The sequence below is a fragment of the Hippocampus bargibanti genome, linkage group LG04 (genome assembly GCF_051943395.1).
Source record: "Hippocampus bargibanti isolate YZ-2025 linkage group LG04, ASM5194339v1, whole genome shotgun sequence".
Lineage (NCBI taxonomy): Eukaryota > Metazoa > Chordata > Actinopteri > Syngnathiformes > Syngnathidae > Hippocampus > Hippocampus bargibanti.
Window position 1 is genome coordinate 32301261 of NC_142737.1, and position 60948 is coordinate 32362208.

The 60948-nt window shown below is 44.6% G+C and overlaps 3 protein-coding genes and 1 pseudogene across 4 annotated transcripts; 3 read left to right on the top strand and 1 right to left on the bottom strand.

Moving 5' to 3' along the window:
* Positions 1-13716: 13716 nt before the first annotated feature.
* On the bottom strand, positions 13717-24375 carry LOC148899757 (uncharacterized). Its single transcript, XM_088995240.1, has 2 exons — positions 23959-24375; positions 13717-16383 (listed from the first exon to the last, which is right to left on the bottom strand). The coding sequence occupies exons 1-2, from the start codon at positions 24083-24085 to the stop codon at positions 14690-14692; spliced, it is 1821 nt and encodes a 606-aa protein (XP_088851366.1). The 5' UTR covers positions 24086-24375; the 3' UTR covers positions 13717-14689.
* Positions 24376-25539: 1164 nt separating this feature from the next.
* On the top strand, positions 25540-38032 carry LOC148899758 (uncharacterized). The gene is made up of 2 exons (XM_088995238.1): positions 25540-25944; positions 31479-38032. The coding sequence occupies exons 1-2, from the start codon at positions 25818-25820 to the stop codon at positions 33182-33184; spliced, it is 1833 nt and encodes a 610-aa protein (XP_088851364.1). The 5' UTR covers positions 25540-25817; the 3' UTR covers positions 33185-38032.
* Positions 38033-39810: 1778 nt separating this feature from the next.
* LOC148899759 (uncharacterized) lies at positions 39811-42390 on the top strand (annotated as a pseudogene). Its single transcript, XR_016114815.1, has 2 exons — positions 39811-39914; positions 40053-42390. The product of XR_016114815.1 is annotated as an uncharacterized LOC148899759 (transcript).
* A 447-nt stretch (positions 42391-42837) lies between these two features.
* On the top strand, positions 42838-50957 carry LOC148899760 (uncharacterized). Its single transcript, XM_088995251.1, has 4 exons — positions 42838-43037; positions 43486-43774; positions 48713-48967; positions 49106-50957. The coding sequence occupies exons 1-4, from the start codon at positions 42948-42950 to the stop codon at positions 50095-50097; spliced, it is 1626 nt and encodes a 541-aa protein (XP_088851377.1). The 5' UTR covers positions 42838-42947; the 3' UTR covers positions 50098-50957.
* The last annotated feature ends 9991 nt before the right edge of the window (positions 50958-60948 follow it).

Here is a 60948-nt window from a genome sequence, read left to right on the forward strand (position 1 = left end):
ACGAATGCAACAGAAAAATGCAGATGCGTACGCCGAATCGATAAATATGCTTGATGACAAGAGCCTCTCACTAATAATGAGAGATGCACCTGATAATGGAAGAAAATATTTGAAGATATTGAGAGAATATTATGCCGGGAAAGGAAAACCACTGATAATATATCTGTACACCACACTCACGTCGCTTCAAAAGACGAACGATGAAAGTGTTACAGACTATATCATTAAGGCCGAAACCGCCATCACAGCACTCCGAAATGCGGGTGAAACTTTGGGAGATTGACTACTTGTTACTATGGTATTAAAAGGACAACCAGCAAGTTTCAAGCCATTCGCAATACATGTGACGCATTCAAATGATGAAATCAAGTTTGCAGATTTCAAGACGCTACGCAGTTTTGAAGCAACTGAGAAATTGAACACTGAGTCACGGGACAGTGTGATGAAGACACAGGGTCGGAGTGGATGACAAACCTCCAAAACCAACACCCGTGACCAGCACAGTGATGACACAAGCATAGTGTGTTTCAAGTGTGGGATCAAAGGCCACAAAGCAAGAGAATGTCGACAGAAGACATGGTGCAGTCATTGCAAAAGCAAGACACACAAAGACGGAAGACGAGATGATGCCACTAAAGCATCAGAAGATGGCGACACTGACAACGTGCTTAAGATGAGGGACGGCGAGACGAGATCCAGGGAGCAGTTGAGTCGCGCCATCCGAGAGAGAGGATTGATGGTGGACACAGGAGCCACTTCGCATATCATCACCGACGTGACCATGTTCAAGGATTTTGATGGCACGTTCAGACCGGAAAGACACCGCGTGGAGCTGTCGGACGGCACACAATGCAGCGGAGTCGCACATAAATGGGGAGATGCTGAGGTCTCTTTGATAGACATCAAAGGACAAAGACATAAAGCAACACTGAAAGACGCTTTATATATTCCTTCATACCCCCAGGACATTTTGTCTGTAAAGAAGGCAACCACCAACGGGGCAACAGTGATATTTAAAGAAGGTAAACATTCACTGATTACAAAAGGTGGGACAAAATATAAAATACATGTGTACAGAAAGTTGTACTATTTACATATTGAGAAAGAGACACAGACAAATGAAACAGATGAAAACACATATAATGGCATGAGATTAAGGCCTAAGACTAGTGAGGTCTTTCAGAAGCCTAATAAGAGAGCCCAAGAGTCATGTATACAAGACAGGGATGCACGCGAAAGTGCAGTCACAGAGATTAGGCCAAATGAACATAACCTCACACAACAAAGTGACACAAATGATGAACCTGAAATTGAAGGTATCCTACTAGAGAAAGAAAGAAACCTAGTCACTTTGATGATTTTGTGATTGAGTATAGCGATAACAATGGGGCACACATCACAGTGGACTACTGTTACAGAACTGTGTGTGGTGCTCCGCAAACATATACAGAGGCTATGAGATCAATTTATTCACAAGAATGGGCAAAAGCCATGGATGAGGAAATTCCGTCATTAAATGAGAACAACACATTTACTGTAATAACCCTACCAGCGGGCAAGAAAACAGTGGGGGGTAAATGGGTATATGCTATCAAATGTGATCTAGATGGTAGAGATAAATACAAAGCACGATTTGTAGTAAAGGGCAAGAGCCAGGTGGAAAACATAGACTATGGAGAGACGTTTTCACCAACAGCCAATCAAACAGGTACAAGAATGGTGCTTCAAAAAGCAGCTCTGGAAAATGGAGAAAAGGATGATGGTCTAGTCTTCACGGTTTAAAACAATCTGGCCAAAACGGGAACAAGGTCTTACATGATTATTTAACCGATAATGAGTATAAGCAAAACCCATGTGATTATTGTATGTATGCCAAAGAGTCAAGAAGTGACTAGGTGATCAAAATCATATGGGACGGTGATTTCATTATTGATGACTACCAATACGCAAAAACAATTGTATTTGCGAGTTTACACCCACTGTTTTTGGAAGTGGAAATGTGTCAGACAGAGATCACATCGTTCTATGTATCTTGGTTTACATTATAGCAAACTGAGTATAAGTGGGGGTGTTAAGAAACTTAGATTGTATCCTCATTTTGTGTAATGCCGTCATACTGAGTGATAGAGTGCTTATGCACATTAGTAAACATATTACATTATTTCATGCTTAGAGTAGTAAACATGTTATTCCATGTTTAGCTTAGTACATATTATGTTATTGCATGTTTAGTTTAGTCTACATGGATTTATGAAGCTTATTAGTTGAATCGTTGTGAAAGCAGGATGTAACAAGTATCAACTTTCAGTCTAAATGTTCTCCCAACAAACGTGTCCGTAGCTGATTGGACAACAGATCGCTGCTGTGTGACTTCCAATACTTGTCCGTAGCTGATTGGACAACAGATCACTGCTGTGTCTTTTCAAAACTAGGTTGAGCGGGCGGGCTTTGTTCGCTCTTGGCTTCCCGTCCCAATGAGAGATGTTCTTTTGTTTCACTAGAATAAAGTAGCTTTTTGTTAACCATCTATCGTCCTCACTGATATTTCATCACAGAACTTCGTTGAACACCAAACCAGATGAGAAACAAGAATTAGAACCGAACAGAGAGAGCGGAGGCATCGTAGTGTCGGCTTAAGGAGGAAGCATGGCGAGAGAGAGAGAGAGAGAGAGAGAGAGAGACGAACACGAAGGGAGAACATTTTATACGCCGTGCGGTGTGTGACGCGAAAGGATGTGACGTAATGTAAATGCGACATCATGTAAGATACATGATGTATCAGGAAGTTCAAAATGTAAACAAAGATTAGCGCGCGATATTTAGAGATGTTTGTATGGCGAATTACCCCAACATCTCCCCCCTGACGAATATATTTAACATTGGTGTAGGTGAACAGAAAGAATCAAGAAAAAAAAGAATATCACAAAATAGAACAATCACAATGGAAACAATCTCAAATTAAAGTCATGTCATCACTACAACAGTCAAATCTTCATGGCATCCTGGATGGTGATCACCAGGATGATGAGGATGAACGAAATTGTTTGTAGCATTTGTCGCAAGCAGGCCCCAGGGTGTGGTACGGATAAGCAGTGGTCTGGGGAAGAGGGTGCGATCTGTCGGCTCCAGTGATGTGCATCAGGAATCTTCTTGACGAACCGTGTCCTCACAAATCCAGATGAAGCTTGTGGCTGCTAAGACGGCTAGCAGCTCCGCAAACGGTCCATCCTACGTTGGCGTGGCCCACGTCATCTTCAGACCGCAGCTCCGTCCTGTGGAGAACAAAAGAAGACTTGTGCCAGGTCACATGTCGAAAGGATGGTTTCATTCTACACATCACACTTTCTTGGTGTTTCTTTCCCTATCAAAGTCTGTCTCATCATTTAGGCTCTGCAATGCATTCTCTCACAGAAATAGCAGACATTGTTGTTGTCAGATGTTAGTTGGTTAGTATATGTTAGTGGTTAGTGAGTCTGCATTTCTGGAGGGCACCACTTTCTTGGGGAATGACGTTGCAGCCAACATCACTCACTACCAAAAGTGAAAATTTTGGCAATGATGATCTGAGGTATCATCACTCCCCCCTGTTGAGACATGAAAAGTCTCAATTTGCCAACTGGGAACGTGTTTGCGTGGAACACGATCCGTCTATGACATTGCACAGATTATCAATTTGCATAAAACCATTTGTCAATCATTGGTCCAAAATTTTGGAGGCCAAATTTTGCTTTTAGCAAATTTAGCAACATTGCTTGGGTGGAGGACAGCCTTCCACAATTCTTTGACATGGTTGACAGAAGTTGACATGGTCGGCAACATTATGGAAATCTGTGTGTGGCAATCATACTCGCCTTTTGTCATTCAGTTGGAGGGCACGAGTTGACAGTCAGTTTCGCTTCTGCATAGGACATCCATTCGCGCAACCCAGCGTCATCTGCGGTCACCCTGGCACGGATTCCGCAGGAGTCCTATCCTTCCGAAGGATCTCCTTCTCCCAATTCTGAAAGAAGCTGGTTAGCATGGAAGCCCTATATAATATATCTGATTCCGCCTGAATCTCTGACTGACATCGGTGCCCACTCAACTCATTTGCCAATTTCATTCTTACCGGCGAGAAATTCCTTTAATGTGCACTGCATCCAATTCATAATAATAATGTTAATTCGTAATCAAATTAATCTTGACAGGTTATCCTGCACTTTTAGTCGTAACTATAAACTACTTTTGAACTGACAAATGTCATCACTGTACGCAAAGGTAGCCAGAAGACAAATCAGCATCTGCGGCTGTCTTAATAAACGATGGATTTCCTCCATCGCATCTCCAACGTAGAATATTTTTCATTCGATCAAGCCTAATTGTAACAATTCGTCGCTCGCTAGATGGTTGGATGAGAAATATGTGCAAAAAATGAAAATTGTCTAAAAGATCCGACTCGTTTGGCTCCCAATTGGCTCCTCAGTTTTTTTGTTGCTTAAATTAATTAACTACCAAATATCATGTAAGATTATGTGAAAAACGAATTACTCATGTAAAAAAATACACTATATCAAATATTTTTATTTATATGGCTCGATTTATATGTGTACAGAGTAATGATGGGAACTCTGGCTCCTTTCAGAGAGCCGTTTCTTTTGGCTATTATCACTAAAAAGATATGGCTGTTTTGGCTCCCAAATGGCTCCTCAGTTATTTTTTTGTTGCTTAAATTATTTACATACCAAAAATCATGTAAAATTATGTGGAAAACGAATTACCCATGAAAAAATACACTATATCAAATATTTTCATTTAGATGACTTGATTTATATGGGCACAAAGTAGGGATGGGAATTGCGGCTATTTTCAGAGAGCCGGTTATTTTGGCTTGGCTCACTAAAAAGATCCGGCTCTTTTGGCTCCCAAATGTCTCCTCAGTGTTTTTTTTTGCTGAAATTACTTAGTTAATTAATTTAATCATGTAAAAAAACATGTAAAAGTATGTGAAAAACGAGTTACTCATGCAAAAAATACGCTATATCAAATATTTTTATATGACTTAATTTACAGTGATCCCTCGATACTTCGCGGATTCACTTATCGCGGCTTCAGTGCATCGCAGATTTTTTTTCAGGGTTTTTATTTTTATTAATAGGATGCAAATGTGCAAACCAACAAAGTAAAAGAAACAAGACTGCAACCAACCCTACATACAAAGCAGAATAAAATCTCACACACTGGCTCATGGAGCATTCTGCTCCATGACCTGCTCTCTATTCTCAAAAAAAAAAAAAAAGAAAGACAAATAAAGAGTGCCAACAACTACCGATAACAATGTTACTCTCTCGGACAAAGACTCCTTCAGTCGAAAAAGACGCTACAGCGCAGCGGAGTCTCAGCGAAAAGGCGTAGCAGCAAAATATTGTTTTACAACATCAAGGACAATCGACGCCTCCAGGCAGGTTGTGTCCATAATTTGTAAAGCGTATGAGCGTATTTGACCAAGATTCCAGCGCATATAGCTATACTTTACGTTTTAAGACTTGTGCTGAATATTCAGGAAGTCTTGTTTTCGAGTTGATGACGATCCCCTACGTGACATCACGTCTGGAACGCCCCTGACCGAGAAAGCGACACACAATGCATTTTGGGTACTTTGTTTGGTCTGAAAACTTCGTGTTGATCCGTGTTGATGGAGAAATTAGAAGGAAAACACATACATAACTAGATGGTGAATCGTTGTGTGTTGCACCAAGACTACTATTTGATACTAGTTGACACAAATTCCCAGTAGACAAATCAGCCCATTTCCAATGGAGCTTGGGCGCCATCTTCTGCATGTTCTGGGTGCTACACATCAGTCCTGATGCCTCAAAATGACCCCGAATGACTTCTTTAATCGATTGCAAACATTTATGCTTTACTCTTCAGAACTATTTGAATCTTCTAACTGGATGAGTAACAAGAAAGCATCTTCTCCTAATCTAGAGCCATTGTTTTGATTCTCGAGCAAGGCGAATACGTCATGATGTGACGTCACGAACAAGGGGACGGGACTTTCTGAAACTCGCCATTTCCGAGGTCATTTTGAAGTAGTTTTGGGACACTTTAACAAATTTTTATTGGTGTTCTGCATTTGACTAAAAATATCATCCTGCGTGTTTTGGGTATTTTCGATGCGATGAAATGTTTTTCTGATGTCAGGAAACAAAAAAAATGGTGTCTGTTGTCCTTGCAACTATTAAAACATGTTTTTTTTTTTGTTTCATTCTGCAGTATGTACAGTTTTGCATTGCTAAAAAGAGCTGACTACATTGTACTTTGCGGATTTCACCTATCGCAGACTATTTTTGGAACACATGTGGCTTTCACCGAAGACCGGGGGCGGGGAATAGAGGACAAAAAAAAGTCGGCTCCCATTTCCAGCTCCTTGTTAGGAACCGGCTCTCTTTTGTTCACTTCAGAGATCCGGCTCGTTCGCGAACGACACATCACGAGGCGCTTCCGGCCCAAACCCAGAAAGAACCTCAAGTCGTCGACATGTTGAAAGAGTTGGTGAGGGAACGGCTGCTTGCGGCCGCCGACGAAATCTTCGGACTGTTCAGAACGACCATGGCTTCGTACGAGGAGCAACTTTGTCGAGCGAGGGAGGAGAGCGAGCGACACCGACGACAGCTGGTAACAAACAAACCAACGCGAATCTTTGTCAAATACGCTCAGTAGAAGTCAGTTGAAGTGATTTGACAAATTATGGATGTCCTGTTGTGAAGATTTTAGCATCACCAAACCCTGTTACGACTGCGCATGCGCACCCAACCTCCCTCCAGCAACCAGACGGGCACAAGAAGGAACCCACTTTCACTCTCGTCTGGTCCTTGGCAACATCACATTCAATCTTTGTAAGCTGAGAACAGGTCTGCTGGTGTCTCTCCAGTTGTACTGTTCGGTGTTGTGCGATAACGCAGCAGGAACTGTGAGATCTTATCCTCAACACTGAGGGTCTCTCCTACAAGCTTCTTCATGCCTGCCTTGAAGGTTGCGATGCATATCTCAGCAAGTCCATTTGTAGCAGGATGCTTCAGTGCTCCAGTCATGTGAAGCATTCCCGTTCTTTTCATGAAAAGCGGGAACTCATTTAACATGAAGGTTGTGGCATTGTCAGTGACAATCTGCTCCGGTATGCATCGGGCTGCAAACAACCCTTTGGACTTTTGTGATGGTGGCTGCTGAGGTCATCTGTGACATTTTGAAGACCTCGAGCCACTTGGAGAAAGCATCGACCACTATCATAAACATGTGATTCATGAATGGACCTGCAAAATCAATGTGGATCCTTCTCCACACTCCTCCAGGTAACTCCCATCGGTGTAAGGCAGGGGTGGGCAAACTTTTTGACTCACAGGCCACAATGGGTTCTAAAATTTGACAGAGGGGGGCATTTGGAGGGAGTGTTTGGGCCGGACATACTAAAGAATTAAATGTAGTGTGCCAACCCCATGGCACAGTAAGAACACTCCAATCCAATTTGTTAACTCTTTCAAATGTGAAAAATAGCCCTTATCAGTTAATAAATTTTACTCAAGGAATATGCAATATGTGGCATTTACATACTTTTTTCGCAGATACTGGGAGGAGGAAATGTAAATAGATTAAAATAACATACACACTGTGAGTTATCAAGATTGTGTCTGTTTTTAATAAGTTTCAATCGAAGGTGCAAAGTTAAAGAAATCTACATTTATTGAAAAATGGAATCACTTTCAACATTCAAAACATATTATTACACAACGAAATACTCAAGCTCAATAATATCTACTTGTGTTAATCTCCGCAAAATCATGGATGGATTGTCCTGACCGCGAGCTCTTAAAACTCGCCACGGGCGCCCTCGCATTCACGCACAAACAGTACACGTGTCTCATTGCGAAACACGCAGACATAGGCTACCTGCAGTTGAAATTTGCATACTCGGCACAGCAGCCAATCAGAAGCCTGCTTCTTTCTACCGACTTTCCCAAGCGTTATAAGGTCATGCATTTGCATCATTTTCCAAAGTAGATGCACAGAACCTCAGCCCCAGAAGAAAGATTCAAAAGAAGCTAACACAATTTGTGACACTATAAAACGTAAATTTTACAGTGATTTAAAGTGTACTTGAGAGTTATGAAAGGCGCTTTGTGGCTTGTAGCAGGCAACGCAAACATTGCACGGTAGGTACAACCTTAATTTAAAAAAATAAACTTTATACTTTGCGACATATATTTAAGGGCAGGCAGCTTTTGCCTGTTCTGTTGTCCGCTAACTTTTTGTCATGACTTTCAGACACTGGTTTTACTATAATTTGGACAAATTCGGCGGGATTAAAAAGCCTAAATATGTGGCCCACGGGCTGTAGTTTGCCCATGTCTGGTGTAGGGGAACACGGCGTGGCATGCGTTGTTCTTGCTGGCACGTCTCACATTCCCCGCAGACATTTCTGCGTTCTTGTCAATATTTGGCCACCAGACATATTGCCGTGCAATTGTCTTCATTTTGACTATGCCTGGGTGTCCGTTGTGGATCTCTTTTAACACTGCTCGCTTCATTTTCTCTGGCACTACTACTCTTGTACCCCACAGAATACATCCTTGTTAAATGGAAATATTTTCTTTTTGAGATATATTATGTGATTTTCGGAAATCTCTGTTGGCCATCGTAACTGGATGTATCTATAGCAGTGAGATGTCAGTATCTTTACATGTAGCTTTTGAGATTTGTTTTGCACACAGTGGTGCCTCGTCCAGGTGTTCACAAATCATTGCATTGAGACAGGCTGTCATTGTCCCTGTTCCGTTGTCTCAGGCAGGGGGACACAGGACAGTCCATCTGCATTACCGTGCGCCTTCAATTGCCTGTAGGTTATGCGATAATCATAAGCAGACAATATATTGTCTCTTTGTATGCGTGGGGCTGCCATTGTTGGTAGTCCTTTATGTTTGCCAAAGAGCGTCGGTAGAGGCTTGTGGTCAGTTATCATTTCAAATTTTCGCCCCCAAAGATATTGGTGGAATTTCTTTACTCCATAGACCAGGCTCAATGCCTCCTGTATCTGTGAGTAGTTCTTTTCAGTTGGGGAGAGTATTCGTGAAGCATAAGCGATGGGATGTTCATTCCCGTCATGTGTTGTTGTCATGATCTGGTTGGCGACCAACGGGGGGCGCTGTCGGCCCCGCCTACACCTGCACAGGTGCTGGTCGTCCCGATCAGATTGGCGACCAGCGGGTAGCGACGTCAGCCCTGCCTGCAGCCTCGCAGGTGCTGGTCATTTAATCATTGACAATTAAAAGGACACCCGGCACGATCATCCGGTGCCGGTTCATTGTTTGTTTGCTGCTTGGTTGCTGCATGCATTGTGTATGTGTTTGTTTAACCTTGGCGGACTTTTACTTTTGGTCTTCTTTTGCTACTTTGTATTTTTTCCATTCAGATGATTTTGATGTTTTACATTTTGTTCCTGCTGACTTTATTTTAATACAATTTGTCAAACAACCTCCTACTCCCTCCTGCCTGTTTTTTGGGATCCGAACCCGCCATCACCACCTCGCAAACCGTGACAGTTGTATGCTGAATTACAGCTCCAATCCCATAAGAAGAAGCACCGCATGCAAGTGTAAGTGGCTGGCGCGGATTGTCATTAGTCAATACATTGCCACATGTTAACAGTTCTTTACATTTCTTAAACGCGCTCTTGTTCCTCTTGACTCCATTTCCATTTTGTATTCTATTTTAGCAGTCTGTATAGTGGGGCTAAAACTGCGTTGGCGTGGTAGAAATCGTCCATAATTTATAAAACCTAAGAAGGCTCTGAGGTGCTTCATGAATGGCTCTGACCTAGTCTTTGGATGGGTAGACACCTTTTGCATCTATTTTGTGCCCCAGATATTCGATCTGCATCTTTCCAAGGTAACATTTGGTCTTCTTCACACTTAGGCCATTTTCTTTCAGTCACTGACGAACTCCGTCAAAGTTTGTTAGGTGCTCGAATTCGTCTCGGCCCATAACAAGTCATCCAAGTATACTACTACATTGAGATCGCTCATTATATTCTCCATTATTCTCTGAAAAATACTGACAGCAGAATTAGTACCAAAACAAAGTCTATTGTACACAAACAGTCCCTTGTGTATGTTGATTGTGGTATACTTTTTTGAGTGATCGTCAAAAAGAATTTGTTGGTAAGCTGCAGCCAAATCTAGCCCAACATGCCTTTTGAATATGACCTACTTTACCAGTGATGACATTGTGAACTCTTGTCGAAACAGTCATTTGCACTACGGTTTGTGACTTTGCATCTGTAGCATCCATGTTGGTGTGTTGGTGCGCCTTCTCCTCGTTGGTTCTCTTTAAACTTGTGGACTTGCGTTGCGTCTTCCCTTTTCATCAACCGCTGTGCATCCCGGTGGGCAGTCTCCATGTTAACTACAAGGTCCACGGCTATTGCAAACGACAGGCCATCCTCTGGGAGTAACTTGCGTTGGAAGGCCTCCGAAGCGACTCCACTCACGAAGCCATCATGTAGAGCCTCGTCGAGTCTGTCGCCAAAATCACACCTCGTAGCAAGTTGACGGAGCTCAGTGGCAAATTCCGTCACCATTTGGCTGCTCTTCTGTGCGCATTTACGGTACAGGAAGCACTCCGAAATCACCAACGGTTTGGGTTCGTAGTATTTTCTTCAATGTTGATACAATTTCCGCAAAAGTCTTATCTCTTGGCTTGGCAGGTTGCACTAAATTACGTAGAAGTCCATATGCTGATGCGCCCACTGAGCTCAATAAAATGACAACTTTCTTGCCGTCGTTGACATTTTGTGCCTCGAACAACAGTTCCATGCGCTCCACGTAGGCAGACCACGATTCAATCTCGGGTTTAAACTCGTCCGGTCATTGTGAAAAGTAAGCCATTTTACCTCACTATACTTCAGAGTATTTCTTGTACCCTAAAATTGACTTTTCCTCGTCGCCAGATGTGGCGTTTTGTGTGACGAAGCAGACACACGCGTTATCTTTGGTAATGTGGATTGACCGTGATTTGTTGCATCTGCCGACATGGGGAATAATTTGTGGAACATTTACACACATGCGCAGGAGATGACAAATGCAAGGTACGGCAAGTCTGTGCATCCAAACAACCTGTATATAACTTTTGTGGTTAATAAGCCACAGCGTTCTCCGCCATTAACTTTATATTGGATGATAGAATCAAAGCAATATTGTCTCCTATTCGTCGGCCTGCCCTTGAACGTGTTCTGTGACGCCCCTGTTGTCTTTTTAAATGCGTTTTTGCTTGTTTACTGTGGAGTTCTGGCCTTCACTGGCTCACCAAACAAGGCAGAGTGGGCCCACAGCAGCTACATCAAAGGCATTAAAAAAATGGGCACCTTATGATTGCCTTATTTTAATATTCAACCTTGTGTTAATCTTTAATCAAATGATGCTTTGTTTTGCCATTTTTTCTGTGCATTTAACATTGAAGTCCAATTTCAATTACATTTTATTGAAATTATTTAATTAAACAATTCTTTTACAATTAACAAAACATCATATTGTAGTCAAATTAAGATTTGTTATAACTATATGGCCAGTTGTCATTCTGGGTGGCGACCAACAGGTGGCGCTGTCGGGGCCACCTGCACTTGCACAGGTTTTGGTCTTTTCAATCAGTGGCAGCCTGTCACGTTCTGGTTGGTGACCAACGGGTGGCGCTGTCGGCCCTGCCTGCACAGGTGTTGGTAGTTTCAATCAGTGGCTGTTAAAAAGACTCCTGGCACGGCCATTTGGTGTCTGCTCATTGTCCTTGCTTCACCCTGCAAGGTTTGTTTCATCTTGGCAGATATTTACTCATGGTTTTCTTTGACACTTTGTAATTTTCTGTTCAAATGACTTTGATGTTTGAGATTTTGTTCCTGCTGACTTGATTTTAATGCAATTTGTAATACACCTTGCTGCTCCTTCCTGCCTTTTTGGGATCCACCACCATCACCACCTTGCAAACCGTGACAAAAAATGAAAAAAAAAAAAAAAAAAAAAAAAAAAAAAAAAATCAGGCTTCAATATCTTGAACTTTATTCTTTTGAATTGTAACCTAAATCTTTTCATCACAGACCAGCGAGGCCAACATCTAAAACAATATCTCGGTCAACTTTGAACAGACAACGCCATTAACAAATCAAATCATATTGATCCATTTTAGTTTTGTTCACTATTCAGTGACTTTGATGCACATGGGTGCAAGCCAGATACTTGGCATCACTTTTGACATCCATTTCTGGAGTCAGGCTCTGCGCACAGGAAATCCTCAAGGCTGAATCAGACCACTCCTATGTGGTGTTTTGTTCATCTTAATGAACCAAAGGAGTTGCTTGCACAGATATTAGTTCCCGAACATCGAGAGCATTTGCGCAGCTTAGGCACGGAGTTCGGGAAGTGTGTCAGGGAGGTCAGGTGGAAATTGCGCAGCACCGACAGTCAGATTTTGATTTGAGCACACTGCAGCTCAATAAGCTCCATTTGGAGATTGCTTGTGCATTATTCACATCAAACAGAAAGAGGTTGCTAAAAAGTTCAAATCAACATTTTGGGACTTGAAAGCAAATCGTCGGGCATAAATGCAGACACTTTGAGCCCCGAGTATCGCCAATGCCGCGGCATTTTCGCCAATCAAAACAGACACTTCCGAGACTCGTCGAAAAATACTGCCGCAATTGCAGGACAATTGGCACACATGGAGGCTGTCGCACATCGAGCCTGCTCCATTTGCCATCCGTTTGTGTTTTTAGGACAAGAACAGCAGATGTCCTTCACAGCGTTTTGACGCTTGAATAAGAAATGTGTTGAATTGGGCGTCAAACGCCACACTTGCGTGGCGCTCTGCAATAGATGTCGCATACACAATAAATGGCTGCGCTGACGCCACCCAGTGCTTGACGCGTTCAATGTGGAGGCACCTTTAGTGGTACGTGCTCTGTGATACGGGCCAGCGGGCCAGATGTAATACATATTAGAAATCATCACGCCGATCAAATATAATTGTAGTGCAGGCCAAAAATAAATGTAGTGCGGGCCAAGTATGGCCCGCGGGCCTGAGTTTGACAAGCGTGCTATACATGGCTGGTCTTTATTTCAGGTGAAAAACGCCTTACTATACAGTGTATATAGTAGTTTTTTTTGCCCATTTATACATGGACATTTTTTGGGTTAATATTTGTTTTTATATAACAGATGATTAAACACATTTCACAACACGTCGGGTGCTGTACAGTCAACGATGTTACAGGGGAGAAAAAAAACCTTCAAAATGAATGAAAAAAAAAATACATTCAATAACCAAAACCAAAAGTCGGGAAAAACATGATTTCAATGTACCAATGGGGAAAAATAATGTAAATAAATTAGAATCAGCCTGATAAAGCCTGCTTGGATTAGTTTCTTACCAGTATCGGTTCTTGAGTGTTTTTAGGAGTCCCTTCACAGAAAATCTTTGGCCACAAGCAGAGAAGGAAAAGGGTTTCTCACCAGTGTGGCTTCTTGTGTGGCTAATTACAGTAAATGGCTTTCCTGAGAGAACTGTTTGGCACAAACTGGGCCGGTAAAATATTTCTCAGCAGTGCGGATTAGTGTGTGGCTAATTAAAATGCCCTTCTTTGAGAATCCTTTGCAACAAACTGGGCAGGCAAAGGCTTTCTAACCAGTATGGATTGGATTGGATTGGATATGTCTTTATTAGTCTCACAGTGGAGAAATTTACATTTCGCAGCAGCAAAGTGATGAAAGGAATGAAAGTAGAAAAACGAAATACATGAGCTGCTGGAAAGGCAGCCAGTCTCGCGGCGCCGTCTTGAAGTCAAAAGAACAAAAAAAAACTAAATAACAAATAATATGACAGCATAGAGACAATATGACAAAACAAAGACACAGAGAGACATTCATTCTTCAGGACTTGCTGTACCCTCTTTGTGATGACATGAAACAGTTCTAGATGAAAGAGGAGAGGATCAAAGCGTCTTTCCACCAGTGGATCAGGGACATCATGGTGGAATGTGCATGTCAACTACAAGCTAAATGTTGAAAGCAAACATGCAGCTGTAGCATCCATTGACGAAAAGAGATTGTCTCACATCTCCTGTTCCACATAAATCTACTTCAATTCCAAGCCGCAACAGTTCCACATACGCATCGGCGCTCTGCGCTGACGCTCCTTTCTTCTTATTGCGGGTTCCTCAAGCCATGCATCCATCCAGCCGCAGACCGTCCAACGGCACTGACCTTTCCGCTAAACAAAGCGGGGCTGTGAAGATGCTGCCCATTACAGGCGCAAAAAAGCACAATGGCCCCTTTGGTGTCCAGCGATGGCAGTCGAATGGCTCCGACATTCCTCCCATTCAAAAACAGTACTGGCATATTTATGCTGCCGAAAAGGCGCAACCGCTCAGCACAGTCTCCTCCTTGATGAATGTCGTGGTCAAAAATGCTGAAAAACAATCTGTATCCGTTCCACACGATGCACAACAACACAAAGTGACAAAAGAAAACACAAAACAAGACAAAAACAACCAAAAAAAAGCAAGGCTCATGAGAGCACTTGCTGAGGCTGCCTACTCGGGCGCCATCTTGGACTTCTTCTTATTCTCACGTGCACTTAAGTGATGCTTCCTTAAAAATCTTTGACGACATTCTTAACAGGCAAAACGTTTCTCACCAGTGTGGGTTCTTGTGTGGCGAATTAAAGAGCACTTCACAGAGAATCCTTTGCCACAAACTGAACAGGAAAAAGGTTTCTCACCAGTGTGAGTTCTTGTGTGGCTAATTAAACTGCCCTTCAGAGAGAATCCTTTGCCACAAACTGAACAGGAAAAAGGTTTCTCACCAGTGTGGGTTCTTGTGTGGCTAATTAAAGAGCACTTCACAGAGAATCCTTTGCCACAAACTGAACAGGAAAAAGGTTTTTCACCAGTGTGGATACTTGTGTGGCTATTTAAAGAGACCCTGCGAGAGAATCCTTTGCCACAAACTGAACAAGAAAAAGGTTTCTCACCAGTGTGGGTTCTTGTGTGGCGAATTAAATGGACCTTCTGTGAGAATCTTTGGCAGCAATCTGAACAGGAAAATGGTTTCTCACCAGTGTGGGTGCTTGTGTGGCGAATTAAAAGGCCCTTCTGAGAGAATCTTTGGCCGCAATCTGAACAGGAAAAAGGTTTCTCACCAGCGTGGGTTCTTGTGTGGCAAATTAAAAGGCCCTTTTGAGAGAATCTTTGGCCGCAATCTGAACAGGAAAAAGGTTTATCACCAGTGTGGGTTCTTGTGTGGCTAATTAAAGAGCCCTTCACAGAGAATCCTTTGCCACAAATTGAACAGGAAAAAGGTTTCTCACCAGTGTGGGTTCTTGTGTGTTTACTTAAGATTCCCTTCTGAGAGAATCCTTTGCCACAAACTGAACAGGAAAAAGGCTTCTCACCAGTGTGGACTCTTGTGTGGCAAATTAAACGGTTCTTGTGTGTGAAGTCTTTACCACAAACTGAACAGGAAAAAAGTTTCTCACCAGTGTGGATTCTTGTGTGGCCAATTAATTGTTGCTTGTGAGAGAATCTTTGCCAACACACTAAGCAGGGAAAGGGTTTCTCACCAGTGTGGGTTCTTGTGTGGCTAATTAAATTGCCCTGCTGCGAGAATCTTTGGCCGCAATCTGAACAGGAAAAAGGTTTCTCACCAGTGTGTATTCTTGTGTGTTTACTTAAGCTTCCCTTCTGAGAGAATCCTTTGCCACAAACTGAACAGGAAAAAGGCTTCTCACCAGTGTGGATTTTTGTGTGACAAATTAAACGGCTCTTGTGAGTGAAGTCTTTGCCACAAACTGAACAGGAAAAAAGTTTCTCACCAGTGTGGATTCTTGTGTGGCCAATTAATTGTTGCTTGTGAGAGAATCTTTGCCCACACACTAAGCAGGGAAAGGGTTTCTCACCAGTGTGGATTCTTGTGTGGCGAATTAAATGGCCCTTACTTGAAAATGTTCGACCACAATCTGAACAGAAAAAAGCTTTCTCACAACTGTGGATTCTTGTGTGGCAAATAAAATTGTATTTCCTTGGGAATGTTTGACCACAAACTGAGCAGGCAAAATGCTTCTTACCATTATGGGTTCTCGCATGCTTTTTCAAACGACTCTGATCAGTTAACGTTTTGCCACACAGAGAAGATTTGCAGGGTTTGTTGTCAGTGGGACACGTCAGATCACCGTCTTGACCATCATCGTTTTTGGTGCAAGGGTGCTCTGGCTCCTTCTCTCTTTTAATGTCGCGAGCTTCCTCTTCTTCCTCTTGAAAGTGAGAGGGCTCTGCATTCAGCCGCGCAGGACAAGCATCTTCGCTGATGTCTGCATGACACAAAAAGACAGACACACATGCAATTATGGTGAAACTTACCCAGAGTTAAATGAGTTCAGATTACCACTCAAAATGTGACATGAACAGCATCACATTCGTGGTTCAATTCAAGACTTTGACGCCGGCGTAGAAAAATTGTCTTGCCTGCACGACCTGCTGGCCATTACTTCGACCTTTCACAGCCAACGTGTTTCTGTTTCGATCATGAAGGAGGCACTGAGAAAAGTGCTGCTTTTTCCAGATGTGCTTCTTTTTTCAGGCAAACCGAGACAGACAGACAAAGAGAGAGATCTCTTTGTCTGTCTCAGCGCGCACACGTGCTTCCCCCAGCCACACACACTCACATACACAGCTTTTAGGACCCGCGTGCGTTCTCAGCCGAAGGGCTTCACACCCGTATGCGTCAAGTGTGCAAGAACGTCTTGAATGAGAACATTTTGCTGAACCCGAAGCATATAAAGCTTTTAAAGCCATGTACGTCTGGATGTGCTGGTCCAAACAAGCCAAGATGAGCAAGCAAGATTTTTTTTGCGTGTGCGACTTCTCATGCGTCTTTTGGGCGAATTTCTTGGTGCACATGGTGCAGCCAAAGGGATTCTGAAAGGCGCTTGGAAAAGAAAAACTTTTTATTATTAGTATTTTTTTTCTTTTTAGTATTATTATTATATTGTAGTATTATTATTCTTATTCTCTACTGTGTGCGTTCACTTGTGCTTCATCAGGTTAATCTTGCGGGAGAATCTCTGCCTCTCATGTGTGCATCTCTGTCCATGCTACTCCTCGCCAAACACACACTAACACAAACAGGGAGGGAGAGAACGACTGACTCAAAGCAGCGAATGCTCCATTTAGTCTCTAGTCAGGCATCGATTGTCGAACAAGCAAATACGAGTTGTTCATATATGTTGAGTGTGCGTGTGTGGATGTGTGTGTGAGGCAAAGACACGATTAGGGAAATTTCATGATTGATATCACCTGTGAAACGAGCTGATCATGTGATACCCGGAAATTGTGAAGCCTTTTTAAGAGCATGCGCAGAATAAGATGTTTGTCGAGTTCCCAGACCAATGATTGACACGGCTGTGCATCATTTTTCTCTTGTGAGTACTTTCAATCGCTATGAAAATTTAACATTTTGGTTACTGTTAAAACACTGGGACTGCTACCAGAATGACTAGCGCAACAGGTTATGGGCCCAGTACCACAGGCCAAACATGGTTTAGAATTTTGTTCGATGGAAATGTGCACAGAGGGCAAGCTGACACAGAGCAGGAACAGACATGCAGATGCTAAAGCTGCAACTGTGCTACAGCTAGTGCACACAGACCTATGCGGTCCTACAGAACCGACAGATAGAAATGGCTACATGTACTCAATAGAATTCACTGATGACCACAGTGGGATGATTTTTCCATATTTTATTAAGGCAAAGACTGACACGACAAAAAAATTCATTGACGATATAGCTCCATATGGAAAAATAAAATGCATCTGATCCGACAACGGCACAGAGTTCACTGGGCAAAAGTTCGAATCTTTACTAAGAAAGAATGGGATAAGGCATGAGACGAGTGCACCCTTCTCGCCCCATCAGAACGGCACTGCTGAGAGAGGTTGGAGAGCACTATTTGAGATGTCGAGATGCATGCTGTTGGAAAGTAACCTTCCCAAGTAATTATGGACATATGCTGTACAAACAGCCGCTCAAATTCGCAAGTGTTCGGTTCTAATTCTTGTTTCTCATCTGGTTCGATGTTCAACGAAGTTCTGTGATGAAATATCAGCGAGGACGATAGATGGTGAACAAAAAGCTATTTTATTCTCGTGAAACAAAAGTAGCACATCTCTCGTCGGAGCGGGGAGCCAAAAGCACAAGAACAAAAAGCAAAAGCACAAAGCCTGCCCGCTCAGACTAGTTTTGAAAGTACACAGCAGCGATCTGTTGTCCAATCAGCTGCAGCCTAGTATTGGAAGTCACACAGCAGCGATCTGTTGTCCAATCAGCTGCGGACAAGTATTTTGGAAGAACATTTAGACTGAAAGTTGTTACTTGTTACATTCTGCATTCACAACTATTCAACTAATAAGCTTCATAAATCCATGTAGACTAAACTAAACATGCAATAACATAATATGTTCTCAGCTAAACATGGAATAACATATGTTTACTAATCTAAGCATGAAATAACATACAGTAAAGTCTCGTTATATCGATAGTCCCGGTTATATCTATACTATTTCTATGCACGCACTGAGAAAATTACATGCAAACAGGGTCGGATATATCGATAGTCCCGGTTATATCGATATTTTTTCGGACTCCCTTGAATATCGATATAACGAGACTGTACTGTACTACTGTAACATGTTTACTAATGTGCATAAGCACTGTATCATTCCCTCCTGTTGCACATTTAAACATCGGTACATTCATTTCCATAACGGTTTTCATGCATGCACGTCATTCTAACGGCACAGGGAACCTTTTTTTATTTTCCTTTACTTTATACCATGGAGAAGGCGAAAAACCTCTGTCATAACTTTACTGCTGTGATTTGCAACCTCTCTGTTTGCGAGAGTCTTGAAGGTAAATTCAGTTCAATCAAAAATATTGACGAGGAAAATTCCTTCTCGGCTCTCCGTTTCTTTTTTGGTTGGAGCAACCACACTCTGGCCATGGTGTACAATTCCAAGCTACAACACAAGGTCCCCTTCTCGAATTTGTTGATACAAAACCTTTGCGTAGTTCACCTGAGAATTAGTTATCATATTCATTAGCGTTGCTCTTAAGCATGGAATAATACAACCAATGACTAAGAAAATAAGTACAATCACGATCGCGATAGGGATAAACAGTCTGAGCAAAGTCGTATACCAAGGGCCTCCGAAGAGCCTGGTAAAGGTCCACGGGTGATCAATCCGTCGATCTTTGGCCATAGCACAGGGGTGGGCAAACTTTTTGACTCGCGGGCCGCATTGGGTCCTAAAATTTGACAGAGGGGCCGGGCCAGGAGCATTTGGAGGGAGTGTTTGGGCCGGAAATACTAAACCTAAAGCATTAAAGGACAACTGACGCCTCCGGACAAGTTATGTCCATAATTTATAAAATCATTTCAAATGACTTTGACTGAGCGTATTTTACAAAGATTCCACAGCATATAGCTATAGTTTACATTCTAAGACTTGAACAGAATATTCACGAAGTCTTGTTTTCGAGTTGATGACGATCCCCATGTCACGTTAGGACCGCCCCTGACCAAGAAAGTGACACACAATGCATTTTGGGTACTTTGTTTGGTCTGAAAACTTCGTGTTGATGGCGAAATTAGAAGGAAAACACATAAATAACGCCACGGTGAATCGTTGTGTGTTGGACCAAGACAACTATTTGATATTCGCTGACACAAATTCCCAGCTGACCAATCAGCCCATTTCCAACGGAGCTTGGGCGCAATCTTCTGCATTTTCTGGGAGCTACATTGCTGTCATTGACGGCTCGAATTGATATGGGAGGACTCCTTGAATCAATTGCAAACATTTATGCTTTCCTCTTCAGAACTATTTGAATCATATTCATAACTGGATGGGTCACAAGAAAACATCTCCGAATCTGAAGCCATTCTTTTGATTCTCGAGGAAGGCAAGACGTCTTGGCGTGACGTCACGAACAAGGGGGTGGGACCTTCTGAAACTGGCCATTTCCGGATTCATTTTGAAGTCATTTTTATTGGTGTTTTTCATTTAAATAAAAATATCAGCCTGCCTGTTTTGGTCAGTGGGAAACACACAAAAAATGGTGCCGGTTGTCCTTTAAATGTAGTGTGTACAAACCTCATAGCACAGGAAGAACCCAATTTATTTTTAAAATGTGAAAAATATCCCTGATCAGTTAATAAATTTGTCTCAAGGAATATGGCGTTTACATACTATTTCGCAGATACTTGGAGGAGGGAATGGAAATAGATTAAAATAACATATGCACTGTGATTCATCAAGATTGCGTCTGTTTTTAATAAGTTTTCATTGAAGGGGCAAAGTTAAAGAAATCAACATTTATTGAAAAATGGAATCACTTTCAACATTCAAAACATATTATTACACAACGAAATACTACTTGTGTTAAATTCCGCAAAATCATAGATGGTTTGTCCTGACCGCGCGCTCAACAAACTCCTCACTGACGCCCTCGCCTTCACGCGCAAACAATACACGTGTACCGTCGCCGAGCACACAGACATAGGCTACCTCCAGTCAAATTTGCATACTCGGCACGGCAGCCAATCAGAAGCCTGCTTCTTTCTTACGGACTTTCACAAGCGTTATAAAGTCGTGCAATTGCATGTCATTTTCCAAAATAGATGCACAGAACCTCAGCCCAGAAGATTCAAAAGAAGCTAACAACATATGTGACGCTTCAAAACGTAAATTTACATTAAACCGTGACTGTAAAGTGTACGTGAGACTTATGAAAGGGGCTTAGTGGTTCGTAGGAAGCAATGCAAACGTTGCATTGTGCACCACAATGACAATCGACTACTGCAGCAAAATCTAGCCATGCACATTTACCGTAAATTAAGCAAGGTAGCATTTGTAGTAGGTATATTCTTGATTTGAACAACTTTATACTTTGTGACAATGTTTTTTAATAAGATTAGTTGTCTCATTGTGCTTCAAGTTGTGAAAAATGGGACAGGCAACTTTTCAGTTATCTGCCCTGTTGTCCGCTAACTTTTTGTCATGTGTTTCAGACACTGTTTTTACTATAATTTGGGCAGGTTCGGCGGGCCGGATTGAAAAGCCTAACGGGCCGTATGTGGCCCGCGGGCCGTAGTTTGCTCATAATTGCCATAGCATCTCTGAGATCCCTGATAACAGACAAAGCATTAGTCATGTTTATGGAATTCGCTTCTTCAGGTATGTACGCACAAGTGTCACCCACCATAGCACAGACGCCCCCTTGTGGGGATGTCAAAAGTATTGTCAGTTACTGTAACAGGTGCGCACAAACCGTAGGCTCGCGGAGGAATAAAAGAATATATTTTCCAACCGCATAACCACCAAAGATGTGAAGATACGGGTAAAACGGTGACATTAGTGTTTAACGGTAGCACATATAAACATCTATCCTCTTCTATATAAAACCTAAGTTTTGACCCATACCGTACATTGCAACGCATATTGGTAATCGCAACCCGCTCTCGGTCATAACCTGGTTTTCAGTTTCCAAAATGGTATCTAAACCTGGAACCATCTCTCCTCTCGAAGCATTGCGAAGAACCGGAAAATGTTGATCAGGTTTATGCGAAGATATTACATAACATATAAGCAGCTCGAGCCATCTTATCTCCAAATACCTTTGAATGCACGCATTGTTGTGTCACAGAATGAGGCATATAAGAGCATACAAAACAATTACTTTTCCTATTTTGTTTAGCAATTAGTGTAGCATAACGATGCCACGTGTTTGATAACAACGGATTCCAGTCATGCTTTTCTCCTGCAAACGGGTGATATAATGCGTCCATGACACCTGAATTTTGGGCCTTTTTGTCAGGTGTTTCCATATAGGCTGTCAGTTTGATGTGTGGTTTACGCTGGAGAGGCGATGTTACGACTGGTGATGTCACAGATGACATCATGCATATAGTTACGGGAAAACCAATGTGATGTTCACGAGAATCAGGACAGAGTCTCAAGTCCATGCATCCTGCAACTTTGTGGGTTACGATAACAAGTTGGATATCACTCATTGTGCCAGTTCCTAACCAGTTCCCTCGAGCTATCTTGACGACAGTTCGTTTTGCTTCTTGGGGACAGCTACCTCGAACCCATTTTGTTTTGGGCTCAGATTGGACCACAACGGAATCCCAACCAGTGGTCCAATCCTTCCCTAACTTGATACGAGCGTACCAAGAACCATGAGGATAATCACTTCCATTTTGTCGTGCTTCGTTCACGAGCATGCTAAGGGGAAATGATACTATTCCTGCATCTTGTAGTGGCAAGCAAGCTACAGGATGTGTCATGCTTGGACACTTATCTGACTTTATAGGATGTAATAGTGGAATTTCGCAGGCTGATGGAATGGGGGCCTCAACGTGTGCCTCTACAGTTCTTCAGCCGTCATCTGTACAAATTTGAAGGTTTCGGACGTTTCGCCTTCTATCCAAGAGGCTTCGTCAGCGAACTAAAGTCTGACGGGTCGTATCTGCCCTATTTATATATCCCTAATGTCCATAGATGGTTTGAAAGGGGGGTAAAAGAAGCGATTCTTATAAAACAACAAAATCCTTCATTAAACCGGTCTGGTGGGATGAGGTTCAATTTGGATCGTTCATACAATAGCCTGCTTAGGCAAAACAGGTTAGGCAACATTCGTAATGCTGATGAGGTGATACCGGTGGGAGTGGGGCAAATAGGCCAGTCGTTAGTCAGGAATGTAGGAACAATCAGTGGGGCCACAGGGAGTGGGCCTCTGCTCCCCCCAACCTGAGAGTAGGGATCTATCATAGCTGTGTCCGGCGCCGCTATGGCTGGACATTAGGGATATATAAATAGGGCCGATACGACCAGTCAGACTTTAGTTCGCTGACGAAGCCTCTTGGATAGGAGGCGAAACGTCCGAAACCTTCAAATTTGTACAGATGAAGGCTGAAGAAACCTTCTCATCGATGGACCACGCCTGTACGACTGAGAGCTTACACAGACATGTGTATGTGAGGCAAAGACACGAATTTCATGATTGACATGACCTGCGAAACGAGCTGATCATGTAATTCACGGAAATTGTGAAGCATTTTTAAGAGCATGCGCAGAATAAAACGTTTGTCGAGTTCCCAGACCAATGATTGACACAGCTGTGGATCATTTTTCTCTCATGAGTACTTTCAATCGCCACGAAAAGTTACCATTTTGGCTACTATTAAAACGCTAGGACTGCTGCCAGAATGACTAGCGCAAGAATATAATTACAAGAGCCGCTTCAGGTCAGAATGGGTTTGGTCAGATACAAAAGTTCTGATGTCGCACAACTTTCGACACTTTTTATTCTATAAATATGTGATGCGAGCTTTGTGCCTTTGCACTTGTGATTTCCTACAGTCATTGTATGTTACTTATTTGAGCGCATGTGTACAAGAAAACAACACACATAGCCTGTTCAAAAAGACAGAAAGAAGAAAACAAGTGAGACGAGCAGTAAGAGCCAACCTTGTCCGTGAAGAACAATTCTTGGCTGCGTGCCTTGTGGTCCTCTTTTTCTTCACAAAGGTCATTCTCGTCTTCTGGTGTCAATCCTGCGTATATTGTTCACACGACAGTTCCAAACAGTTCCAAAATGTTTCGCTTACGATCTCTGCGGGGGATGCGTTGAGCACGAGGGCGCTGTTGCGCTAGACATTCTGGCAGCAGTCCTAGCGTTTTAAACAGTAACCTAGATGGTAGTTTCTCGTAGCGATTGCAAGTAAGTGTATGTTACTTATTTGAGCGCGTGTACAAAAACCAACAACACGTGAAGTCTGTTCAAAAAGACTTGAAAACAAGCAAGACGAGCAGTAAGAGCCAACCTAATCTGTGAAGAACAATTCTTGGCTGCATCCTCAAAATGGCGTCCAGCAGTTGACGTTCTGCATTGCGGTCATCTTTTTCTTCACAAAGGTCCTTCTCGTCTTCTGGTGTCCTTCTTGCGTCCATTGTTCACACGACAGTTCCAAAATGTTTCGCTTACGATCTCTGCGGAGCGATAAATTGAGCACGAGGCCCTCTTTGTTAGCGGCTAGCAAACTCGGCTCAGCTAAATAAAGCCTCGAAAGTCCAACGGAGACCGAGACGACTTTAATCGGACATAGGTGTCAACAAAAGATGTTCTAATCGAGCAAGATAGTGGTGGGCGCTCCGAGTGGGCGTTTTGAGCACTTCGCCGACAAATTCAGCAGAATTTGGTCATCGGGTGTCGACCGCGTTTCAGTACGAGTTTGCGTCAAGTCAGCAATTGTGAATACTCTGCATCCCGGAAATCTGTCCACAGTAAACGTCGTTCACCACCTTCGAAATAAAAGCATTGTAAACAGTCAGCGGTTTGTATACAAATAAATTATTCAGACAACGACGCGTTCCCCCAGACAGATTGAAAACGGTCTGAAAACGAAAAAGAGAAAACACAAGATTACTGTTATTAACATGATGTCCCTGAACGCATCACATGCGGATACGTCGGCGGAACACGCGGTGTGCTGGATAATGGCGGCACAGTTCAACCCGCCACGAACACTCACGGTCAAATGAAACACGACATAAGAAACTAAATATTGTACAATAAAACGAAACGAAATAATCATTCTGTGCAACACAGTATGGCAGAAGGGGTGGGTGAAGTCGCATTGGTTTCGTCTTGTGATTAACTGCGCAACAGAAAAGCACTATGAAGCACCAGTGTTTCAAAGTTCCACTCGACGAAACTTGAATTAAATAATGACACAAAAAGTAATCCGGACTCGAAAGGAATCAGGGAACTAATTAGATAACACTAGACAGGACAAAAGGGGAAACAAAATAAGATATTATCATGGAAATGCGTGTTAAATTAATCCAGACCATCAGAGAAATGCGACTCACCATAAATATTGTCCAAGTAGCTCTGAAAACTATGGGCGGGACTTGGTGCCACACCGTGCGCCGTTGCGTCACTTCCGTCATAATTTAATAATCATAGAGCACAACTCCGTTACAAATACACACCAAACCAAAGCGTCCATTTCACCCAAATAAGAGGGAATAAGTCAACACAACATTCAAAGAGAAACCAAACATGCATCCAAACATCCATTATCCGTAAAAGCGTGGCCAAAACAAACATGCAAATCAAACCTAAGAAGATGGATGACACTGATTCGCTTTGGCAAGCCCTTGAAGGGAAATGCCAAAAGGAAAAGAAGATTTGGATGATTTTATTTGGAAATCTACCATCGGATCAGAACGACAATTTTCATTCTGTCTGGGGTAACGTGTCGTTGACTGAATAATTGTTAAACATTATTTTATATCCAAACCGCTGACGGTTTGTAATGCTTTTATTTCGAAGGTGGTGAAGGGCGTTCACTGTGGACAGATTTCCGGGATGCAGAGTACTCACAATTGCTGACTTGACACGAGCTCGGACTGCGGACCAAAACGCGGTCGACACTCTTTGACCAAATACTCCCGAATTGGTCGGCGACGTGCTCATAACGCCCACCACCATCTTGCTCGTTTAGAACATCTTTCGTTGAAGCTTGTGTCCGATTTAAGTCGTCTCGGTGTACGTTGGACTTTCGAGGCCTCGTTGAGTTTAGCCGAGTTTTCTAGCCGCTAACAAAAAGGCCCTCGTGCTCTACGCATCGCTCCGCAGAGATCGTAAGCGAAACATTTTGGAACTGTCGTGTGAACAATGTACGCAAGAAGGACACCAGAAGACGAGAAGGACCTCTGTGAAGAAAAAGAGGACCACAAAGGGCAACGTCAACTTCAGGACGCCATTTGGAGGATTAAGCCAAGAATTTTTCTTCGCGGATTAGGTTGGCTCTTACTGCTCGTCTCGCTTGTTTTCAAGTCTTTTTGAACAGGCTTTGCGGGTTGTTTTTTTTGTACACACGCGCTCAAATAAGTAGCATACAATGCCTGTGCGACATCAGGACTTTTGTTTATGACGAAACCGATTCTGACATAAAGTAGCTCTTGTAATGATATTAGCAACTCGTATTTGCTTGTTCGACTAGCGATGCCTGACTAGAGACCAAACGGAGCATTCGGGAGCATTCGCTGCTGTGAGTCAGTCGCTCTGTTTGTTTTAGTGTGTGTGTGTGTCTGTGTGTCTGTGTGTGGCGATGAGTAGCATGGACAGAGATGCACACATGAGAGGCAGAGATTCTCCCGCAAGATCAACCTGATGAATCACAAGTGAACACACACAGTAGAGAATAAGAACAATTATACCGGATCTCTGAAGTGAATGAAGAGAGCCGGTTCCTAACAATGAGCCGGACAAAGCGCTCCAGTCTTTTTCTGTCCCGGGTGGTGATGCTGCCTGACCAGCAGACAATGCCATAGTGGATGGCTTATGCCACCACAGAGTCATAGAATCAGATGTTACAAACCAAAATAACATTGCAGGAGTGCAAAAAAGATAATTTACAGCGGATGTGTGAGAAGGTTGTTGCCAGCACTAGGCATGTTACTCGAGAAGGCTATTGCTAGCACGAGGCATGTTACTCTCAAGCAGAGGAAACTTCTCAGGGATGAATAAAAATACACAAGGACTGATCACCCTTGTGTCTGTGTGTCGGTGCCTGTGTGCGCCTGTGTGAGCTTGACTGTCTGTGAGTGAAGCGCCAGCTGTTTTCGGCCGTGAGTGCGTCTGAGTGTGATTGGAATTGCGATAACGTGTCGTAATTCATGTAATATATAGTGGGATTCAAACAGCAGACTTTTGTGGATGCAATATGCAAGTTCTCCTCACCCCGATCGGGGTTGAAGAAGGAGAAACCACAAATGTAAATTTGAATTGCTGTCCTACTGAACGAACCCAGTTAGAGAGTCCGCCCTATGCGTTGAAGAACTGGACCAAATTCATAGAAGCAATAAAAGGGGGAAAAAAGGTAGCGCGATGCGCGTTTCGAGCCACAGCTTTCAGGCAGTATTTAGGGGCGCCCCGAATGTATAAAAGTTGACAACACACTTGTTTCTGACAGACGAAGTGTTGGAATGTGGTCAGTCCTACTCGGACATTCAAAATCAAACTGCCTTTGATCTGAGGTGCCGAAATAAAGTTGATGATTTGAGTTTTGCCCGTCAAAGGGCAAAATTTAGCATATTATGGCCATGTGGTTGTAAGCAAGAGAAGTGCCAGAAGGCAAGAAAATTGGCCAAATTATTTTGACACAGACACGGATCGCACTTTCGTACAGAGGGAAATGTGGGTTGGGTCCAGAAAAGTCCGAAAGTATCGGTTTTTGGATTTAAAGTGTAAAATCAATGATGTTTTGAGGTTTGAATTAATTTGTTGCATTTGAAAATTGATGATGTGAAAATTGCCATTGAAACCTGTGATAAATGTCAACATCAGAAGATTGAGAAAAAAAAAACCCGATTTGTCGATATAGACCAGGGAGTCATGTTATTTTAGTTTGTTGTTCTTTTGACTTCAAGACGGCGCCGCGAGAGTGGCTGCCTTTCCAGCAGCTCCTGTGTTTTGCTTTTCTACTTTCATTTCTTTCATAACTTTGCTGCTGTGAAATGTAAATTTCTCCACTGCGAGACTAATAAAGGCAAATCCAATCCATCATTGCTTGGGGAGGTTACTCTCCAACAGCATGCATCTAGACATTTCCAATAAAGTTCTCCAACCTCTCTCGGCCGTTCCGTTTTGGTGTGGCGAGTAGGGTGCACTTGTCTTGTGCCTTATCCTATTTTTCCTAAGGAAACACTGGAAGTCTTGCCCAGAGAATTCTGTAGCGTTGTCGGACCGTATGCATTTTATTTTTCCATATGGCGCTACATCGGCTATGAATTTTTCTGTAGCTTTTGTCATGTCGTCCTTAAACTCCATACTTTAATAAAGTATGGAAAATCATCCCACTGTGGTTATTAGTAAATGCTCTTGTATACCTGTAGCCGTTTTTATCTGTCGGCTCTATAGGACCGCACAGGTCTGTGTGCACTAGTTATAGCACAACTGTAGCTTTAGCATCTGTTTGTCTCTTCCTGCTGTGTAAACTTGCCCTGCGTGCATATTTTACAGTTTTGATTAAGGAGAATAATGACGCACAGCCGTGTCTGTCTTTGGTCTGCGAACTCACTGACGGGCAAAAGAGGACCACAAAGGGCAACGTCAACTTCAGGACGCCATTTGGAGGATTAAGCCAAGAATTTTTCTTCGCGGATTAGGTTGGCTCTTACTGCTCGTCTCGCTTGTTTTCAAGTCTTTTTGAACAGGCTTTGCGGGTTGTTTTTTTTGTACACACGCGCTCAAATAAGTAGCATACAATGCCTGTGCGACATCAGGACTTTTGTTTATGACGAAACCGATTCTGACATAAAGTAGCTCTTGTAATGATATTAGCAACTCGTATTTGCTTGTTCGACTAGCGATGCCTGACTAGAGACCAAACGGAGCATTCGGGAGCATTCGCTGCTGTGAGTCAGTCGCTCTGTTTGTTTTAGTGTGTGTGTGTGTGTGTGTGTGTGTGTGTGTGTGTGTGTGTGTGTGTGTGTGTGTGTGCGCGCGCGCGCGTGTGGCGATGAGTAGCATGGACAGAGATGCACACATGAGAGGCAGAGATTCTCCCGCAAGATCAACCTGATGAATCACAAGTGAACACACACAGTAGAGAATAAGAACAATTATACCGGATCTCTGAAGTGAATGAAGAGAGCCGGTTCCTAACAATGAGCCGGACAAAGCGCTCCAGTCTTTTTCTGTCCCGGGTGGTGATGCTGCCTGACCAGCAGACAATGCCATAGTGGATGGCTGATGCCACCACAGAGTCATAGAATCAGATGTTACAAACCAAAATAACATTGCAGGAGTGCAAAAAAGATAATTTACAGTGGATGTGTGAGAAGGTTGTTGCCAGAACTAGGCATGTTACTCGAGAAGGCTATTGCTAGCACGAGGCATGTTACTCTCAAGCAGAGGAAACATCTCAGGGATGAATAAAAATACACAAGGACTGATCACCCTTGTGTCTGTGTGTCGGTGCCTGTGTGCGCCTGTGTGAGCTTGACTGTCTGTGAGTGAAGCGCCAGCTGTTTTCGGCCGTGAGTGCGTCTGAGTGTGATTGGAATTGCGATAACGTGTCGTAATTCATGTAATATATAGTGGGATTCAAACAGCAGACTTTTGTGGATGCAATATGCAAGTTCTCCTCACCCCGATCGGGGTTGAAGAAGGAGAAACCACAAATGTAAATTTGAATTGCTGTCCTACTGAACGAACCCAGTTAGAGAGTCCGCCCTATGCGTTGAAGAACTGGACCAAATTCATAGAAGCAATAAAAGGGGGAAAAAAGGTAGCGCGATGCGCGTTTCGAGCCACAGCTTTCAGGCAGTATTTAGGGGCGCCCCGAATGTATAAAAGTTGACAACACACTTGTTTCTGACAGACGAAGTGTTGGAATGTGGTCAGTCCTACTCGGACATTCAAAATCAAACTGCCTTTGATCTGAGGTGCCGAAATAAAGTTGATGATTTGAGTTTTGCCCGTCAAAGGGCAAAATTTAGCATATTATGGCCATGTGGTTGTAAGCAAGAGAAGTGCCAGAAGGCAAGAAAATTGGCCAAATTATTTTGACACAGACACGGATCGCACTTTCGTACAGAGGGAAATGCGGGTTGGGTCCAGAAAAGTCAGAAAGTATCGGTTTTTGGATTTAAAGTGTAAAATCAATGATGTTTTGAGGTTTGAATTAATTTGTTGCATTTGAAAATTGATGATGTGAAAATTGCCATTGAAACCTGTGATAAATGTCAACATCAGAAGATTGAGGAAAAAAAACCCGATTTGTCGATATAGACCAGGGAGTCATGTTATTTTAGTTTTTTGTTCTTTTGACTTCAAGACGGCGCCGCGAGAGTGTCTGCCTTTCCAGCAGCTCCTGTGTTTTGCTTTTCTACTTTCATTTCTTTCATAACTTTGCTGCTGTGAAATGTAAATTTCTCCACTGCGAGACTAATAAAGGCAAATCCAATCCATCATTGCTTGGGGAGGTTACTCTCCAACAGCATGCATCTAGACATTTCCAATAAAGTTCTCCAACCTCTCTCGGCCGTTCCGTTTTGGTGTGGCGAGTAGGGTGCACTTGTCTTGTGCCTTATCCTATTTTTCCTAAGGAAACACTGGAAGTCTTGCCCAGAGAATTCTGTAGCGTTGTCGGACCGTATGCATTTTATTTTTCCATATGGCGCTACATCGGCTATGAATTTTTCTGTAGCTTTTGTCATGTCGTCCTTAAACTCCATACTTTAATAAAGTATGGAAAAATCATCCCACTGTGGTCATCAGTAAATGCTCTTGTATACCTGTAGCCGTTTTTATCTGTCGGCTCTATAGGACCGCACAGGTCTGTGTGCACTAGTTATAGCACAACTGTAGCTTTAGCATCTGTTTGTCTCTTCCTGCTGTGTAAACTTGCCCTGCGTGCATATTTTACAGTTTTGATTAAGGAGAATAATGACGCACAGCCGTGTCTGTCTTTGGTCTGGGAACTCACTGACGGGCCGTTTATTCCGCGCATGCTCATAAAAAGCATGACAACATCCGGGTCTCACAGGTTCTCTCGTGTGCCGGCAACATCACTGTGTAAACAACCTAAAAATGACTTTGCCACTCATACCATCAAACACACTCAACAAGCAAATAAGAATAATACATTTAATTTGCAACTTGTGCCTGTTTGTGTGTGTGTGTGCGTGTGCGCGTGTGCGGCGATGAATAGCATAGACAGAGATGCAGACATGAGAGGCAGAGATTCTCCCGCAAGATTAACCTGATGTAGCACAAATGAACACACACAGTAGAGAATAAGAATAATACGTTTAATTTCCAAGCGCCTTTTAGAATCCCTTTTGGGTGCACCATGTGCAGCAACAAACTCACCCAAAAGACGCATGAGAACTCATACGCAAAAAAAAAAAAAACTTGCATGCTCACCGTAGGCTTATTTGAACAATTCCAGACGTACAAGGACGAAAAAAGCTTTACATGCTTCATGTTCGGCAAAATGTTCTAATTCAAGAAGTTCTTGCACACTGGACACATAAGGGTGTGAAGTCCTTCGGCAAAGAACGCACACATGTGCGTGCTAAAAGCTGTGTGTGGCTGGGGGAAGGACGTGTGCACTGAGACAGACAAAGAGAAAGAGATTGTGTTTGCACAAAAAAGCAGCACATCTGTAAAAAGCAAAACTTTTTCTACGCCAACGTCAAAGTCTTTTGAAATCCACCACAATTGTGATGCTGTTCATTTCACATTTTGAATGGTAATCTGAACTCACTTATCTCTGAGTAACTTTCACCATAATTGCACGTGTGTCTGTCATTTTGTGTCATGCAGATATCAGCGAAGATGCTTGTCCTGCGCGGCTGAAGAAGGAAGAAGAGGGAGCCCGCGACATTAAAAGAGAGGAGGAGCCAGAGCACCCTTGCACCAAAAATGATGACAACAGATCATCAAATGATGATGGTCAAGATGAAGAGTCTGTCGGTGATCTGACATGTCACACTGGCAACAAACCCTGCAAATCTTCTCTGTGTGGCAAAACATTGACTGATCTGAGTTTTTTGAAAAAACATGCGAGAACCCACACTGGTGAGAAACATTTTGCCTGCTCGGTTTGCGGCAAAGGATTCTCTCAGAATGCCAATTTAATTTGCCACACAAGAAACCACAATGGTGAGAATCCTTTTTCCTGTTCAGTTTGTGGAAACGGATTCTCTCAGAATGGCTATTTAATTAGCCACACAAGAAGCCACACTGGTGAGAAACCTTTTTCCTGTTCAGTTTGTGGTAAAGGATTTTCTCAGAAGGGCTCTTTAAATCGCCATACAAGAACCCACAGTGGTGTGAAACCTTTTTCCTGTTCATTTTGTGGCAAAGGATTCTCTCAGAAGGGCTCTTTAAATAGCCACACAAGAACCCATAGTGGCGAGAAACCTTTTTCCTGTTCAGTTTGTGGCCAAGGATTTACTCACAAGCACTCTTTAATTAGCCACACAAGAATCCACAGTGGTGAGAAACCTTTTTCCTGTTCAGTTTGTGGCAAAGGATTCTCTCAGAAGGGCTCTTTAAATAGCCACACAAGAACCCACAGTGGTGTGAAACCTTTTTCCTGTTCAGTTTGTGGCAAAGGATTCTCTCAGAAGGGCTCTTTAAATAGCCACACAAGAACCCACAGTGGCGAGAAGCCTTTTTTCTGTTCACTTTGTGGCAAAGGATTCTCTCAGAAGGGCTCTTTAAATAGCCACACAAGAACCCACGGTGTTGAGAAACCTTTTTTCTGTTCAGTTTGTGGCAAAGGATTCTCTCAGAAGGGCTCTTTAATTAGCCACGCCAGAGTCCACAGTGGTGAGAAACCTTTTTCCTGTTCAGTGTGTGGCAAAGGATTCTCTGAGAAGGGGAGCTTAAATAAACACACAAGAATCCACACCGGTGAGAAACCTTTTTCCTGTTCAGATTGTGGCAAAGGATTCTCTGAGAAGCATCACTTAATTGGCCACACTAGAATCCACACCGGCGAGAAACATTTTTCCTGTTCAGATTGTGGCAAAGGATTCTCTCACAAGGTCTCTTTAATTTGCCACACAAGAATCCACACTGGTGAGAAACCTTTTTCCTGTTCAATTTGTGGCAAAGGATTTTCTGAAAAGGGCCATTTATTTCTTCACACAAGAATCCACACTGGTGAGAAACCTTTTTCCTGTTCAGATTGCGGCCAAAGATTCAATGAGAAGAAAACCTTAATTCATCACACCAGAACCCACACTGGTGAGAAACCTTTTTTATGTTCAGTTTGTGGGCAAAGATTCTCTCAGAAGGGCTCTTTAAATAGCCACACAAGAACCCACACTGGTGAGAAGCTTTTTTCCTGTTCAGTTTGTGGCAAAGGATTCTCTCAGAAGGCCCATTTAATTCTCCACACAAGAATCCACACTGGCGAGAAACCTTTTTCCTGCTCAGTATGTGGCAAAGGATTCTCTCAGAAGGGCTCTTTAATTCGCCACACAAAAACCCACACCAGTGAGAAATCTTTTGCCTGTTAAGAATGTGGTCAAAGATTTTTAAGGAAGCATCACTTAAGTGCACGTGAGAATCGAAACCGGTGAGAAAGCTTTTGCCTGCCCTTTTTTGTTGCAAAGGATTCTCGAAGAAGGGCATTTTAATTAGCCACACAACAATCCACACTGGTGAGAAATATTTTGCCTGCCCAGTTTGTGGCAAACAATTCTCCCAGAAGAGCCATTTACTGTAATTAGCCACACAAGAATCCACACTGGTGTGAAACCCTTTTCCTTCTCTGCTTGTGGCCACCGAGCAGGCTTTATCAGGCTGATTATTTACATTCTTTTTTTCCCCTTGAGAACATTGAATTTTTTTTTTTTTTACTTTTAGTTATCGTTATTAAATGTATTTTTTTCACTCCTTTTCAAGTTTTTTTTACCGCCCGTACCATCATTGAGTGTACAGCACCCTACGTGTTGTGAAATGTGTTAAAAAAAATTATTGTGGTCATTAAATCTATTTTTTATCACTCATTTACAAGGTTTTTATCCCCCCTGTACCATTGTTGAGTGTACAGCACCTTACGTGTTGTGAAATGTGTTCAATTTTCTATTATAAAAAAAATTCAGCCTGAAAAAAAGACCATGTATAAATGGGTGAAAAAAAAAAACGATGGTAACATCCGATGCACGACAGGCACGAGTTAAGACCACCCATACTTACGACCACGACCGCCAGACCTTTTAAAAATTCTACGGCTGCCACCGCTACAGCCAGCAATGCGACAGAGACAGAGGTTTGTGCAGCATGATTTATTAAGCTACAACACAAAGTGCTGGTCCCAAAAAGAGGACAAAGGGAATAATCAAAAATAAACAATACCAAAAACAACGAGTGGGGGCGCAAAAGGAAACCCGACAATGGTGAAAAGCAACTCGCACACGGTGGTGCAGAAAAGGTACAATTCCGAAAGGCTTACGGGATGTGTGGTGGGGGGGCTCTGACCGACCATCGAAGATATACAAAGTCCAGGGTAATACAAAGTACAAATACAAGTTGACAGCGTCCCGTTTTAGCGTCCTGATGAAGGAATTGACAGCATTGGAGGCGGGGAGGCGTGGCCCCTCCCCCAGCTGTCAATCGAACGTGACTATCGAAGTAGGACAAAATGAGGATACAAAATAACTGTTTCTTAACAAACACGTATGACAATTTTCTCCAGCATGACAGCATCTCACTATCACAGCAATCACCCATGCGCTCGAGCGAGTGGGATTGCCGCGACACCATCGCCACATCGGGCTCACGGTAGGCGCCGCTGCCTTTTTGAGACAGTTCGTTCTGCTGCGTGGCGGGTTAAGCGAATTGGCATTGCAGACGGTCCCTGGGTCGGGGTGCGGCTGGGGAGAGGGCAACCGGTAGAACTTGTTTGCTTCGGCGTCCGCCTGAATCTGAGCGTATGTGTTGGGTGACTGCACCGGTAGCAAGGAGAGTGATTTTTGGACAGCTCACATGTGTTGGAAGCCGTGCGTATTTGGGTCAGCAGAACGCCTGTGCGCCGACACAGTCATAAATATCCATAATACCAAATATAAAATGACACTAAAAGTTATAAGATTTATAAATGAACTGTCAACATTTTGGTATCTAATAGTATTCAATGGAAAACGTTGCTTAGAAACAACAGATTGACCTCGTATACTATCTTGTCGTATTGGAGTTGCCAGCGTGTCATTTGTTATGATCACGTGGTCAATCTTGGCCCGCACTACAATTATGTTTGGCCAGTGAGATGATTTCCCGCTGGGTACGGCCCGTTACACAGAGCACGTACCGCTAAAGGTGCCTACACATTGAACGCGTCAAGCGCTGGGTAGCGTTTGACGCCCAATTTAATTTTTTTAATTCAAGCGTCAAAACGCTGTGATGACATCAACTGTTTGTGTCCTAAAAACACAAACGGAAGGCAAATGGAGTAGGCTCGATGTGCGAGAGCCTCCATGTCTGCCAATCGTCCCGCAATTTTCGATGAGTGCAGGAACTTTCTGTTTTGATTGGCCCAAATGCCGTGGCATCTGCGATACGCAGGGCTCAATGTATCGGCATTTATGCCCCACGATTCGCTGACTTTCAAGTCTGAAAATGTAGCTTTGAACTTTTTAGCAACCTCTTTACATTTGATGACAATAATGCACCGAGCAATCTCCAAATGGAGCTCATTGAGCTGCAGTATCACGACATGCTCAAGTCAAAATATAACTGTCGGTGCTGCGCAATTTCCACTTGCTCTCGATATTCGGGACCACATATCTGTGCGAGCAACTCTTTTGGTTCGTGAAGATAAACAAAACATCACATAGGCGTGGTCTCATTCAGTCCTGAGGATTTCCTGCGCGCAGAGCCTGACTCCAGAAATGGATGCACTTGCATGTCAAAAGCGATGCCAAATATCTAGCTTGGACACACGTCCAGCATCAGTCACTGAACAGTGAACAAAACCAAAGTGGATCAATATGATTTCATTTGTTGATGGCATTGTCTGTTCAAAGTTGACCGTTTTAGGTGTTGGCCTTGCTGGTCATTGATGAAAAGATTTAGGTTCCAATCCAAATGAATAGAGTTCAAGATATGGAAGCCTGATTTTTTTCTTCCAGTTTTTGTCACTGTTTGCAAGGTGGTGGATCCCAAAAAGGTAGGAAGGAGCAGCAAGGTGTATTTGACAAATTATATTAAAATCAAGTCAGCAGGAACAAAATCTCAAACATAAAAGTCATCTGAATAGAGAAGTACAACGTATCAAAGAAAACCATGAATAAAAATCTGCCAAGATGAAACAAACCTGTAAGGGTGAAGCAAGCACAATGAGTCGACACCAAATGGTCGTGCCAGGAGTCCTTTTAACTGCCACTGATTGAAACTACCAACACCTGTGCAGGCAGGGCCGACAGCGCCACCCGTTGGTCGCCAACAAGAACATGACAGTCTGCCACTGATTTAAATGACCAACACCTGTGCAGGTGCAGGCGACGCCTACAGCGCCACCCATTGGTTGCCAACCAGAATGTGACAACTGGTCATATCGTTATAACTAATCTTAATTTGACTGCAATATGATATTATGTTAATTGTAAAATAATAGTTTCAGTATGAATTTAATAATAATGAACCATGACTAAAGTAGCCTTTTATTTAGGCTCGAGACCCTTAAATCCTAAATTTGGACCGAAATATTCAGGTTTGAGTATAATATAATAGCAACAATGCATCATCAGGTTTAAAATTTAAAAATAACACCAAGGGGGCCGAAAATATTTTGGAAAAACTCGCTGCCAAAATGGTTTTAATAACAATTTGAATAAAATGGAATTGAAATTGGACTTCAATGTTAAATGCACATAAAAATGACAAAATAAAGCATCATTGGATTAAAGATTAACACAAGGTTGAATATTAAAATAAGGCAATAAGAAAGTGCCAAACAAATTTTTAAATGCCTTTGATGTGGCAAATCCACAGTGAACAAGCAAAAACGCATTTAAAAAGACAACAGGGGCGTCAAAGAACATGTTCAAGGACAGGTGGACGAATAGGAAGCAATGTTGCTTTGATTATATCATCCAATATAAATTTAATGGCGGAGAACGCTGTGGTTTAATAACCACAAAAGTTATAGACAGGTTGTTTATATGCACAGCCTTGCCGTACCTTGCATTTGTTATCCATTGTGCATGTGTGTAAATGTTCCACATTCTTCCCCATATCGGCTGATGCAACAAGTCACGATCGATACAGATTACCAAGGATAACGTGTGTGTCTGCTTCTTCACAAAAAATGCCACATCTGGCGAGTAAAACTCCATTTGAGGGCAGAAGAAATACTCTAAAGTATAGTGAGGTATGATGGGTTACTTTTCACAACGACCGGACAAGTTTAAACCCGAGATTGAATCGTGGTCTGCCGACGTAGAGCGCATGGAACTGTTGTTCGAGGCACAAAATGTCGACGACGGCAAGACTTCTACATTATTTAGTGCAACCTGCCAAGCCCAGAGATAAGACTGATCGGGGTTGAAGAAGGAGAAACCACAAATGTAAATTTGAATTTACATTTACCATAATTCGTTGCAGAATCATATGTGGCCAACCCAAATCCAATATGATACAGATAATATATTTGATGATGTGAAAGCGCTTATCATCACTCTCAAAGACGACTATTTTTTATTAAAGAAGGAGCTTAAAATGCAAACTAAAATGTACATCTGAAGACAAGCAGACAGAATTGAAATGAAAATAGATCAGTCGGCATTTCTAATCTCAGACTTTTGGCCGATTCACTAAAGATTTGAATACCGTGACTGTAAAGTGTCTTTGAGAGTTTGAGAGTTTTGAAAGGCGCTTAGAAATAAAATGTATTGTTATTATATTATGACATCAACATCTGAAATGAAATGTTTTTTTTCTCCATTTGTCTGATCCTAAAACGTGCCCAGAAATGAACTGCGGGAAATGATTTTGTCACATCTCGTTGCCATCCTGGGCGCGCCCCGCCCCTCCTGTCACCTCCTCCGCCACTCCCGGGAGACGGCCCCTCCAATCATTACTCACCTGGGTTCCCACAGCTGATTGTCATTCACTGATTGTGCCTTCTGTCTATATCTGCCTATCGCTCACTACCGTCTCCGTCGGAGTATTTTTGGACTTTGCCGTTACTACTTCCGTGTTGCCAGGTCTGCTATTATTTAGTTATCTTCCTCCACTCTTCCCTGTTTGTTATTTTTTGATGCATGTTTCAGTAAAGACTCTTGCTCCTTCCAAGCCTGTCACGTCGTGTATTTCGGGTCCTTCCCTTTCGCCAAACCCCGTCGCTCGAGTCCTGCCTTTTTGCACTCGAGCATCGTCACACAATACTCCGACCACCCATGGACCCCGCCGGCGATGACAGGTACTTTGCCGCCCTTGTGCAAGAGGCGGAGCGTTCGAGCCAGCTGGCCCAGGCGATCGAGGAAATGCGCTACGCCACTTCCTCGCTGGCTCAACGCCTCAAGGAGATGGAAACATGCATCGCCACCCTCACTGTCCCTTCCTCCCCGCCCGTGGGCAGGCGCATTCCCCCGCTACCCCAACCCTCACGCTACGCAGGCGAAACCGAGCGCTGTGCTCAATTCCTCATGCAGTGTGCGCTCGTGTTTGAACATCCTGACGCCTACGTTAGCGATGAGGCTAAGGTAGCCTTCATCACCAGCCTGCTCGCGGGTGAAGCCGAAACATGGGTGCTGGCGGTACGAGAGTCCCGACCGGAGCTGTGCGCCTCGTATCAGGACTTCGTGGCCGAGATACGCCGGGTGTTTCACCATCTGGTGACGGAGGTCGAGGCGGAAGGGAGAATCCTCGACTGCGTCCAAGGAGCCCGTTCGGCCGCGGAATACTCCATCGCTTTCCGGATCCAGGCCGCTGGCAGCGGCTATGGCGACCGAGCGTTGAGGGGGGTGTCATCGGCTTGGATCATCGTCTCCGAGAGCGGCGAAAGGAGCTGAGCGACCGACGGCCCGAGGAACCCCGAAGCCGACCTTGGTCGACCACACCCGGCAGCGACCGCGCGCAGCCCCAGGAGGGATTCCCCGAACCTATGGTGATAGGGGGGGGAGACGACCGTGCCAACCCGAGGGCTCGTCGCACCCGAGGCCCCCAGCCTAGGACCTACGGCCCATGCAAGTCCCCACCGAAACGGCGTCCGTTGGGGGCTAAGTCCACAACACCTGTCACGCGGTTGGAGCTGGAAAGTGAACTATTTGGCCCCTCCAGCTCCCAAACAGTGCGGGCACTAGTTGACTCGGGGGCCGACGGGTGCATCATCGACCCCCAATTTGCCGACTTATTGGGCTGCCAACTCATCGATCTCCTTCCCCAAATTTTTTGTTATGCCCTCCCGGAACGCGCCATTGGTTTTGGGTCTCCCCTGGCTCAAGGCCCATGACCCGTCCATTTCTTGGGAGGGCCCCACCATTCAGGGCTGGAGCCCCTATTGCTACGCCAACTGCCTGCGGTCGGCAACGGCAGGGCGAAACCCCTCCCGCGGTGGCCCGCCCGAGGCTATCTGCCTCAAGGGCGTGCCACAGTGCTACCACGACCTGCGGGAGGTGTTCAGCAAAGACAACGCCCAATCCCTGCCGCCCCACCGCCCGTATGACTGTGCTATTGACTTGCAGCCAGGGGCTCCATTACCGGACTCCAGACTTTACCACATTTCACAACCGGAACGGGAGCACTTACATAGACTCCTCTCTAGCGGCGGGACTCATTCGCCTGTCGCGTTCCCCGCTGGGCGCAGGGTTTTTCTTTATCGATAAGAAGGACGGATCCCTGCGCCCATGCGTTGACTACCGGGGCCTGAACGACATCACCATCCGTAACAAGGTTTATGGATCTTGTCAAAGAGGACATGAAGGTCGCTAGTGTGAAATGTTGAACTTCCTATTTGTGTCTCCATAGACGTGAATCAGCTGATCGGTCGTCGGGATGAAGGTCCTGACGTGAAATCGGGAAGCTCTACTTTGGAGTATCCCCAAGCCCCCCAGATTAAAAAGGAGGAGGAGGCTGATGTCAGCAATTTGCCGCAAAATGGCGTCTCCGAGGAGAGTGACGACGACTGACTTCCACCACCCAAGCGGTCACAGCTTTATCCCGGCGGTCCGAGTGAAGATCGTCGTGGAACGGCGCCCTCGGGGTATCACACAGAAGAAGCTTTGGGGAGCACCGCCGATTGTGAAGGTAATGACAGGTAGTCAAAAGAAATGGCGACTGTGACGTTGCAGGCGCAAAAAAAACATTTCCCGCAGCTCAATTCTTGGCACGTTTTAAGATCAAACCAAAAAAAAATCTGATTTTGATGTGTATTCAAATCTTTAGAGAAGGAGGAAAAGGCCGATATGAGCGTGTTGGTCCTGACCGGCGGTCGCCCGAAAAGCAAAGCGGGTGAAGACGAAGCGCCCGAATGCTGTGATTGGTCGCCGCCAGACGACCACCGGGCACCAATCTCGGACGACGACGACACAGACGAAGAAACGTGCCCGGGCTCTCCGAAAAAGGTCCCCGGCACGAAAAGGTCCCACAAACACCAAAAGTGTCCCTCCCCCAGGGAGCGTTTCTGCTGCTCCCGTTGCGGTAAAAAAAATCACTCTCAATTTCCACTTGATGACACACATGCGAAGCCACACGGGAGAAAAACCCTTCACTTGCTCCATTTGTGGCTGGCCCTTCTCCCAAAAGGGAGCTATGGTCTCGCACATGAGGACGCACACCGGCGAAAAACCCTTCCGATGCTCTGCTTGCGGACGGACCTTTGTCCGAAAGGGAACAATGGTCAGGCACATGAGGAAGCACACCGATGAAAAACCCTTCCGATGCTCCACTTGCGGCCAAACCTTCTCCCTTAAGGTAACAATGGTCTTGCACATGAGGACGCACACCGGCGAAAAACCCTTCTGATGCTCCACTTGCGGACAGACCTTCACCCGAAAGGGAGCAGTGGTCACGCACACGGGCGAAAAACTCTTCAGATGCTCAACTTGCGGCCGGACCTTCACCAGGAAGGGAAAAATGATGTTGCACATGCGAATGCACACGGGAGAAAAACCCTTCACTTGCTCCATTTGTGGCCGGACGTTCTCCCACAAGGGAGCAATGGTCTTGCAAATGAGGAGGCACACCGGCGAAAAACCCTTCACTTGCTCCATTTGTGGCCGGTCGTTCTCCCACAAGGGAGCAATGGTCTTGCAAATGAGGAGGCACACCGGCGAAAAACCCTTCCGATGCTCCACTTGCAGACAGACCTTCACCCGAAAGGGAGCAGTGGTCACGCACATGAGGACGCACACGGGCAACAAACCCTTCAGCTGCTCCATTTGTGGCCAGACCTTCGTCCAAAGGCAGGGGCAGGACTCGCACATGCGAAGGCACACGGGAGAAAAACCCTTCACTTGCTCCATTTGTGACCGGCCCTTCTCCCAGAAGACAGTATTGGTCTTGCACACACCGACAAAAAAACCCTTCGGATGCTCCACTTGTGGCCGGACCTTCACCCGAAAGAAAACGCTGGTCACCCACATGAGGACGCACACCGGCGAAAAACACTTCACTTGATCCACTTGCGGCCGGACCTTCACCCAAAAGAGAAGGATGGTCTCGCACCTGAGAAAAGCTCAACGCTTGCCGAGTGTGCGGCAAAAGCTACGCCCAGGTCAGTTTGACTTCTCACGTCTGCACGCACCATGCCGACAAGTAAACCACACGGACCGACCATCATCAAAGACCTTCACCAAAGGGATGTGACACAGCGGCAGCAGAATTTTCAAACCGTCTTTGAGAGCCTATTGGACCGGACTCGTAAGATCGGATCTTTTTGCTGTGGTCGGTTGTGGACTTCTGAACCGGGTGCGGCTGTTTGATGCTCTTTCAGGCGAGTCCAGTCAGAAGTCTCATCTGGTGTGCATACAAAGTACTACGAGGAGCAATTTTGTCGATACTGTGTCGATACTTGCACAGCAAATGAATGACAAACTAGTTTTCAAATTTGAAGTCCAAAATAAAGACTTTTATTGTGGTTTACATGTGACAGTGTGAAATTTTAGTTTGAACTTTCGTAAATTTTGACATTTTGGTTGGGACTTTAGCAAGCACAATGGAACTTGGCATTATTCATTTGCTTTCATGGGCCGAAGAAAATGATGTGGCGGACCACATTTGGCCCCTGGGCCTTGACTTTGACAACACTGCTTCTCCCGGCGTTTTGTTTATTGTTTTTATTTCATTTACAGTAAAGTCTCGTTATATCGATATCGGATATATCGATAGTCCCGGTTATATCGATACTATTTCTATGCACGCACGGAGAAAATTACATGCAAACAGGGTCGGATATATCGATAGTCCCGGTTATATCGATATTTTTTCGGACTCCCTTGAATATCAATATAACGAGACTTTACTGTATTCGTATTTTCAAACTTAAAAATATGTCCCTGCCTGTCCTTGTTCATTCTAGTCCCGCGTGCGTCCCTAATAAAATACTACTTGCCCCTTCCACGTGTGGCTGATCCATGTTTGCCTTTGAGAAAACGGCCTCCCTCAAGCTGAGCATCACCCGGGGCAGTTCCATCACACGAGATTTGGCCCCCAGGCCTCGAATTTCACACCTGTGTTCTCCCGGCTTGGTGGCTGATATTTAATTTCAATGTTATATGCACATTTCCCCATTATGGGACGATTAATGGTTTTCTGATTTTTATTTCTTTTGACATTTAAAAAGAAACAGAACGGAAATTTCCTGGTGGAAAAAAAATATATGCGGAGAGAAGAGCAAAGCCGTTTCAAAACGCTGTTTTGTGATTGTTTTTATTTCATTTATTTGTTCAAACTTAAAAATATGTCCCTACCTGAATCCTTTTGTTCATTCTATTCCCTCGTGCGTCCATAATAAAAGACAATTTGCCCCTTCCACGTGTGGCTGATCCATGTTTGCCTTTGAGAAAACGGCCTCCCTCAAGCTGAGCATCACTACGGGTCAGTTCCACCACACGGAATATGGCGGAGCCTCACACGTGTTATTAGAGCGCTGAGGCGGATCAAGTCGCTCTCGTTTATTCGCGCTTTCAAGGTGACGTCGACAGAGCGAGGTCAAAGTTCGGCGAAAAGACGTCGCTTCCAGCCCCAAACCAGAAAGAATCTCGAGTTGTCGACATTTTGAAAGACTTGGTGAGGGGACGGCTGCTTGCGGCCGCCGACGAAATCTTCGGACTGTTCCAAATGACCGTGGCTTTGTACGAGGAGCAACTTTGTCGAGCGAGGGAGGAGAGCGAGCGACATCGACGACAACTGTGTGATACGCTTTCGAAGGTTTGTCCGCCATATTTGGATTCGGCATTCGCGGCGTTACAAAAAAAACAACGCTTTATTTTGTTGAAACGGAAGCCCACAGTCTTGTGGTTATATTTTGGCCGGGTCGCACGAGACGCCGGACGTCCGAATTTGAATCGGAAGACGTCGATTCGCTGTGCTTTCATTTGAACGGATGAGCTAGGAAGACCTTTGGACGCCCGCCATTTTGAATCTGAATCGGACGTTGTCGATTCGGTGCACTTTCATTTGAACGGACAAAAAAACACTGTTGGGACGATCGCCGTTTTAGATTTAGCTTTCAGCCAATTGGAACGCCGCTTTGGCGTCACGACCTCATGTTGTGGTCTTCGTTCTGAACATATCGACGATTTTTTTTTTCTTTTGCAGTTGAGAGAACAATGTCGAACACGTCCCCACTCCATCACTGTCTAAATGTGTACATTAGGTCCTGCTTGTGAATACGCTGATTGGTCGTCAGGAAGAAGGTCCTGACATGAAATCAGGAAGCTTCGCTTTGGACTATCCACAAGTCCCCCAGATCAAAAAGGAAGAGGAGGAGGCCGATGTCAACAGTTTGCCGCGAGATGGCGTCTCCGAGGCGCGTGTCAACGACCGACTTCCACTCCCTGAGCGGTCACAGCTTCATCCCGGCGGTCCGATTGAAGATCGTCGTGGAACCCTCACCTCAGCGCATCACACAGAAGAAGCTTTTGGGAGCGCCGCCGATTGTGAAGGTAATGACATGTTGCGCTAGACATTCTGGCAGCAGTCCTAGAGTTTTAACAGTAACCAAAATGGTAGTTTTTCATAGTGATTGCAAATACTCACGAGAGAATAACGATGCACAGCCGTGTCAATCATTGGTCTGGGAACTCATCTCATCTCATTTTGCGTACCGCTTATTCCTCATTAGGGTCGCGGGGGGGTACTGGAGCCTATCTCAGCTGTCTTCGGGCACAAGGCGAGGGACACCCTGAATTGGTTGCCAGCCAATCGCAGGGCACACAAAGACGTACAACAGTCACTCTCACACCTAGGGACAATTTGGAGTGGTCAATCTGCCTGCCACGCATGTTTTTGGAGTGTGGGAGGAAACCGGAGGACCCGGAGAAAACCACGCGGGTGCGGGGAGAACATGCAAACTCCACACAGGGAGGCCGGACCGGGATGCGAACCGGCGACCTCTGCACTGTGAAGCCGGTGTGCTAACCACTTGACTACCGGGCCGCCGGTCTGGGAACTCGACAAACATTTTATTGTGCGCATGCTATTAAAAAGGCTTCACAATTTCCGGGTATCACATGATTAGCTCGTTTGCGCAGGTGACATCAATCAGTGAAATTACCCCAATCATGTCTTTGCCTCACAACACATACAGTGAGACCTCAACTTAAAAACACCTTATCTTACAAACATTTCGTCTTAAGAACCTCTAATTTATGAAAATTAAACCTTATAATAAGCACTATTTTCATAATACACACCCACCACGGCTGGCGGAGTGAACTTCGGCGGAAGCACACAACCGAACAGCGCTCCAGCCGGCGCTACTTTGCACACCCCCTCTCATTGAATGCACACGTCAATCGCCTACTTGGAGCTTTTTGCTGATAATTTTACTATGATGAGACAGAAAAAAACCCACCACAGGCTTGTGTTCAGCCCAAGAAGACGCAAAATAAAATCACAGTCGCTGAGAAGAAGAAGATAATTGAAAAACACGAATGAGGTGTGTGTTTGTGTCATTTAGTGGCCGAGCACGGCTATGCTAAGTCAACCATTGCTCCCATTCCCCGGAACAGAGAAGCCATCAAAGGTGCGTCTGTTGCAAAAGGTGTTTCCGTGCTCTCAAAGCGACGGTCTCGGGCAATCGAAGAAGTTGAAAAAAACGTTATTTTACAGCACAGTTTATTTCTTTAATTACAGTCCTCATGTAATGTGCCTCTCTTTGTGACTTTATGATACAATGCAGTGTATTTCTTTCATTACAATACAATAGCACATTTATTATACATAGACTAAGGTATGTTGTGTGTAGTTTTAAGGCTTATTTCGTTAAAAACTATATTTTATGGAAACCCGGGAACGGATTATTCCCATTTTAATGGTTTCCTATGGGAATTGTCTTTTGAGATACACACTTTTCGCCTTACACACTCTATCTGGGAACCAATTAAGTTAGTAAGTTAAGGTCTCACTGTATACTCAACACTCCCACTCAAAGACATGTTCACAATTTCATGCAGCAAAAAAAAAACATCGAAAGAAGAAATACATTGTTGTTAAAAATAAAAACATCCGATATACAGTAAAGTCTCGTTATATCTGTATCGGTTATATCGATAGTACTGCTTATTACGATACTATTTTCATTTCCCAGCAAATTTCTAGTCTTTTATGATATAATTAGTTCCGGTTAATACGATAACCGGTTATTACGATAATCCGGTTACTGCAGATCTGGGCAAATTACGGCCCGCGGGCCACATCCGGCCCTTTGTACATCCCTGTCCGGCCCGCGTGAGGCCAATATGAACGCCATAAATTAAACAAAAAAATGATTTAACTGTTATTTTGAAAAGCGTTAGGTAATTACGTATGCATGACGTAGACTCTACGTCTTACGTGTATATACGCGAGAGTCTTACGTGTATACACGGAAGTGAGTGAAGGCGATTCTGTTCGCCAGGTTACCCTCAAGGCTCAAGATGTCAGCCGTCAGGACTAGTTATGTCATTTCTCACAAAATCGCCAGAAAAAGTAGGGCATTTTCCGACGGAGAGTTTATTAAGGAGTGTTTATTGGACTCAGATGTGCCCAGAGAAAAAGGGCGCGTTTGAGAACGTTTCACTCTCCCGACGCACTGTAACGAGGCGGATTGAGGACATCGCGGGAAACTTAGAACTTCAGCTGAAGAACAGAGCGGCTGACTTTGACTTTTTTTCTCTGGCTTTGGATGAGAGCTGCGATGTACGTGACACCGCCCAGCTGCTCATCTTCTTACGTGGGATAACCGCAGACTTTCAAATCACGGAGGAGTTGGCAGCCATGCAGTCAATAAAAGGGACAACCACTGGTAATGACTTGTTCAGAGAGGTAAATGCATGTATGGCCATGTTAGGACTGAAATGGGACAAGCTTGCAGGTGTGACAACAGATGGTTGTCCAAATCTAACGGGGAAAAATGTTGGACTTTTAAAGAGAATGCAGGATAAAGTGACAGAAATGAACCCGGATCAGAAATTGACATTTTTGCATTGTATAATACACCAGGAAGTGTTGTGTAAGACAGTGTTAAAATGAAACATGTCGTTGATGCTGTCACTATCATAGTTAATTTCATCAGAGCGAGAGCTTTAAATCATAGACAGTTTGTTGCTTTGTTGGAGGAAAATGACGCTGAACATGGTGACATAAGCTATCACTGCATTGTTAGGTGGCTCAGCCTTGGCAAGGTTCTGAAAAGTGTCTGGGACCTGAGAGACCAGATTCAGGAGTTCTGTATTCAGAAAGGTCATGACGTCCCAGAACTTTCAGATAACGACTGGTTGGCAGACCTCGGATTCTCTGTGGATGTGACTGCACTAATGAACGAACTAAATGTGGCTCGCGAGCCATAGGTTCCCGACCCCTGGTCTACAAGAACTTCAAAACGGAGGACCACATCATTGAGCTCGCAGACGGAACCAAGGTGAGCGGGATGGCAAAGATGGGAGGAGAAGCCGAGGTCTACTTGCTGTACAGCGAGGGACGACATGTGAAAACGAGGCTCAAGCAAGCGGTCTACATCCCATCATTTCCGCAGAACATCTTTTCCATCAAGGCAGCAACAGGAAATGGAGCAGAGGTCCGCTTCAAAGACGGTGATGACTGGCTGCTCCACAAGGAAGGGACCAAATTCAAAATGGATGTGAATGGTAGGATGTATTACCTAAACCAGGGGTCAAGAACCTGTGGCTCGCGAGCCATATGGCTCTTTTGATGATTGCACATGGCTCGCTGATAAAACAAAACACATATTGTCGTTTTTTTCGCCGTTCATTTCCCGTCGGTGCTGCAGTTGGCGGAAAGCGCAATTTTGATTGGATGACACTGACCTAGAATGGCCGAAAGCGCCATTCTGATTGGATGATAGTGGCCGTCATTTTGAAAGAGGTAAACGCCCCTTTAAATGAGCCCAACGAGAGCATTTCAGCGTGAATGCACCGGAGCATTAGAGGAGAGAAAATGTTCTGATTCTAATTTGCAACGAAACAATACCATCGATGAAACAGTCGAATGTCAGTGACATTTTAACAAGCCCCATGTTAACGTTAGCATCAACATACTTCTGCGAGAAGTAGATTGCAGATAGCAAGTGTGGAAGTTTATGAGCCGTGTGAAGGCTAGCTAGCAGTAACTTCGCCTCTGGACCGGCAAATTGAATTTAATTCCAATCGTTTGCCTGGATTTTTACCAAACACGAGGAACGGAAAACCATACATGTTAACGGTGAGTACTATCACAAAGTTATTTTAAATAATACGTTCTGATATTTTGTTAAAGTGTCGGCGCATGCGTGTATGTGCGCGCGCGCTGCGTGTGGCTCTCGCTGAAAAACATTTCTAAATATTTTACTTTCATGGCTCTCTTAGTCAAAAAGGTTCCCGACCCCGGTTGTAGACTGTTTTGAACTTTGTGGCGTCGTTGACCATATGTGCTGTGGCACCACTGTCGACCATGAAGCCCTCGCATGGTCACTTAAATTGAAGAAGAAAGACGTGTGCTGTGACTCAATCTTGTCAGCAGCTCTCTTCATGTCGTCATGGCCACGACCGTGTCGGCCTCAATGTGGCGTGTTCCACTTTCTTTCCTCTCGTCCCGCCTGGGAAGCATGAGGACATGTCCTGGCCATATGCCCTCTTTTACCACAGGTGTAACATTCGACATCTGCCAGATCCATTTTCTTTGCTCTCCCTCTCCCATGCGGTCTTGTAGTCCCGCTGGTTTTCATCACGTGGTCGCCATCGGCACTCTGGTCACCTTTTCCATATTTTTCAGTCCTCTCAAAACTTCGTAGCTTAGTTTTGAACTCGCCAAAAGTCATATTTTCGTTAGTTTGGGTGACGTGCACAACGAACGGTTTGTATGAGTCAGGAAGCCATTTAGCACCATGGCTATCTGAAGTCCATCGCTAATGTGCTGGTCTACTCTCCTTAATGACGGAAATACAGTCTCTGTCCGAATAACATAGTCCGTGACTGTTTCATAGCTGCCTTTTCAGAGTGAGGAAAGTTCACGATATAAACTCACCACCCGTGGCTTGTCCTTTGCTCACGGAGGATTTCCAGTGCTCTTCTTCCGTCACGTATTGCGTACCTCATTACCACCGATAAGCTCTTCTAGTCCAGACATTGCACCAACTCTGCATAGGCCTCTCCATTTCTCGCCATATCTGCGGCGAGAGCTTCTTCACCGTCCTCCTCTATGTCCGGGATGCCCAAAATAACGTCTATGAGGCCGCGCAACTCCATGTGTGCGAGGAACCTCGTCTCACAGAGTTCGTAATTTTTCTCATCGCTGTCGAATAATAGCCTTAACCACCTTCACCATCAAACACACTCAACACTGCCCCCTTTGCTCCTCCATCATTTTCTAAATGTGTAAATTACGTCCTGCTTGTCTCCTCGCAGATGTGAATCAGTCAATTGGTTGCCGGGAAGAAGGTCCTGACGTGAAATCGGGAAGCTCCGCTTTGAGGTATCCACAAGTCCCCCAGATTAAAAAGGAAGAGGAGGAGGTCGATGTCAGCAGTTTGCCGCGAGATGGCGTCTCTGAGGAGAGTGTCAACGACCGACTTACACCACTCGAGTGGTCAAAGCTTCATCCCGGCGGTCCGAGTGAAGATCACATCGAAGAAGCTTTGGGGAGCCTCTGCGATTGTGAAGGTAATGACATGTAGTCAAAAAAATGGCGGCTGTGACGTCACATGCGCAAAAAAACATTTCCCGCAGCTCAATTCTTGGCACGTTTTAGGATCTAACCAAAAAAAATAATCAGATTTTGATGTGTATTCAAATCTTTAGAGAAGGAGGAAAAGGCTGATGTGAGCGAGTTGGTCCCGACCGGCGGCTGCCCGAAAAGCAAAGCGGGTGAAGACGAAGCGCACGAGTGGTCTGATTGGTCGCCGCCAGATGACCACCTGGCGCCAATCTCAGACGACAACGACGACGAAACGTGCCCGGGCTCTCCGAAAAAGATCCCCGGCAAGAAGAGGTCCCGCAAACGCCAAAAGTGTCCCGCCCCCAAGGAGCTTTTACAGTGCTCCCATTGCGGGAAAAAATTCCCTTGCAATTCCCACTTAATGAGACACATGAAAAGCCACACGGGAGAAAAACCCTTTTGCTGCTCGGTTTGCGGCAAGGCCTTTTCTCAGAAGGGATCCATGGATGTCCACATGAGGACTCACACGGGCGACAAACCCTTCGGCTGCTCCATTTGTGGCCAGACCTTCGCCCATAGGACGGGGCTGGTCTCGCACATGCGAAGGCACACGGGAGAAAACCCCTTCACTTGCTCCATTTGTGGCCGGTCCTTCTCCCACAAGAGAGCAATGGTCTTGCACATGAGGACGCACACCGGCGAAAAACCCTTCCAATGCTTCACTTGCGGCCGGACCTTCGCCCGAAAGGGAATAATGGTCTCGCACATGAGGACACACACCGGCGAAAAACCCTTCAGATGCTCCACTTGTGGCCGATCCTTCTCCCAAAAGGGAACGCTGGTCACGCACATGATGACGCACACTGGCGAAAAACCTTTCGGATGCTTCATTTGTGGCCGCTCCTTCACCCAAAAGAGAAGAATGGTCTCACACATGAGAACGCACACAGGCGAAAAACTTTTCCGATGCGCCGGTTGCGGCCGGACCTTTGCCCATAGGACGGCACTGGTCTCGCACATGCGAAGGCACACGGGAGAAAAACCCTTCACTTGCTCCACTTGCGGCCGGACCTTCACCCGAAAGGCGACAATGGTCTCGCATATGAGGACGCACACCGGTGAAAAACCCTTCTAATGCTCCACTTGTGGCCGGTCCTTCTCCCAAAAGGGAACGCTGGTCACGCACACGAGCATGCACACCGGCGAAAAACCCTTCTGATGCCCCACTTGTGGCCAAACCTTCATTCAAAAGACGTCGCTGGTCTTGCGCGTGCAAAGTCACATAGGAGAAAAGCCCAACACTTGCGGAGTGTGCGGCCACGGCTACACCCACAAGATCAGTTTGGCTTTGCACGTTTGCACGCACCACGGTGACAAGTAAACCACGCGGACCGACCGGCATCAAAGACCTTCGCCAAAGGGATGTGACGCAGCAGCTGCGGATTTATGAAACAGCTTTTGGGACTGGACTCGTACGATCGAATCTCTTTGCTGTGGTTGGTTGTGGACTTCTGAAACGGGTGCGACTTTTTGATGCTCTTTCGGGCGAGTCCAGTCAGAAGTGTCGCGACAACCGAATCAACTGGAGAAAATAATCTCATGAAGGTCTCGTCTGGTGTGCATACAGAGCCCAAAGCAAATGAATGAAAAACTAGTTTTCGAATTTGAAATCGAAAATAAAGACTGTTATTGTGGTTTACATGTGACAGTGTGAAATTTTGGTTTGAACTTTCATAAATTTTGACATTTTGGTTGGGACTTTAGCAAGCATCATGCAACTTGGCATTCTTGATTTGCTTTCATGGGCCGAAGAAAATGATGTGGCGGACCACATTTGGCCCCTGGGCCTTGACTTTGACAACACTGCTTCTCCCGGCGTTTTGTTTATTGTTTTTATTTCATTTATTTCGTATTTTCAAACTTAAAAATATGTCCCTGCCTGTCCTTGTTCATTCTAGTCCCGCGTGCGTTCCGAATAAAATACTACTTGCCCCTTCCACGTGTGGCTGATCCATGTTTGCCTTTGAGAAAACGGCCTCCCTCAAGCTGAGCATCACCCGGGGCAGTTCCATCACACGCAATATGGTGTAGCCCAGGCATGGGCAAACTACGGCCCGCGGGCCACATACGGCCCGTTAGGCTTTTTAATCCGGCCCGCCGAATTTGCCCAAATTATAGTACAAACAGTGTCTAAAACTCATGACAAAAAGTTAGCGAACAACAGGGCAGATAACTGAAAAGTCGCCTGTCCCATTTTTCACAACTTGAAGCACAAAGAGACAACTAATCACATTAAAAAAACATTGTAACAAAGTATAAAGTTTTTTTGTTCAATCAAGAATGCACCTACTACAAATGCCACCTTGCTTAATTTACGGTAAATGTGCATGGCCGTAAATTTTGCTGCAGTAGTCGATTGTCACCGCGGTGCACAATGCAACGTTTGCATTGCTTCCTACGAGCCACTAAGCCCCTTTCATAAGTCTCACGTACACTTTACAGTCACGATTTAATGTAAATTTACGTTTTGTAGCGTCACATATGTTGTTAGCTTCTTTTGAATCTATCTTCTGGTCTGAGGTTCTGTGCATCTATTTTGGAAAATGACATGCAATTGCACGACTTTATAACGCTTGCGAAAGTCCGGAAGAAAGAAGCAGGCTTCTTATTGGCTGCCGTGCCGAGAATGCAAATTTCAACTGCAGGTGGTCTATGTTTGTGTGCTCGGCGACGGTACTCGTGTTTTGTTTGTGCGTGTAGGCGAGGGCGTCAGTGAGGAGTTTGTTGAGCGCGCGGTCAGGACAAACCATCTATGATTTGGCGGAATTTAACACAAGTAGGTATTATTGAGCTTGAATATTTCGTTGTGTAATAATATGTTTTGAATTTTGAAAGTGATTCCATTTTTTCAATAAATGTGGATTTCTTTAACTTTGCCCCTTCGATGGAAACTTATTAAAAACAGACGCAATCTTGATAAATCACAGTGCATGTTATTTTAATCTATTTCCATTTCCTCCTCCAAGTATCTGCGAAATAGTATGTAAACGCCATGTTCCTTGAGACAAATTTATTAACTGATCAGGGATATTTTTCACATTTGAAAGACAGTTAATAAATTGGGTTGTAGTGTTCTTACTGTGCTATGAGGTTTGTACATACTACATTTAAAGGCACCGGCACCATTTTTTAAAAATGACTTCAAATGAATCCGGAAATGGTCAGTTTCAGAAGGTCCCACCCCCCTGTTCGTGACGTCACGCCAATACGTCTTGCCTTTGATCGAGAATCAAAACAATGGCTTCAGATTCGGAGAAGATGTTTTCTTGTTACTCATCCAGTTATGAATATGATTCAAATAGTTCTAAAGAGGAAAGCATAAATGTTTGCAATTGATTCAAGGAGTCCTCCCATATCAATTCGATCCGTCAATGACAGCAATGTAGCACCCAGAAAATGCAGAAGATTGCGCCCAAGCTCCGTTGGAAATGGGCTGATTTGTCAGCTGGGAATTTATGTCAGCGAATATCAAATAGTTGTCTTGGTGCAACACACAACGATTCACCATCGCGTTATTTATGTGTATTCTTTCTAATTTCACCATCAACACTGATCAACATGAAGTTTTCAGACCAAACAAAGTACCCAAAATGCATTGTATGTCGCTTTCTCGGTCAGGGGCGGTCCAAACGTGACGTCACATGGGGATCGTCATCAACTCGAAAACAAGACTTCATGAATATTCAGCGCAAGTCTTAAAACGTAAACTATAGCTATATGCTGTGGAATCTTTGTAAAATACGCTCAGTTGAAGTCATTTGAAGTGATTTTATAAATTATGGACATAACTTGTTCAGAGTATTTCCGGCCCAAACACTCCCTCCAAATGCTCCTGGCCCGGCCCCTCTGTCAAATTTTAGAACCCAATGCGGCCCGCGAGTCAAAAAGTTTGCCCACCCCTGGTGTAGCCTCACACGTGTTATCGGAGCGGTGAGGCTGATCAAGGCGCTGTCGTTGATTCGCGCGTTTCAAGGTGACGTCGACAGAGGGGTCAAAGGTCGGCGAGCAGACGCCGCTTCCGGTCCAAAACCAGAATCTCGAGTCGTCGACATGTTCAAAGAGTTGGGGAGGGAACGGCTGCTTGCGGCAGCCGACAAAGTCTTCGGACTTTTCCAAACGACCGTGGCTTCGTACGAGGAGCAACTTTGTCGAGCGAGGGAGGAGAGCAATTGGAGTGGAGGCGGTTTGCAAGACCTGGATTGTGATACGCCTCGAAGGTTTGTCCGCCATATTTGGATTCGGCGGCGTTACAAACAAACCAACGCTTTATTTTATTGAAGCGGTAGCCCACAGTCTATTGGTTATATTTTGGCCGTGACGCCGAACGTCCGAATTTGAATCGGAAGACGTCGATTGGCTGTGCTTTTATTTGAACGGGTGAGCTCGCAAGACCTTTGGACGGCTGCCATTTTGAATATGAATCGGAAGGTGTCGATTCGCTGCACTTTCATTTGAACGGACAAACAACAGTTTTGGACGGCCACCATTTTACATTTAGCATTCAGAATCAGAATCATCTTTATTGCCAAGTACGTAGAAAACACATGCACTCGGGCGAAAAACCCTTCCCATGCTCCACTTGTGGCCGGACCTTCGCTGAAAAGGGAAAGCTGGTCAAGCACATGCGAAGGCACACGGGAGAAAAACCCTTTGGATGCTCCACTTGTGGCCAGACCTTTATACAAAAGACGGCGCTGGTCTCGCACATGCAAAGGCACACGGGAGACAAGCCCTACAGTTGTGGAGTGTGCGGCAAAAGCTACGCCCGGAAAGTCAGTTTGGCTTCGCACATCCGCACGCGCCACTCTGACAAGTAAAACGCATGCAGTGACCGGCGCTTGGCGATCAAGTGTGGCTTTCGTGCTCCCGGTGACTCCGTGCGCTTCACGAAGTCCAAATTGCATCAAAGACTTTCGCCAAAGGGGTGCAGCGGCAGCAGAATTTTGAAAAAGTCTTCAAAGTATGAGCTTGCAAATATGTGCCCGCCTGGTGGGAAAATAATCAACGTGGAAAGAAAAGCAACGCAGTTTCAAAACATCATTTGGTTGATTGTTTTTCATTTTTTTAAACTTAAAAATACGTTTTTTTCCTGGTCCATCCATTGTAAAAGACTCCCTGCACTTCCAATATATTTAGCGGCCACATAATTTGTCTTTGATATTCCCTCGTGCGTCCATAATAAAAGACTATTTGCCCCTTCCACGTGTGGCTGATCCATGTTTGCCTTTGAGAAAACGGCCTCCCACAAGCTGAGCATCACCCCGGGGCAGTTCCACCTCACGCAATATGGCGGAAGCTCACACGTGTTACCGCAACTGTGTGGCGGCTCTCGCGGATTCTCGTGAGTCGCAAAGCGACGTCGACACAACGAGGCCCGAGTTAGGTGAGCAGATGCCGCTTCTAGTGTGGGAATGCCGGTTCCTTTCAGAGACGGTTCTTTTGGCTTGGCTCACTAAAAAGATCCGGCTCTTTTGGCTCCCAAATAGCTCCTCAGTTTTTTTTTGTTGCTTAAATTGATTAACTCCCAAAAATCATGTAAATTATATGACAAACGAATTACTCGTGTAAAAAAATTACACTATATCAAATACATTTATTTATATGGCTTGATTTGTATGTGCACAGTTAGTGGTTGCTAACTTTCACTTTCCCTGTGGTTACTCTGGTCCGATGATCAGCTGTCACTAATTTGCTTTTCATATTTATAACTATAATCCCAACGAGTAAAATTGATAATCATCGAATAATAATAACAGCGTAATGTGATCCATGTCCATGTACTGTCCTCCCAAGCATTTTCGGGAGTTCGACTTGACTCAAGAAAAGGTTGAAAGTGGCGCCAACTGCAGTGTGTGTCAGCAAGATTTTTCCATTGAACAGCCACAGACTTTATTTGATACACAGTGAGGTCGGCGCTATTTTATCGAATGAGCAAATGTGCTTTAATAAGGACTCCGCTTCAGGATAGACCGCATCAAAATGGGATCCAAAGCATTCCTTCAACATGTCCGATTTCAGCATCTCGGGACTTTATCATTTGTCTTGAGTATCATTAAATAGCTTCATTTTGTTGATCTCAGCCGATATGAGAATTAATCGCGGTCAAAGATGTGATTTGGCGCCATTTGGGTCGTCGTCTTTGGCTCGAGGGCAGGACTTCATGAATGTTCGAGTGAGTCTTGGGACGTAAAGTGTCGCTATATGCGGTGGAATCTTTGTAGACTGCGCTCGGTGGAGATAATTTGGGGTGATTTTTCAGGTTGTGGACGCAACTTGTCTGGAGGTGTCTGTTGTCCTTTCAAGGACAACCAACACCTCCGGACAAGTTGTGTCCATAATTTGTAAAATCACTTCAAAGGACTTGGACTGAGCGTATTTGACAAAGATTCCACCGCATAGTTTACGTTTTAAGACTTGTGCTGAATATTCAGGAAGTCTTGTTTTCGAGTTGATGACGATGCCTGAAAGGATGTCACGTCTAGAGCCCCTGACCGAGAAAGCGGCACACAATGCATTTTGGGCACTTTGTTTGGTATGAAAACTTCGTTTTGATCCGTGTTGATGGCAAAATTACAAGGAAAACACATAATAATAATACATTTAATTCACAAACGCCTTTCAGAACACCCAAGGATACTTTACAACAAAGACAATACACAAAATAGTAAAATCATGCATAAAACAATAAATAATAAAACCGCAGAATAAATTAGACCATGAAAGCAAGTTTAAACAGGTGGGTTTTCAGGTGAGATTTGAAAGTAGGAAGGGAGTCAATGTTGCGGATGTTGGGTGGAAGTGAGTTCCAGAGTTTAGGAGCGGAGCGGCTGAAAGCTCTGGACCCCATCGTTGTGAGACGGGCAGAGGGCACGTCGAGGCGGAGGGAGGAAGAGGATCTGAGGGCCCGAGAAGGAACGGAGATCTGAATCAGGTCAGACAGATAGGGGGGGGGGGGGGTGGCAAGGCCATGGATGGCTTTAAATGCAAACAGAAGTATCTTGAATTCAATACGGAGTTTAACAGGGAGCCAGTGGAGCTGTTGGAGGACAGGGGTGATGTGGTGAAAGGAGGGGTTTTTGTGATGATCTGGGCTGAGGAATTTTGGACTAGTTGGAGTTTATGGAGACATTTTTGATTGACCCTGAAAAGAAGTGAATTACAATAATCGATACGGGAGGTGACCAGACTGTGGACGAGGATAGCAGTGGTGTGAGGGGTGAGAGAGGGACGGAGACGATTGATATTGCGGAGGTGAAAATATGCAGACCGGGTTATGTTATTTATATGGGACTGAAAAGATAGTGTGCTATCGAGGATGACACCCAGGCTCTTGACCTGAGGGGTGGGGGACACGGTAGAATTGTCAATGGTGAGAGAGAAAATGTTTGCTTTGTGAAGGGTGGATTTTGTACCGACAAGGAGAAGTTCAGTTTTTTCGCTGTTTAGTTTGAGAAAGTTATGAGAAAACCAGGATTTGATTTCTGAGAGGCAAAGTGTAAGGGATGCAGGTGGAAGAGAGGCGTAAGGTTTACTGGAGAGGTAGAGCTGGGTGTCATCCGCGAAGCAGTGAAAATGAATTCCAAATTTGCGGAAGATATCACCAAGGGGAAGAAGGTATATAATAAAGAGAAGGGGCCCCAGGACAGAACCTTGGGGCACACCAGAAGACACAGGGGAGGACCGTGAAGTGAATGAGGTAATTTGGATAAACTGTGAGCGGCCAGTGAGGTAGGAGTGAAACCAACTGAGTGGGGTGTGTGTCACGCCTAGAGTGGAGAGTCGGTTGAGCAGGATGGGGTGAGAAATGGTGTCAAAGGCCGCAGATAGATCAAGAAGGATGAGAATAGAGAGGGAGCCGGTATCTGCTGCTATGAGAAGGTCGTTCGTGATTTTTATGAGGGCTGATTCAGTGCTGTGCCGGGGACGGAAACCAGACTGGAATTGTTCGTAGAGGTTATTGTGAGTGAGGTGAGAGTGGAGTTGACAGGCGACGGTTTTTTCGAGAATTTTAGCGATAAATGGAAGATGCCAAATTGGACGTAGGTTATTGAAATATTTGGGATCTGAACCAAGTTTTTTCAGGATTGGCGTTACAGCTGCGGTTTTGAGAGGGACAGGAACAATTCCAGTGGATAATGAGGAGTGAATAATAGCTGAAATAAAAGGGAGGAGAGTGGGTAGACAAGATTTGATGAGGATAGTAGGGAAAGGGTCAAGTTGACAGGTGGAATTCTTGGATTTGGTGATGAGGTCAGAAAGTAAGGAGGTATGAGGGAGTTCAAAAGACGACAGCAGTTGATAGGGAATAGGAAGGTTGGGGGAAGGGGGGATACAGAGGAGCCGAGGTGCTGGTGGATCTTGTTGATCTTTTCAGTGAAAAACAGAAGTAGTGTGTTGCAGGTGTCTGAGGAGTGAAAGTGTGGGGGGAGAGATAGGGGGTTGAATGATTTTGGTGTACAGTGAAAACAGAGTCCGTGCATTCCTAGTGTTAGCGTCAATCAGTCCAGAATAGTATTGTGATTTTGCGCGTGTGTGTGTGACATAAATAATGTGATGGTGAATTGTTGTGTGTTGCACCAAGACAACTATTTAATGTTAAGCAGATTCTTTACTTACAGACAGTGTAGGTGTTCAAATACCTGACATGTTTCGGCGACTACTTCCGCCTTCCACCGACACTGTCTGTAAGTAAAGAATCTGCTTAACATTAGATATCAAGTAGACAGGATGAACTTAGTACAACGAAGACAACTATTTGATACTAGCTGACACAAATTCCCAGCAGACAAATCAGCCCATTTCCAACGGAGCTTGGGCGCCATCTTGTGCATTTTCTGGGACGCTACATTGGTGTCATTGACGGCTCGAATTGATATGGGAGGACTTATTTAATCGATTGCAAACTTTTATGCTTTCCTCTTCAGAACTAGTATTTGAATCATATTCATAACTGGATGAGGAACAAGAAAGCATCTTCTCCGAATCTGAAGCCATTGTTTTGATTCTCGAGCAAGGCAAGACGTCTTGCCGTGATGTCACGAACAAGGGGGCAGGACTTTCTGAAACGTAAACTTTTTCAGATCATTTTGAAGTAGTTTTGGGACATGTTGTCATTTTTGTTTTTCATTTGATTATAAAAATTTTTGACTACTTTTTCTGATGTCAGTTAGGAAACAAAAAATGGTGTCGGTTGTCCTTTAAATATATGATGTGTGTGCTGGATTTTCCAGTGTATAAGGCACATGGCAGTATAAGGCGCACACCCAATGAATAGTGTATTTTCAATTTTCTGTCTTCCATATATACGGCAGAGCTTCATATATATAAAGCGCAACTTCAATCAATGAAAAAGATTTCCAAATACCTACTGTATAATATGAGTATATAAAAGTTTTCCAAATATAAGACACAACCACATTATAAGGCACGACAGTTGAGGCTGAGGGCGGAGATACGGTAGTTTCTGGTAATGGTGGGCAGACCAGGGAAATGGGGGTGTCCTTTTCAAATCGGCAAAAGTATGTATTTAACTCATCAGCCATACCATTGTTGTACACTGCTTGGGGGGAAGGTAAACGATAATTTGTTATTGCTTTCAGGCCATTCCACACCGATGCAGAGTCGTTAGCGGAGAACTGTTTGTTAAGCCTCTCCGCATAACTTTTCTTTGCGATGTTAATTTCCTTCGTCAGCCTGTTTCGGGCGAGTTTGTAAACTGCTCGATCGCCGCTTTTAAATGCGGATTCTTTAAGCTAAGCTGCCTGAGTTTGGGAGTGAACCATGGCTTGTTGTTGTTGAATGAGCGGAAGGACTTTGTTGGTACACACATGTCCTCACAGAAACTGATGTATGATGTTACAGTGTCTGTGTATTCATCCAATGTGCCCGTTGAAGTTTCAAAGACGCTCCAATCAGTGCAGTCTAAGCATTCTTGTCGCGATAACTTTGCTTCATCTGTCCATGTTTTAACTGTCTTGACTACCGGTTTTACACATTTGAGTTTCTGTTTGTATGTGGGAATTAAGTGGATTAAATAGTGGTCAGAAAGACCCAATGCTGCATGCGCAACAGACCGGTATGCGCCTTTGAGTGCTGTGTAACAATGATCTAGAATGTTTTCTCCTCTGGTGAAAGAGTCAATATGCTGCTTATATTTGGGAAGTTCACGGTTTAAACGTGTTTGATTAAAATCGCCCAAAATGATCAGGGGTGATTCTGGATATTTTAGTTCGAGATGGTTTACATGGTCCGCTAGCGGTTGTATACACGTGTTAGCATTAGCTTGTGGCGCGATGTACACGGCAACGAGAATAAAGGAAGCGAACTCACGTGGCGAGTAGAATGGCTTGCAGTTGAGAGACAGCGATTCCAACCCAGGGCTGCAGTGTGCGTCGAGCATCGTGACATCGGTGCACCATTCTTCGTTGATGTAGAAGCATAGTCCACCGCCTTTGGATTTCCCCGATTGCTCCGTGTCACGGTCGGCCCGAAGGAGACGGAATCCGGATAGGTGTAGCGCGGAATCCGGGTGGCGGTCACTGAGCCAAGTCTCAGTGAAGCACAGCGCAGCAGAGCGGGCAAACGTTTTATTGGTCTTTGTGAGAAGCAGAAGTTCGTCCATCTTGTTTGGTAGTGAGCGTAGATTAGCGAGGTGGATCGATGGGAGCGGCGTTCGAAATCCACGCTGCCGTAGCTTGACGAGCACGCCGGCTCGCGTCCCCCTCCTACGCCGGCGTCTCAAAGCTCCGTACAGAGCTGCTACGCCGCTCGCGAGCAGCCCCAAGAAACCATGTAGATTTTGGTGTGTCAGCCCGCATTCTGTCACGGTTTGCAAGGTGATGATGGCAGATGTTCATCCCAAAAAGCAGGCAGGAGGGAGGACTAGGTTGTATTTGAGTAATTGTACAGTGGTACCTCGGTTCTCGACCACAATTCGTTCCAGTACCCTGTTCGAAAAGTGATTTTTTTTCGAACACCAAAACTACCTCTTTGCTCCTGTCACTTGCGAGCCAGGACCCTGTTCGAAAAGCGCTTTTTTTTCGAACACCGAAACCACGTCTTTGCTCACTTGCGAGTTGACAGCCGGGGAGGGGGGGAATCGGCGGGGAGGCGGGGCTGTCTCTCCCGGCCGCCCTCCACCTACTGTCAATTCTCTAATCACGGACACAGGGCATTTATACAGTTCACGATCACCTCACCAATGCCAGATGATTGACTCAACTCGCCACTGTACCTGGACTCTTCCTTCCTGGACTCTTCCTTCGATGTGCGAGTGTATCCGGTCCAAGGTATTTTCCCTGGGTCCCGTAAATTTATGTCATCTTCCGGGATTGCATCATTTTGCACCCTCGTGTGCCATTTGCTTTTTGGCGTAGTAAGCGGGTAACAAATCGCTACGAGCCACGTTGACTCCACTTTCTCAGCGGTTTTCAAAACTCTGAACTACACTTTTGAGTCAGGGTGTAGTCCGAAGCATGTTTCTGATTGGCTGCCGGTGCCGAGTATGCAAATTGCCAAACGAACGTTCGTTTGGCAATTTGCGAGAGGATTTAACAAACATTATGTGTCATAATTTTTTGCGTCTTCGAACGTTCGTTTGGCAATTTGCATACTCGGCACCGGCGGCCAATCAGAAGCCTGCTTCGGATTACACCCTGACTCAAAAGTGTACTTCAGAGTTTTGAAAGCCGCTTAGAAAGTGGAGTCCCGATGGCAGCAGGTTGAAGAGGCTGTGGGAGGGGTGTGTGGGATCGCCAGCGATCCTGATGGCTCTGCGGGTGTTGTAGATGTTCTGAAGGGGGTGGGGGGAGAGACACCGATTATCTTCTCAGCTGTCCTCACGATGCGCTGCAGAGTCTTACGGCAGGACACGGTGCAGGCGCCGTACCACACGGTGATACAGCTGGTCAGGATGCTCTCGATGGTA

What these genes read in the sequence shown, in the direction of transcription:
- LOC148899760 (XM_088995251.1), top strand. Translation starts at nt 42,948, where the DNA reads ATGACCGTGGCTTTGTACGAGGAGCAACTTTGTCGAGCGAGGGAGGAG. An exon ending in TGTGTGATACGCTTTCGAAG is followed by an intron (nt 43,038 to 43,485) that starts GTTTGTCCGCCA and finishes TGTGTACATTAG; the next exon opens with GTCCTGCTTGTGAATACGCT. An exon ending in GAGCCTCTGCGATTGTGAAG is followed by an intron (nt 48,968 to 49,105) that starts GTAATGACATGT and finishes TCAAATCTTTAG; the next exon opens with AGAAGGAGGAAAAGGCTGAT.
- LOC148899758 (XM_088995238.1), top strand. Translation starts at nt 25,818, where the DNA reads ATGTACGCAAGAAGGACACCAGAAGACGAGAAGGACCTCTGTGAAGAA. An exon ending in AATTTTTCTTCGCGGATTAG is followed by an intron (nt 25,945 to 31,478) that starts GTTGGCTCTTAC and finishes TGTGTCATGCAG; the next exon opens with ATATCAGCGAAGATGCTTGT.
- LOC148899757 (XM_088995240.1), bottom strand. Translation starts at nt 24,085, where the DNA reads ATGGACGCAAGAAGGACACCAGAAGACGAGAAGGACCTTTGTGAAGAA. An exon ending in AATTGTTCTTCACAGATTAG is followed by an intron (nt 16,384 to 23,958) that starts GTTGGCTCTTAC and finishes TGTGTCATGCAG; the next exon opens with ACATCAGCGAAGATGCTTGT.